General features: G+C 44.3%; 1 pseudogene; it reads left to right on the forward strand.

Annotated features, from left to right (window-relative positions):
* The first annotated feature begins 29813 nt into the window (after nt 1-29813).
* On the forward strand, nt 29814-30143 carry LOC114209889 (prothymosin alpha pseudogene; annotated as a pseudogene).
* The last annotated feature ends 41946 nt before the right edge of the window (nt 30144-72089 follow it).

A 72089-nucleotide genomic window follows, 5' to 3' on the forward strand; every position in this document is an offset into this window, starting at 1 on the left:
AGAAAGTTAGGCTATATAATTAAATGGGCACAGTAACTGGGTCGATGCAGGGTGATAAAATCCTCCGCACAGTGAAAATAAAGCCTAAAGTGATACTCAACAAATAGAACATAAACTCAGGCAGTTATGGCTGATACAGAGAGGTGAAGAAGAACCTAGAAACCCCACTGGGCCTTTAAAGTGTATCAAAACCAAGAGCCACCCTTGCTAATCTGTGATAGTCAGCAAGATGCCCAGGCAATAAAGGGAAGCATCAGAGGAACAAAGGTATGGTGAAGGAGTTAATGATGTCTTTGCATCAAATTAATACATGAAAGTGAATTAGAATGAATTCTTGAGACTGGCAGCATTTATCTCTGTGTCAGTAAGGAATTGGGGAGCCAAGGATCTACGTTGTTCCTCAAATTAAGTCATTTGTCATGGAAAACAGACTATGTTTATAAAAATGATCAGTTCTACGCCTTCCTTTGTCAGTTGGTGTTGAGAATAAGCCAAGTAAGTGTATGACAGCAGATCTGCTGAAAAAAAAAAAGGAAAATTCTGTTTTGGTGGCAGTAATCTTTAGAACCCTGCCTTTCCTCCCCCAGTGGACATTATTAGGGCTGCACAGGAGGCAAAACTCTTCCTTTACCCTCTTAGGAAATCTGCCTGGATCTGAGAATTAAGTTGACATAAGACAGATTAATAAAAGCAACAAATTTTATTTTTAGAAGTACATGGGAGCCTTCACAGGAAAATGAATACCCAAAAAGTGGAAGGCCCAAGTTTTTATATACTAGATTGAACAAAGGGTAGTAATTATGAAAAAGTAGCTAAAATGTCTGAGGAGACTAAAGGAAGATAAGGGTAACTTCTACAAAGTTTGTACAAATTCTTCCTGGCCTTGACTCCTTTTCTCTGGTGATGAGAATGTTCTTTTCCTCCAGGTACAGAGAGGGCCTGTTACATATGGGAGTTTTATCTCCTCTTTTCAGGAAGAAAAGGGGGAGTCAGAGCGCCTTTCTTATACCTGTTGTTTTTCAAGTGCCTTAGTTCAAAATAGTCAATATGTTAAACTGGCATATTTTGGGGTGGCATGATCTGAGCCCACTCACTAAGTCCTGCATTACCCTCAGTCTCACTCTGGGGAACCCAGGTGGGCTTTAGAGTGGCTGTATAAGGTGATGGTAGTGACCTGCTGTGGGACATGAGGAAGTCAAAATGTGCATAAGAATAAAACCCACTCAAAGCTCTATCCTTTGCACTGATGGTTGCCAGAGGGGAAGTGGGTGGGGGGATAGATGAAACAGGTGATGGGGGTTAAGAGCACACTTATGATGAGCCCTGAGTAATGTATGGAATTGTGGAATCACTATAGTGTACACCTGAAACTAATATAACCCTGTATGTTATCAATACTGGAATTAAAATTAAATACTTAATAAAAATAAATAAGTAAATAAGTAAGTAAGTAAATAAATAATATCTCCACCCTTTGCTCCTCTCCTGATTGGTTTGCCACAGGTGCCTCAAACACCTGACCTTCAGGCATCTGAGCCTGGAGGAAGTTCCCCTGGGCTCCACCAACTCTGGCTTCTATTGACAGGCATGACTATAGCCTTGATATATGTGGCCAACATCATCCAACCTTCCATTATATATAACTTGCCCATTCCCCCTTGTAAGAGAATACAAACTTTATTTACTTCACAACTTTAAAAAAGGGGGAAAAAAAGACTCCTGTAGATGTCATGGCAAAAGTGTTCAGAGAAGCCAATTTTTCTCCTGAAAAACAAGGATACTCCTTTGTAACCATAATATAACCATCAAAATCAGGAAATTCACAGTTGATATGTTATGCTGGGGGGTGCATTTTCTTCTATCATTTTACATTTGAAGAGGGGGAGCTGTGAATTAACTGACAATAGATTAACAGGAGATAGGTTTGTTTATGCATGTGGAAGGTTTCAGATGAAGAGGTAACCTGGGGATACCTGGGTGGCTCAGTCAGTTAAGCATCTGCCTTTGGCTCAGGTCGTGATCCCAGGGTCCTGTGATCGAGTTCCATGTTGGGCTCCTTGCTCAGGAGGGAGCCTGCTTCTCTCTCTGCCTGCCACTCCCCCAGCTTGTGCTCTCTCTCTGAAAAATGAATAAATAAAATCTTTATTAAAAAAAAGAAGGAGTAACCTGACAGCTCAAGGTAGGGGTTTATACATCAACTTAATAAGGGGGCGGGTAGTTGTGTTTAGGGCTTTAAAGGATGGAAGGTTGGGATAAAGCTTGTTTACACAATTTTTTGGAATGTCCTGGTGCTCAAGATCAGGCCTCCCTGATTGGAGACTTCTCTGGAGGGGGCTGTAAGAGCTGACTCTCACAAAGCTTTGCTTTAGTCAGATAAGGGAAGTTCACATAGGAGTTCTTTGGGAATTTGCTATAGCTCAGATGTTTCCACTTTGAAGTGATCTGCATATCATTCATGTGTGCTATCAGTCCCATCATCAGTCACCTAATCCATTGTCTCCCTTCATGCTTTGTCATCTGCTCCACTAGCATCCTTTAGAGCAAAAGGATCCAATCCAGGGTCACCATTGCATTTAGTTGTCCTATCTCTTTGGTTTTCTTCAGTCTAGAAGAGTTCCTTAGGAACTCTTTCAGGATCTTGACGTCTTTGAAGATGATAGGCCAGTTATTTTGGCAAAATGTATTGCATTTGTTTTTATCTACCCATTCATTCATCTGTAAGGGAGGAAAAAAAATCCTTGCCCCTCTAGTCTTCTAAGTTCTTGGTTGGGACCTTTGTAACAAAAAGCAGATTAACAGAAGAAAAACAAACAAAAGCTCATTACTATGTACCTCTCATTTATACATGGGAGAAACTCAGAGTAACTCAAGAATGTGCTTTAGAACTCTGGCTTATGTAGCATATTCCACAAAGAACAATAAATCTGTAGAGAAATGACAGGATAAAAGGAGGTGGTTTTAGGTTTCCAAGGGTGGCAAACTGTGGGAAGCTAAATATATGGCGGGAAACTAATGGAATAAGGTTTGTTTATGGATTCCTTCGGTGTCACCTGATAAGAGTCTGTCTTCAAAGAAGGAGAATTTATATCCTGCCTTTAGGCAGGGCAGGAGGAGGGCAGAGAGACCTTTCCTGCATTTGCTACTTTTTTTTTTTTAAGATTTTATTTATTTATTTGAGAGAGCACATGAGAGGGGGGAGGGTCCGAGGGAGAAGCAGACTCCCTGCTGAGCAGGGAGCCTGATGCGGGACTCGATCCAGGGACTCCAGGATCATGACCTGAGCCGAAGGCAGTCGCTTAACCAACTGAGCCACCCAGGCGCCCCTGTATTTGCTGCTTCTTAATTGCTTTCAGCACAAAATAATTTTTATGTCAAAAAGGCATATTTTGGGGTAACAAATTCTGGTTTTCTTCAACCCATTATTTAATTTGGGATAAGTAATTGATCAGCTACTATGGGCTGAGCCCTGTTGAGCACTGGGATACATATAGGGCACTAGATGGATGTGGATCTTTCCTTGGGAGAGGTCCTTTAGCCGCTATAGTAGTTAAGAAGACAGATTTTGAATTCAGGATTTCTGGGTCAGGTCCATCTCTATTACTTACTCCCATTAGAATCTTGGGTTTGTTACTTAACCTTTACACGCCTCACAGAAAGAGGGAAGGTGAATAAAAATACCTACCCCATAAGATAGACATTTGTATGAAATGAGTTAATACTGGCATCTCTGTATATATCAGTAATCTGCATCTAAAAATTAGATTTTCTGTGTGAATATGCTCACTGGGTTCTATTTCACATTATTTTAAAAGGAAAAAAATATAATACATTACATATCAATCCAAAATCCCAACCAATTTCCTAAAGCACAACTAAAGTACACCAACTGAAGGGATCAGGATATGCCACCCCAAAATATGCCACTTTGGCATAAGAATTATTTTGAACAATGGCATCTGAGATCCTAAGCAGTCTTAACTGCCTAAAAGCTGAGCCTTACAAAAGAGCTCAATAGTTATAAATACCATCCCTGGGAGCAACTCTAATATTCTCTTCTTGGAGATCAAAAGTCAGAAGTTGCATGACACCCAGATAGACATTGTCACAGACTGTCATATCTTCCATCTATTTTTCTAAAGGCATATTTATTTTTCAAAAAGGCATTTGCATGAGTGTCCTTTCTCCCCTCTTTCTAAGAAGTCATTTGTTCTCCCAATAGTGCTGCTCTGTTCCTCCCCATCCCCTATTAAGATGATATATAAACTCTAAATTCTGTCCCCTTGAGTCTCATTTTTCAGTGAACTCCCATATATATATATACATATATATGAATAAAAATTTGTCTTTTGTTAGTTTTTAATTTTTTAAAAATTTTAAAAAGATTTTATTTATTTATTTGAAAGAGAGAGAGAGACAGAGATAGCAACAGAGCTAGCGAGAGAGAGCAAGAGTGGGGAGGAGAGGGAGAAGCAGGCTCCCCACCGAGCAGGGAGTCCAACATGGGGCTGGATCCCAGGAGCCTGGGATCATGACCTGACCTGAAGGTAGACACCCAATCAACTGAGCCACCCAAGCACCTGGCACTTGTCATTTTATTTTGTCATTTATTGTCATTTTATTTTGCAGTTTCCCAAGACATAACCTAAGAGCGTAGAGAAAAAGGTTTTTCCCCCCTTAACACATCTATGTATTAGTAACAATGGTCACACTATGATGCAAAATGTTTAAAATATTATCACTAAAGAATTAAAACAGTTGCTTTATGTACAGTAACATCTCTTCTATTGTAATTACTATTTTTATTCCTTTAATTTCTTATCTACCCTTCTCTTCAAAACTTTCTGAACTTTTCTGGTACTCATTGTACAGCTCTCAGCAAAAACAATGGCTCAATATGGAAAGCACTGGTAAACGCATTCAGGACAAGTGCCAGTGACAGAGCATGACTCACTCTGAGCATGACACTCTGAGGTCACTCTGAGCATCAGCAACATCTAAAGACTACACGCCCTCTGTGGATACTCCCTGCGCTTTTCAAAATGTCTATGATTGTTGCTGCTGTTCTACCACTTGAATTTGGAAGGTAACTGGAAAACTTTACTTCTCATTGTTTTTGCTAAACCACATTGAACTTTTGGAGATACAAATTATGAAATTTTCCATCAGCTTAAAACAAACTCTGTATTGAGAGATACATTCTGTGAAATTTGGGTATTAAAAAAACAAAAGGTGTTGTTCCTGGGAGATATTTGGCAGACAGTGCGTGCCTATATAAAGCACTTAAGGTAGAGCCTGGCACAAAGAAATTATTAGCTATTATTATTTACCTCTATGAACACAACATTCTAGTGGGGATGGCAGGCAAGCAAACACAGGATGAATAAGATTTCTGCAGATTGTGGTATGGTTTCTGAATAGATTGAATAACATGCTAGAGAATAACGGGGGAAAGACCTACTTCGTGAAGGTGGTCAGGGTAGCCTCCCTGGGGTGATGAAAACTAAAAATAAACCTGAGGGATGAAAAGAAGCCAGCCATGAGGGCAGCCAGGGTGAAGCATTCCAGGTAGAGGCAAGAGCAAATCCCAAGGCAAAGGTGAGATAGAGCTGCCAGAAGGACTCTCAGTGGAGCTGGGACAAGTCTATGAGATGAGGCTAGAGAGATGGGCAGGCACAGGTCATGTAGAATCTTGGAGACCATAGAACAGAGTTTGGATCCTATTCTAAGTACAATAAGAAACTATTATGAATTTTAAGTGAAAGGATGAAATGATCTGATTTATGTTTTTAGATCACCTTGCTGAGGAGATTGGGGTAATAGAAGTTTCAGGTGGAAGCTGGGAGACCAAGTTAAGAAGATACTCATTAATTCAGGTAAGAGATGAGATGACATTGAAGATGGATAGGAGAGGTCAGAGATGAGGATTATTTTGGAGGAAGAATTATTGGACTTGCTGTCGGGTGAAGGAAACAGATGACTCAGGAATGACTCTCAGATTTCTGGCTTTGATAACTGGGTAGGCAGTGATGTTACTGACAGAGGGAGGGAAGACTAGCTATAAGAATGTTTGCAAAGTTATCTCTAAAGTTTGGGCATGTCCACACACAGACACATGGAAAATGATATACCCCATGTCTCTTGGGATGCACTGTTATTTACGAATGGCAGCATGCTGCAAAGTAGACAAGATGGCATAAAGGTTCCATATGACATGGCATAGGAGAAGCCTGAATTATGATTTGCTTCAGTTCCTTTTGATAGCATCTGGTGACTTCTGCTTTGGTACTTCCTTACAGTACTTGTTTTAATATATGGCTTTTTGTTTGTTTTGCCTTATTGGGTGGAAACATGAAACTTGTAGCTATTCTGGTTGTATAAACTAAACATCAGAAAGGTCTGCTGTTGCTCCCCAGTGGGAATCTCTACCTCTTCTTGTACATTAAACAGAGTTATGGTGATTAATTACATATGACCTTTCTGAAAAGGTAAAGTGTAGGATAATTGCTGATGAATGGTCCAATAAAAATTGTAGACCACTACTGAAGGGTAGCAGACTATGTCACCCCAAAATGTACCACTTTGGAATTAGAATTATTTGAGCTGAAGGCAATTGAGAAAAGGCAGATACAGAGAGGAGCTCTCTGCCCTCCCCGTATTACCTAAAAGCAGGACATAAATTTGAGAGGTGTCCCCTGCTCCCCTCTCTATCAGGAAGGACAGAAGATAACCACTGGAGACAACTCTAGACCCTTATTAGCCCAAAGATGGCACCAGAGGCATCTACATAACAAATTGTACTAATTAGCCTTTATCCTCCACTAGTTTCTCAGTGTTTGCCTTCCCATGATTTGCTGCCCTAGCAACTTAAAGTCCTTTTCCTTTGTCTTGCCCCTTCTCTAAAAATTCTTTGTTCTTTTGCTAAGATGGTCTATAAGCCCAAGTTCTAACTACCTCTTTGAGCTACTCCTCTCTAAGTGCTCCCATGTGTATGCACAATGCACATATTAAAAAACTCCTGTTTTTTTTTTCCTCTTGTTTATTTGTCTTTTGTCAGTCTAACTTAAAAGACTCCAGTCAGGGATCCAAGGAGGGTGGAGGGAAAAAGGTTTTTTCCACTTCCTACACAACAAAGAACAGAAAGTGTATACTGAGAGCCCCAGGAACAGGGTATTTCTGGTAGGGAGAGGACAGAGAGCTGGCTGCCTCATTTACCAGTTATGCTTGCTTAGCCAGACCACAGGCCTCAGTGAGCCCTGGTTTCTCCATCTGTGAAATGTTGTTTTGGGAGATGGGGGAGTAGAACAAGAATGAAATAAGGTGGAATATGGGGGCACCTGGGTGGCTTAGTCGGTTAAGCAGCTGCCTTTGGCTCAGGTCATGATCACAGGGTCCTGGGATTGAGTCCAGCATTAGGCTCCCTGCTCAGTGGGGAGTCTGCTTCTCCTTCTCCCTCTGTCTCTCTCCCAGCCCATGGTCCCCCACCTTTCAAATAAATAAATAAATAAATAAATAAAATCTTAAAAAGAAAAGGTAGAACATGGTAATGGAATATCCTGGATTATGTTATATAAAAACAGCTCTTGAAACTCTATGGCTTTGTGGCTTAGCACAATCAAAGTAGATTCAGATGTCGGTCATCAGGGGTTTTCTTTCTGGAGACTCTGGGATCCATAGTTCTATCATTTTGTGATGTAGCCTCCAAGAGTGTTGAAAAAAGGGAAGAGAGGATATAGAACTGCATGATATATTTTAATGTTCAGACCTGGTAGTGACTTATGTCAGTTTTACCCATCCCCCACTAGCCAGTACTGAGTCATATGGTCCCAATAAAACTGCAAGGTAAGCTGAAAAATGTAGTGCCCGGTAAGAGAAAAATAAAATAAAATTTGGTGAAATAATGGCATTGTCTCTATCACATTTAGGTGAATGTGTTTTATAAAATATTATCTCCAGCTTTTCTCTGGTAATGATGCTTGAAATGACTTAAACAGGAGAAGAAGTTAGTAAGTAAAGGGTATAAATGAGCCACAGATGGATACGCCCCTCTGAATAACAGGGAGATTATTGCCCTTTTTTGAGGGGACAGAAAAGGGGCCTGAGGAGTAAGAGAGTGGCAGTGGAAGGTGGCTGCATGAGGGACTGGGGCTTGGAAAGAGGAAATGTCTTAGTTGGTAAAGTTCTTAATTGGGATGAAAGTATGGCTGGAGAAGAAAATTTTATGCCCGAATCAAAAACAAATGTCATTTTTAAGAGTCAACAGTTTGGTAGACAACAGAAAGGTAAAGTTTACAACGTTCATCTGAGGGCAGGAAGTTCCAAAATGATCTTTTATGCAAATAAGAAGGAAGAACTATCACTGGAAAGCATTTCCAAGTTAAATGTTAAGATAGGAGGTGGCAATAAATGGAAATTTGTACGGTGATTTATGCAAGTTAGAAAAATTAAACCATGTCTCATCTTCTGATGTTCAAAGACATGGGACAAGCACTCTGGGGAACAGGGCTCTGCTGAGAGACGTGTCATCTTTCCAAGATAAAACCCGTCTCCACAAGAAGTCTTTAAGAAGGGGAAATTGGGACGGGGGTTGGGCGTGGGAGTGCCTGGCTGGCTCAGTGAGTGGAGCGCGGGACTCTTGACTTCAGGGTTGTAAGTTTGAGTCCCACATTGTGTGTGGAGATTACTTAAAAATAACATCTTAAAAAAAAGAAGGGGAAATTGGGGTCCTTATGTAGGAGAGGAAAGAGAATTCCCCTTCTATCCTCCTTAGTTCTTGGCTGAGGCCCTATAACACAAGATTTACAAGAGAAAAACACAACTTTGAAAGGAGGGGAAACACCAAGGGAAAAAATGAGGAACCTGAGTAGAACTACAGTTGAAATACCATCTTTAGCTGACCAAAAAAGAGTGTGGGGAGGCCAGTTCTGGGGAGGTTACCAAGACAAGCTCGGTCATACACAAGGGTAAGGTTTGTTGCGCAGCATTAAGTGATGACTTCTCCATCAGTAAGTCTCTGGTGATTTAGATTTTCTGCCACAGAGAGGGTGACCACGCTTACAAATGGAGATCTTTTTTTTTTTTTAAGATTTTATTTATTTATTTAACAGAGAGAGAGAGAGAGAGAGAGAGAGAGAGCAGGAACACAAGCAGGGGGCGTGGGAGAGGGAGAAGGCTTCCTGCAGGGAAGAGCAGGGAGCCCGATGTGGAGCTCGATCCCAGGACCCTGGGATCATGACCTGAGCTGAAGGCAGACGCTTAATGACTGAGACACCCAGGCACCCCTGGAGATCTTCTTTATAAATGTGAATGCCCCTTACAGCAGGGTGGCTTTTACTCTGTTTTCAGAGCTTCTCCTGTGTCTGCTGTTTCTTAAAATAATTAACTCAAAATAATCCTTATGCCCAAGAGGCATATTTTGGGGTGGCGCATTCTGCTCTTCCATAATCTCGCTCCACCGCTCTGAGCTTCTCTCTTACCACTGTCCCTCTCACCACACAACAGCGACACTGGACGTTCGCTGTTCCTCAGATCCTGTGGCTGTGCTCCAGCCTCCCAGCATCTGCTCGGGCTCTTCCCTCAGCCCAGAAACCTTTTCCCCCAAGATGTCTGCTCTCGGCTTCTCAGTGATGCCTACCTGTCCATTCTCTTTTATATCTTCAAACATACTGCATAGTTCACTTTTTATGTTTATTGTTTTTCTTCTCCTATTTGAATGTAAGCTCCCCAAGTCCAGAGATTCTTTTTTCTTTTTTTAATATTTTATTTATTTATTTGACAGCGAGAGAGGGAACACAAGCAGGGGGAGTGGGAGAGGGAGAAGCAGGCTTCCTGAGGAGGAGGGAGCCCGACGCGGGGCTCGATCCCAGGACCCTGGGATCACGACCTGAGCCGAAGGCAGACGCTTAACCGACTGAGCCACCCAGGCGTCCCTAGGGATTCTTAATTATTGTTTTCCTCACTGATATATCCCAAGCACCTAACAGATGCACCAAAAAATGTGTTGAACTGAATGGGTCACACAAATTACTAACTAGCTCCTAATGGGTTAATTGGTGTAGGGGTTTGTTTTTCTCTAAAACAACTGCTGTGAACAGAGATTGCTTGTGTTGCTCTAAAAGATGAGGGAGGGGTGCAGCAGGGGAAGCCAAAATTAGGGGGAAATTTAGTGTGAACGCTTAAAGGGTCTTTTTGTGTTGCTGATTTTATATTTTAGGCTCTGACCAATAGTGATAGCATTATTTAAACCATAATTTTTAGTTTTTTAGGTAATTTCTTTGGAATGTTTTTCTTTCCCTCTAAAACAAGTGAACCCTGTAAAGAACATAAGCTTCAGTTCAGCTTAAGAGAAAAGCCTGTAGGTGGAGATAAAATGGAAACCAGCACCTCCACTGGATCTTTCACTACCTGGTCTGTTTGAAGAGCAGACATGTTTGGACAGTGGTACTTAATGAGATCATTTCTGTTACTGTTTGTGAAGGGCTTAGCTTTGCCTTGTTCTCCTCCTCTGGGGTTTAAGAACTTGGACATTTTAGAATGCTTTTTAAAAATTAAATACAGGGTTTCAGTTGCTTTGATGAGGTACAAGGGGACAGCAAAAAAGGCCAGTGAAATGAATTTTAGAACTATACATGAACACTTACTGAATCCTTGTGAAAACACAAATGTGTATTGAGTCAACATTTTATACATAAACTACATTTTATACAAAATTACATTTAAAAAATTGAGGTATAGGTGACATACAATATTATATTCATTTCAGGTGTACAACATGGTGATTTGGCCTTTGTATACATTACGAAATGCTTTCCACAAAATTACATTTTGATGACTTGGGGCGGGGAGGGGACTGGGGGTTGTTTTGAAACATTATCTCTGCTCTAGAAACATTTAAACCTTCCCTTGAATGAACGTCCAAAGTCTCACCTTTGCTGCGTGGCTAGCTAGCCTTGGCATTTAGGGTGGAATCTGCATTTGTTTAGCAATCCCTTAAATTTCTCAGCATGAAAAAGAGCCCTTTTATCCTCTAAGTAGCGGTGTGATGGACAATTTTGCCTCATTCAGTTACATTCCAGAAGATTTGGGGGAGATGAGCTAGGACATAAATTTTAGGCACAATCTTCAGGTGCCTCAGGCTCTAAGTTCTTGAGCCAACTGTCTTCGCTGTTTAGGGTTTAGCCAGTCAGCCCACACTCTACGTTGGGCATTATATCAAAATTAATTGCACTGCTAGGCTCTCAACATTAATTTTAGTATATTCAAACCTCTGTAAGAGCAGTGGGGCACTTATTTACAATTTTGTTTCAACTTGTAATTCTTTACCCAATAACATTGGTAGATTTGTCCCCTGCTGCTGCTTTATTGGAGTGTCAGCTGTAATGAATAGCTCCTCCCCTATATAATTGTTTTGTCAGGACCATCAGAATTTTAGTAAGCAAATTGGTACAAATGAGACTGAGGTCCTTCATCTTATGCTGAGTCTGATTATTTTACTCCACAGCTGTGGGTAGAATTGCCTTTTTCTTCAACAATGCTACTGGTAGTCCTAAATATACAGTTGACCCTTAAACAAGGTGGGTTTGAATTGCATGGGTCCACTTTATACATGGATTGTTTTCGTTAAATACAGTACTGTAAATGTGCTTTCTTTTTTTTCTATGAACTTCTTAATAACATTTTCTTTTAATAACATTTCTAACAAAATGTTCTGTGTATATTCTTAGTAAGGCTTCTGATCAACAGTAGACTATTAGTAGTTAAGTTTGGGGGGAGTCCAAAGTTCTATGTGTGGATTTTTGACTGCATGGGGTTTGGCGCCCCTACCCCCCACATTGTTCAAGGGTTTGCTGTGTTCTATAACCCTGGGAGCAACAAGCCTAAAGGTTTTCCCTTGAGGGGAAAGACCTAGGGTTGGCTATTTGTGATGGGAGAGTTACCTTGCATTTTGGCTCCAATCAGATGAGTCCCCGGCTCATCCCCAGAAACGGATCCCTCAGACAGAAGTCTCCTGACCTGTTTTGCTCAGAATTTAGTCAGGGCAGTACTTGAACCAACCTGTTTGTCCTGAAAGAGGATTATTTCTGAAGGACCTCCAAGGAAGGAAATACCTACTTTTCTTTGAGTCACGCACTCCTGTGCTAATATGGACTGCAGCTTAAGATTCTCAGATATAAGAGAAGGCTGTATTCTGCTTCCCACCTGGGCTGGCTGAGAGGCCTGGAGTGACAGGTGGCTCATGGCTCCCATGACGGGAAACTGTCAGTCCACTCGAGGAGAACTGTGAACAGGGTAAGACGAGGGGGGTCGGGGGGGGAAACAAAATCAAAGTAATATGAAAAGCAATTTAAAGGTTAAATTGCCTGAAAAAAAGAAATTATAATTTCTAAGGTCCAGTAGAAAGTACTTCCCAATCCCAAAGATGTCTAAAAACATATCTTTTAAAATTTTCAAATTTTAAATGGCCAAGAAGCCAGAACATGTGACAATTCAGGAGTATTTATTATTAATAGATACAAAGGTTTTGTTCTTACAGATTTGTCAGCTACCTGGAAGAAGTATTTGGTAATAGGCAAAGAAAAATCTATAGGGGTTTGAACTACTCTTCCTTTTTCAGCCACCACCATGCTAAACATCATGTTACTATAATATCTTTATCTAGTTTATGATAGAAAAGGTAGGGCAGACTATAAAAAAAAGGCTAAGAATTAATGATGACTGTCAGTATGTGGTCTTCTTCAGCACTCTTTGATGACCCCAGGACTGGGCTGGCCCATTCTTGGGTTTTGGGTAGCTGTCCAATGGGACCCAGGGTGTAGCTGGGCCCTCTCATCTGGGATCATTAAACTCCATCCAGCTGAGGGAAAGAGGGAGATTTTGGAAAGGGTAAATGATTTGATATACAAATATAAAAGTGATGATGTAGTCATCATAAGAAATAAAATATTTTTAACTCTCCAACATCTGCTTTATAATTTTAATTTTATTTCGAATTATGTGGGTTCACCTTTTAGATGAACCTTCTAGGTCTTGCCGATCCATGGCCCAATCAGATGGGATCCATTACAGCAGATTTTATAGGTGCCTCCTATAAAGACTAAAAGGGGTTATTTTCTTTTATTCCACTATGCCTGATAGAAAGAGGCTCACACAGTCAAGAGAGTGAGTGATCAGGGTGCCTGGGTGACTCAGTTGGTTAAGTGTCCCATTCTTGATTTCAGCTCAGGTCATGATCTCAGGGTCCTGGCATGGAGTCCCACGTCGGGGTCCCCACTCAGTGGGGAGTCTGCTTGAGATTGTCTCTCTCCCTCTCTGTTTGCCCCTACCCCTGCACACATGTGCTCTCTCTCTAATAAATAAATAAATCTTAAAAAAAAAAAAAAAAAGGAGAGCGAGTGCTCAAACACAGTTCCTGGGACTTATATTTGGCAACCGTGAAAAGCCAACAAATGGGTAAAACCTACTTGACAAGTTCATCCTGTTTCCACAAGGTAATCAGGGCAAATGTGAGCCTGTGAAGGAGAGGAGGTATTTCAGATCTCTCTTTTGGAATCACCACTTCTTGGGCCTCTAGTACTTATGTTATTTTGTTGGTCTTTCTGAACCTTCTGTGCGTGCGTGTGTGCGTGCACGGGATCCTGCCCACATGGCCTCTTGTGGTGGTCTGGGCTGTGTTAGATAACACCGTCAATTTGTCTGATGTAGTCTAGAGCAGAGCCAATATGGAAAATGATGACTTATTGGTAAAATGTAACCGTATTCCTTTTCAGCTCTCTTAGACTGGATGTATTACTTCTTTTTGTGTGCGGTGTTCATGGGCTGATGAAAAACAGCTGGTCCCTCTGATCATCAGGCACAGCTTTTCCTGACCCCATGAGAGGAAGAAATGGCGACTGGGAAATACCCCACACATCACCGAGCTTGGAGCTCTCTGAGAATTTAAATCTCTTTCCAGTCTCCAGATTTTTTCATGATGCTTTATTCTGTGCTCTGCAGACACTGGGGCAGCTTTTATTTTCTGGGCCAGTGCTGTAGCTGCTGGTAGTCGATTCTCTTTAGGACTTGAATTGTCAGGTTGTTTGGGGATTCTTGGGTTTGTTTGGCTTTCTTCCTAGGGCCTCGGGGATTTTGATACAGAGCTTTCCTTTTCTTCAGTTTTCAGACGAACAGAGAAGACTCTTTCACAGGGAGGGGAAATATAGAAAACACATTGATTTAGAAAAATAAATGGACTTTTTTTTTTTTTTTTTTTAGAGAATGAGAAGACAAGCCACAGGCTAGGAGAAAATAAGCCACAGGCTAGGAGAAAATATTTGCAAAAGACACATTTGATAAAGGGCTGGTATTCAAAAAATACAAAGAAGTCTTAAAACTCAGCAATAAGGAAACAACTCAATTAAAAAAATGGGCAAAAGATCTAAACAGACACCTCACCAAAGAAGATGAATAGATGGCAAATGAGCATATGAAAAGATGCTCAACATCATGTATCATTAGGGGGTTGCAAACTAAAGTAACAACAAGATACCACTGCACAGCTGTTAGAATGGTTAAAATCCAAAACACTGACAATACCAAATGCTGACAAAGCTGTGAAGCAATAGGAACTTTCATTCATTACTAGTGGGAATACAAAATGGTACAACCACTTTGAAAGACAGCTTGGCAGTTTCTTACAAAACCAAACATACTCTTAGCACATGATCCAGCAATCACACTTCTCGGTATGAAAACTTATGTCCACAAAAACCAAAAAACAAACAGAACCTGCACATAGATATTTATAGCAGCTTTATTCATAGTTGTTGAAACTTGGAAGCAACCAAGATATCCTTCTGTAGGTGAATGTATAAATAAGCTGAAGGACATCTAGATAATAGAATATTACTCAGCACTAAAAAGAAATGAGCTATCAGACCATGAAAAGACAGGGAGAAATCTTAAATGTACATTGCTAGGTGAAAGATGTCAATCTGAAAAGTCTATATACTGTATGATTCCAACTATGTCACATTCTGGAAAAGGCAAAGTTATGGAGATACTAAAGAGATCAGGGGTTGCCAGGGTTTGGGGAGGAACTGTGAACAGGTAGAACACAGGATTTTCAGGACAGTGAATCTACTCTGTATGGTATTGTACTGTTGGATATATGTCATTATGCATTTGTCAAAACCCACAGAATATACAACACAAAGAGTGAACCCTAGTGGAAACTATGGACTTTTGATGATAATAATGTATCAATATTTGTCATCAGCTGTAACCAAAGTACCACACTGACACAAGATGTTACAAATAGGGGCCAGGGGGAGGGCATATACGGGAACTCTATACTTTTCCCTCAGTTTTTCTGCAAACATAAAACTTTTTTTTTTAAGATTTTATTTATTCATTTGACAGAGAGCACACGTGCGCGAGAGAGCGAGCACAAGCAGGGTAGCGGCAGGCAGAGGGAGAGGGAGAAGCAGGTTCCCCACTGAGCAGGGAGCCCGAGGCAGGGCGCCATCCCAGGACCCTGAGATCATGACCTGAGCCGAAGGCAGACGCTTAACCGACTGAGCCACCCAGGTGCCCCCATAAAACCGTTTACAAAAATAAAGTCTAGGGGCGCCCTGATGGTTCAGTCGGTTGGGTGTCTGACTCTTGATTTTGGCTCAGGTTATGATCTCAGGGTCGTGGGAGCCCAACGAGGGCTCAGCACAATGTCTGCTTGTTCTTCTCTCTCTCCTGCTGCCCCTCCCCCTGCTCACACGTGCGCCTCCGCACACAAATGTGCTCCCTTCCCCCCTCAAACAAATAAATAAAATCTTAAAAAGATAAAGTCTACCATTTAAAAGGAAACAAGAAGGATCAGAAAAGAGTGTGGGAAGAAGGATGCCACTAAGGGGGTCAAGGAAAGTATGGCCAACACTGATCTGAGTTTTTCTGAGCCACCACAAGGGCAGACCTCTGAGGTGGGGTTTTCATCACCAGGAGTCCAGCTGGTAGATTTAAGTTCCTGGTCGATTGAACAGCAAGAACACTACTATGCACCATCTTAGAACTCCTAATGCTATCATAGACCTCTATCTCAGGGAGGTAAGGGGAAAAGAAAAGGACTTTTCAACTGAATTTAAAGGCAAGAGCCGGTAACATTTGAAAATCTCTTGAAATAAACCGTCTTAAGTTCTGGACTTGTAGCAACCTTGAAATAGGATGATTATGAGCTCTGATGTGGGAGTTTGTGCTGCATGCACAATACTTACCCTGTGTGTGTGTGTGTGTGTGTGTGTGTGTGTGTGTGATGAGAGAAAGTACCTGCCTGAGAGCCAGAGAGACCAAAAGGAGGGATCTTCATGTTCTGTAATTTCTTATAACAGCAGAGTCATACCTGATCTTGTTCTTCTTTTATATTTATTTCATGCAACTACCCACATTTCTTAATCAGTATGCCTTTGTACTTAACATTTCTTGAGGCCACTTCCTGCTTTTTCCTTTTTCCACCGTGCCACATTTTTTTAAAAAACAAAGTGTTGTTAATGCATTCAAAATCTTTCCTTTGTTGTCACATTATTGTTACATTGCTTATTAAAATTTGTTCCTTCCCTCTTAACAGTGTATCTATCCTCCTTGGGATAGATGGTGTCCACTTTGTCCTCTGTCCTTGCTCCTTACTGGTTCGGAAACACAGGTCTTGGTGTTTAATTGGCCTCAGTTTAAGATGACCCAAATATCTTAAGGGGAGTCAAAACAATAGGGTGATCAATTTCACAACTTTGTACTTGGCAGTTTTAGAAGGCAAATGCTACTTTCTGAACAGAGAGCACATGAACATTGTTCTCTTACAGAGCACCAGAAGGCTAGGGGGTACACCTGCTTCTTATCCCAGGCAAATGTATGACCTTGAGAAAAATACTCCACCTGGCTGAATCTCAAGGGCTTTATAAGCAAATTAAAGATATTTTTCCTGCTGAAAGGCAGGGGACAGACCTTTGTTTTCCCGAGGTCTTGTCCAAATCTAAGGTTCTTTGAGTATTAGAACATAAAAAGCACTATTCACCTGGACCACTAGATTTTAAACTTTTCCAAGATGAGTGGGTCATATTTCCCTTGAATACCCCACAGCATATGGCATGCTATTAGTAATCTGAACAGCTACCTTTTACTGAACAATTTATCAGCCACTTACCTGCCTGGGGACTCAAACTTGTTGAGCAGTGGTTATTCTGGGGAGAGATGGAGGAAGTGGGCCATAGCGTGGCGCCAGCAGCCCAACCCAGGGACTCCAGCTTCCGAGTAAGCGACTCTCCTGGGTTAGCACTCTCCCCAGGAGCTGAAGGAGAGTGGGAGGTGAAGTCTTGAAGATCTTTATCTCTCCTCCTGCCACCCCTCTGAGTCCACACACACATAGTTTCAGGGCAGAGGCAGCTGTGACCTGGAAAATTAAATGTCATTGGAAAAAAAATTAAGTATTCACATTTCCTCTACTGAATGTTCAAAGCTGAGCTGCTGGGCTGTGATGAGCTGCTTGGGTTACTGGAGGAGCGAAGCATCACATTATTATCCACACATGAATGAAAAATGCAAGTAAGAGGGGGAAACAGAGGTAGAGGAGGAGCCTAGGGAGGTTTCGGGGAGCAGCTGCTTTTATGAGAGGCCTTGGGGAGACAGTTGTCTGAGAGGATTGAGGGTGTTTTCCTGTGTTGTTGACCAAGTATCATTTCTCCTCCCAAGCTGCCACCCCCCCACCCTACCCCGCCACCCGCCCCAGCCTTCAGGACATTTAAAATTACTCATTAAGATGTTGTACATTCAGATTGTTTTCACTGCTACCTGGTGCTGAGATGGGCCTATAGGCCTGGGTTTAGGTTAGATTGGCAAGAAGCTTTCCTCTGCAGCCAGAATCAAGCAGCTCTTCAGATAGCCCCAGTCTTCCAGAGACCTTGCTAATGGGAAGGATGACGCATAGACTTGCGCGAAGAGTTAATAGCAACAAAGACTTGCTGAATGTTTGAAACGCAGGCCCAGCAGGTCTTCGCTGATAATCACAATGCATATCTCTAATGGCTAAGAGTTTACAAAGCACTTTCCCATCCATCATTTCATCTATATTCCCATGCTAACCTACTCAACCAAGCCTAATAAACTAGTGTGATCCCCACTTAGTAGAGAGGAAATCAGATCAGTGACCTGCCCACTTCCCAGAAGCTAAGAAGAGCAGAGCCTATGCAAGAATCTGGTTCGTCTGACTCAACTTGTCTTCATTCTTCCAGGCTCCCTGCATGCCCAGTGTGTTGGCTCCCAGCAGCACCCTCTCATTCTACCTCCCTTACCCCTCCCATCCCCCTTAGCATCCTAGACTTGAATATGAAATTTGAGTTTATCAGGTCGAGGTGCAACAGAAAAAACACCGCTGCTAGAAAGCCCAAGAGCCTTTTTGGATTTTGTATATAGCTTATTGAGAGATGTATAGTCTATTATTATTTATAGGACCTGTACTCAATAGATAGGAGATATGGCTTTCCTATGCATGATAAAATCCAGGAAATAAACCACAAGACAAATACTTCACCCTCCTCCCTCTGCCAGTCCTTATGATCAAGTCATCATGGCAAAATAACTGGAAATGAGGGGTTAGTTAGCTGAATACATAGGACATTATCTTGATATTTCTTCCTGCCTATAGAAAACAAAATCCTTCATAACTATAAAAGCATATTTGGAGCTCCCCAAGCATGTTCAAGGTAAATATTTGGCTCAGGCCTACTTAGTATTTCTATCAGCAACTTAAAGAGTAATGTAAAAGGAATGTTCACAGATTGTTCTGATGACAAAAACTGGGAGGAATGGCTAATGTGCTGTGCATATCAGCAACATGAAGCAGCCCTGTCAGGAAGGGCAGCCTCAGTAGCTTGACCAGCTTCTGTGTCCAAGTAGACAACCCGCACAACAGCTGCAGCCCTCTGATCCTGGGCTTACCTGCTTCCCAGGAGTTTCATCTTCTTCAGTATCTCAGCCACGTTCTGGACGCTGCTAATACTCAGAACTGCTCCACCTTGTATGCTTCTAGCATTGTACTCGCTAAGTCCTGTCTTTCATAATTCCAGTTCTTACCTTCTGCCTCTCCCACTCCACCTGTTCTGAACTCAAACTCTTCTTGTTCCTATCCACTTCATTTTTATGGAGGCTTCATTATGTAGGCATGGTTGATTAAATCATTGCCCATTGGTGATTGACCAATCTCTAGAGATCGGTTATTCTCTAAACACTCTCCTCTCCCAGGAGGCAAGGGGTGGGACTGAAAGTTCCACCCCTCACATCACATGGTTGGTTCCCCTGGCAACCAGCCCCCCTCCTTACATGCCCTCTAAAAGTCACCTTATTGGGGCGTCTGGGTGGCTCAGTGGGTTAAGAGTCTGACTTGTGATTTTGGCTCAGGTCATGAGATGGAACCCTGTGTTGGGCTCTGTGCTCAGCAGGGAGTCTGCTTGAGATTCTCTCTCTCTCTCTCTCTCCCTCCTTCCACTCTCTGTCTCTCTCTCTTTCTCCCCCTCTCTCACTCTCTCAATCTGTCTCTCCCTCTCTCTCTGTGAAATAAATCAAGAAATCTTTAAAAGTCACCTTATTAACACAACAAAAGACACCTTTATAGCTCTCTTCACTTAGAAAATTCCAAAGGTTTTAGAGACTCTGCCAGAAATGGGATGAAGACCAAATATATATTTCTTATTATAAATCACAATATTACAAAACCTTCTAAAATGATTCTTATCTATCATTAGTTTCCCCCATATATTCATCTTCCTACAGTTTACTGCCTCAAAAGCCCAAACCCCTTTTCCTTTGTCTTGCCATTTCTCCACAAATTTATTGTCCTTTGTCTTTTGCTCTTCACTCCACGGCCGTTCTTTGCATTGGTCGTATCAGAGAGGTTTTTCCTTCTCTTTTTCTCCTGTAGAGGATAAATTCAGGCAGCAGGACTTCCCTTATTTATTGTGTATCTCCAGAACCTATATATGTATATACCAAATATAGGCTTCATAAATATATGGTGACTTAATAAATGTTTGAAACACTCTCGTGTAAATAAGACCAAGCAAACTGAGTATAATTGAATTGTATTAGCAGGACGGGAACTTAGAATTTATCCAGTCCTGGGGATATTTGGCCCGGAGAAAAGAGGGTTTAGGGAGGATGTGAAAAGTGTCCTCAAATATTTGAAGAGCTGCCTGGTGGAGGGAGGGAGATGCATTCCCTGGTGCTCCTGAGCACGGAGTCTCAGCAGTGGTTTGGGAAAGGAGCTGGGAGAGAATGTGTGTAGTACGAAATAAGTTGCAGAGCAAACAGCAGAAAATAACTCAGCAAATCTTTTGTCTGTTGAGAATAAGTAAGTAACAGAGTGAAAAAGGAAGGTTTGGAAAAACTGAGTCACAGGAAGGCTGATCACAGCTGACAATACAGAAGAACTACGGCATTTTCTAGAGAAAGGGTCCTCTACAGAAGGGTGGCTTGTGGGGAGAGTCCAATGCGGGGTTGTGGGGTCGGACCATCGGTCCCTGAAGTCTCTTCAAGCTCTCAGAGCCTCATCTTTCTTTTCTGTTCACTCTGCCCTTCCCTGCTTCCGGTTCTCTCTCCAGCGTCCTTAAAGAAACTGACCCCTGTCTCTGGGTCCCTATGCCCTTCCCAAGCTCAGACAAAATGGCCGCCAGTAATGGGTGCTGTGGGGTTCCACCCAGCTCTCCTTTCTAGCTCAGCTGCCAGTAGTGTTGGAGGCTGATGGCTCCCAGCTGAGTCCGTCTCTGGAACCTGCCCTCAGCAGAAGGAAGCTGTCTCAGCCAAGGTTCCAATCCTTCCTGGCGTCAGCCTTGATCCAGTGATAATTGTACACTGGGGACACAAAGGTCCTTTGCCTCCACTGGGGGCATTTCTACAGGGTCTTCCCAACACTAGAGTTCCTGGGGGCTGAGGCCACTTCTGCACTGGCATGCAAGTCCAAGGCCTCCTTAGGCAGTCCTGCCTCCCTCGCCCCCTCCCCTGTGCAGCTCCTCAGGGCACTCCCCAGCTCTATGTGTTTCCTATAGCCGCCATAAAAAGTATGGCAAACAGGGTGGCTTACATGTAACAAGAGAAGTTTTTTCCCTCACAGTTCTGGAGGGCCCCTGCTTCCTCCTCAGGGCTCTAGGGGAGAATCTTTTCCAAGCTCTTTCCTTAGCTGCCGGCGTTGCCAGCAATCCTTGGCGTTCCCTGTGGATGCGTCCTCCTCATCCCCGCTGTCATGGTCACGTGGCGCTCTCCCTGTCTGCGCCCAAATTGCCCTCTTCTTCTGAGGACACCAGCCACCTTAGGTTCAGGACCCACCCTAATCCAGTATGATCTCATCTTAACCAATTACATCTGCGAAGATCCTATTTCCTAATGAGGTCACATGCTTAAGTGTGGGGGTTAAGTCTTCAACTTATCTTTTTGGGGGACAAATTCAGCCCCCAACATCAACAAATTACATGCTTGCAAATCTCTTATCTCAGAATCTGTTTTCCAGGGAATCTGATCCGTGACACCACCCACACCGGTTCTCTTACAGTTCTGAATTTCAGAACCCTAGCATTCTCCCCGAGTTTCATGGCTGATCTTTACCTTTCCCCTCTTTCATGCCCTCCCATCCAGGGGCATTCCACTCCTTCCAGGATGTTGAAATCTCCTTCCACCACTGCATGCCTTTTCCCTTTCACGTGTTAGCCAGGTGATAACTGCTCAGTGCGATTTCTGGGCTGATGGCACCGCCCACTATGAGTCAGCAGCGCCCCTCACCCCCCGATTTACATACTGTGTGCTTCATTGGTATTTACATGGTCACTTATACATATATTTTATATTCACTCTGTCTACTGCAGTGGGATAGAAGAGCCCACGCATGCACATACTCTTGGGTGAAGTTTAGGGTGGAGACTGGCAAGGGAAAAAACATTTTAAGGTTGCCAAAGTGGAGAGGAGAGAAAAAACTATTTTATTTAGTCTCAAGTTGTTTTTTATTTTTTAAATCATACAAGCAATTCATCTTTATTAAAGGAAATGTGGAAAATTCAGAATAGGTAGGAAAATAATTCTACCCCCAAACACAATTATTTTAAACATTTTATATTTTCTTTTTCCCTATTTTTAAATTTCTATATAGCTGAGAGCATCAATTTTGTATTCTGTTTTCATTTAGCATTATCTCAAAATTTTTGAGAACTTCAATGACTATGTAATCCTCAACAGTGGATTCAATCTCTGTAACCACTCAGTAGTGTTGAACATTTAGGTTGTTTCTCTGTTTTTATTTTTTCACTATTATTAATGATGCTGCTATGAATATCAGTATGCCTAAAATTTTTTTCTTCATACAGAATTCTACTAAGATTGATGCCTGCAACTGTTAAAGGATATGAACTGTTTTCCCAAAATAGCCTTTTTTTTCTTATTATTAAATAATACATGATCATCATGAACATTTGCGGGGGGACAGTTGACTTTCTTTTTATTTCCAGAAGCTGCCAGACTCCTTCCTGCCTCAGGGCCTTTGCTTAACTGTGTCTTCCACTGGGCATACTCTTCTCCCTGATTCTCCAATGGCTAGATCCTTCTAGACTTTCAGACTTAGCTGTTACCACCTTAGAGGGGTCTTCTTTGATGGTTAATGCAGAGGAGACAGCAGTCTACTCTCTATCAAATTATCCTACTTAAAATTTCTTATGATGCTTAACATCTGAATTTTTAACATCTGAATTTTTTCTTACTTATTTGCCTATTTTTTATCTTTCCCCAAGGCAGTCAGCAGAAATCTAGTCTGTTTTGTTCAGCAGCCTCAGCCCCTGGCATAGTGCCTGGCACATGGTAGCACGTAGTAGATGCTCCATAAATATTTACAGGATGAGTGAGCTCAGGTTCCACATCCGCAGGCTATTCACTAGAAGATCTTCCTCCTCCCTTCTTTCTTGGTGGGAGCCAAAGAACTTACTGGTGACAAGGCTAAGTCTTACCTCTCCTTACCCACCTTCTCTGAGCTTGCTTTGGCCACACAGAAGCTGACTCACTGTGGCTACAGGAGGACGAGTTCTGGATTTTCAAAATTTCACCTGCTGAAAAAGCAATGTAGGATATGAGGAATCGTTCAAGGTATTAGATTACTGTGGGTGTACTGACATACTTGGCACGTGCGTCAAGATTAATTAAAAATTGAGCTGCAATTTTTTTTACTTTAAATTTTTTATTCTTATGTTAATCACCATACATTACATCATTAGTTTTTGATGTAGTGTTCCATGATCCATTGTTTGTGCATAACACCCAGTGCTCCACGCAGAATGTGCCCTCTTTAATACCCATCACCAGGTTAACCCATCCGCCCACCCGCCTCCCCTCTAGAACCCTCAGTTTGTTTTTCAGAGTCCATAGTCTCTCATGGTTCGTCTCCCCTTCTGATTTACTCCCCTTCATTCTTCCCCTCCTGCTCTCTTCTTTTTTTTTTTCCTTAACATATATCGCATTATTTGTTTCAGAGGTACAGATCTGTGATTCAACAGTCTTGCACAATTCACATGAGCTGCAATTTTTATTTAAGGTTGACTAGTTTCTTCCAACAAGGGTTGGAGTTGGTGGGGTCACTAATAAACAGACTTCCTGGCTCTTGTACAGGCTGGCTCCTCTTTGTGCAACTGCTTTGGTCCCATACGTTGCCAAGTATTGAATGACTTTTGCTCAAGCCAACTAAATATAAGTTCTGAATTCTGCTATGCTTATCTGTGCTGGACCTGGTCTGTTCAAAGATAAATACTAAATGAGGTAAAGACTCAATTTTAACTGCTTAATAAATGTTTAAGCACTATAATGGCATAACATTTACTAAAAATGGCAAATATTGACTAAAGCTAAGGTAAATATTACTTAAATTGGCAGTAGAAGTGGGCAGTCATCAGAACTGAATAAAATAGATGGTGATTATAGAAAGATGAAGGAGTATATAAGAAATGTAATAAACCTCCAAATTGAGAATTGAAGTCCGGAATTTTTTAAAATCTCTTTTTGGAGGACCGCGTTTCATTCCTGGTTTTCTTTACTGGAAGGAGAACTTTAGGGACGCTTTAGTGCAATGACGGATTTCCTCTCAAAACCCTCGGATGGCATTAGATATGGTAATTCCATACGTTCAGTACTTGCATATTTATAAAATTAGATGACTTTTTATGTGCATTTTTGGGGTCCCTTAATAAAAAACTTGCTTCCTTATTCAAAGTATGCGTTTAAAGAGTTTTCATACTGGGGCCGTTTAAAGAAATCAGTCAACTGAACTACAAGTTGACAGTAAATTGGAAAGTCGAATTGACCATTGCTGTCATCAAAGACGAAGCCTTGGTTTGTCTTGAGGTTTCATGAATTATGCCCACACTTGGCATAGCATTGCAAACACAGTAAGCATTCAAAAGCACGTGTTTAATGACGAAATACTATTTATATGCACAGCTGTTGATCTCTGGCATGTGGAATCATGCCATATTTTAAGATTTTCATTTTTACAAGTCACTGCCATGCCACTTCTTCTCTACCAAATCGCTTCCTTTAGGTCATACACTGTCCACGGTTCTCCAGACACCCAGGCACATTTGCCCTCCATCTCCTTGCTCATGCTGGGCCCTCTTCCTAGAATCCTCTCCTCTCTGCTTACCTTAATCTTATCCATCTTTCAAGATGGTAGGTCAGACTCGAGATGAAACACTCCTCTGCCTATGGTGATTTACACTATTTATCCCTACCTTTCTTGCTTTGCATTCCCTTGCTGGCCTCCCTACATTGATCAGGAGAATCATGTACCATCAATGCCGATCGCGCTTCCAATCACCCAGAAGCTTCTACAAAAAGTGGCTGTGTGAATTTTCTAGGCGGCCGTATCAAGCTGGGTCGGGAGTGGTGGTGTAAATAGAAATGTATCATCGGGTGGTTCTGGAGGCTAGAAGTCTGAGATGAAGGTGTTGGCGGGGCTGGTTCCTTCTGAGAGCTGTGAAGCAGGATCTGTTCCAGGCCTCTCTCTTGGCTTCGGATGGCTTGCTGGTAATCTTTGGTGTGCCTTGGCTTGTGGATGCCCCAGTCTCTGCTTTTATGCTCATGTTGTGTTCCCTCTGTATTCACATCTGTCCCTGTGTCTAAATTTCCCCTTTTTATGAGGACCTAGGCATATTGGAGTAGAGCCCACCCTAATAACATCATTTTAACTTAATTATATCTGTAAAGACCCTATTTCCAAATTAGGTCACATTCTGAGGTACTAGAGGTTAGGACTTGAACGTATCTTCTTTTGGGGGAAACAGTTCAACCCATTCGGTGGCCCATGTGAAAAACGGTTCCATCACAAATTTGCATCAGAGCCTTTGCCCTCATGGTTTTGGTTTGGGGTTCAAGGGTAAAAAAAAACACTATAGGTTTCTCTCTCTATGGCTTCTTAGTACCCATGGCCTGGTAACTGCTCTGACAGTGGTTTCATATTTCAGCTGCTTTAGAGGATGAAAACTTATAGCTTTGATCTGGATGCCCCAAAAGTGATTTTGTGTCTACTTAAATGAGTATATTACCATTTTAATTTCGTTTATAAAAATTAATCAGTATTAGTTGATAAGCCATAGAATATAAAAGCTAAAAGTGTTGGGGCGCCTGGGTGGCTCAGTCAGGTAAGCTGCTGACTCTTGATTTCGGGGTCCTGGGATGGAGCTCCATGTCGGTGCTCATCAGGGAGTCTGTTTCAGGATTCTCTCTCTTCTTCTCCCTCTGCCCCTCCCCCACTTGCTTGCACTCTCTCTCTCTCAAATAAATAAATAAATCTTAAAAAAAAAAAAAAAAGCTAAAAGTGTGGACTCTGGAGCCAGAAAGCCTGAGTTCAAATCCTTGGTCTGCTCTTATTAGGTGTGCAATTTCAGGCAAATTCCTTGATATTTCTGTGCCTCAGTAACCCCATCTATGCAATGGAGATATTAATAGCCCTAACCTCATAAAATTCTCACGACAGTTAAAAAACTGAGTAGACATAAAGCTTCTGGCAGAGTGTGTGGCCCATGGATACATAGGTAGCGCTCAATAGGTGGCAGCTACTGGTACCGTCACTTCTATGTGACCCTCCCCATGCTGGGTCTACGAAGTTGAAGACACACAGTCCCTGTCCTTCCGGGCGTAAGGTCTCCAGGAGAGGTGGCTGCTCCATTGTCACATGGTAGGAACTGAATATTCTAACTCTTCCATTACTGGCACTTAGTTGGTTGGTTTTGAAGTTGCTCACGGGTGAGGGCCTGCTGGGAAGAGCTGGGGTGAAAGGTCCAGCACAGGACCTCAGCCAGGGCCCTGTTCAGGTTCAGGAGCACCCCGGGAGCTGAGTCATCATCCCCTGCCTGTTGCCAGCCTCCCCTTGCCTGTGGCAGGGCCTCTGCCGGATGGTCCCCCCTCCCCCACTGGTGCCAGAGAGAACACATTTGACAGCATCTGGCACCTCACCCACTGCTGCCCAGGAGGATCGATGCCTAACAAGCTTCTGACTCCAATTCGAAAGTTAGGGGCCACAAGGGTGAGGGTGGGTGGCGGGGATGGGGATGGTCTCCCCACCCCAACAAGCAATTTTTTAACACTGGCAGGGTGTCCTACAGTTTAACTTTCTCTGACAGCATCTACCTGGAGATAGCATCAGATCTGTAGGATCTGAAGGCCCCCCCCCCACCACCACTTCAGATGCCAAATGTAAGCCCAGGTTGTCACCTGTGCTCCTGACTGAAAATTTGATCAGATGTGCCTGGGCCCCCATCCTTGGGTATGATTAATTTGCTAGAGTGGTTGACAGAACTCAGAGGAACATTTTACTTGCTAGATTGCCAGTTTATTATGAAAGCATACAACTCAGGAACAGCCAGAAGGAAGAGACGCACAGGGCAAGGTATGTGGGGAGGGTGCGGGGAGCCTCCATGCCCTTCTCCAGGCACACCGCTGTCCCAGACCTCCATGTGCTCACTAGCCCAGAAGCTCTCTGAACCCTATAATGTGGGTTTTTGCGGAGGCTTCAGTACATAGGCATGGTAGATTAAATCATCGGACTTTGGCAATGGATTCAACCTCCAGCCCTTCTCCCCTCCCTGGAAAGGAAGGGGGGTGGGTGGGGACTGAAAGTTCCAACCCTCTAATCACATGGTTGTTTCTCAGCAGTCCCCATCCTTAGATGTGGTCCAAATGTCACCTCATTCACATAACAAAAGACACTTTATGACTTTGATCACTTTGGAAATTCCAAGGGTGTTAGGGGCCCGAGTGCCAAACAACAGGGGACAAAGACCAAATATACATTTCTTATTATAAATCACAATATTACAATGCCTGTCTGTGTCCAAGAGTTGGTTTAGGGTCTGAGTGATTACTCAGACACCTCTTGGTGTCCTCCAGGTACGCAGAAGCTCCCCTGAAGCAGGGTAGGGGCCTTGTACTCTTGGTGGAGGTGAGTTCTGTTAGGTGTAGTTGCTGACAGCTTTGTTAGGAAGAGGTAGTGTGGAGGCCCAGGCTTGGTCTAGAGGTGGCCGCAGAGAGGGACTGGGCAAGGCAGCCAAGGGTACAGGCACACAAGGTGTTATATACAGCCTGAATGTTTGTGTGCCTCTGGAACTTCATGTGTGGAAACCCTAGTCCCAGTGTGATGGTGTTTGAAGATAGGCTTTTGGGAAGTAATTAGGCCACGAGGGTGGAGCCCTCCCGATGGAATTGGTGCCCATATAAGAACTTGCTCTCTTTTTGTCTTTTATGCGAGCAAACAGAGAGAAGGCAGCTATCTATAATCTGGAAAGCAGGTTCTCACCAGACACCTGATCTGCTGGCTCCTTGATCTCGGACTGCTACCCTTCAGAACTGTTGAGCAATCAATGTTTCGTGTTTAAGGCACCCGGTCTATGGTATTTCTGTTACAGCAGCCCCAACAGACTGAGACAGAAGGCTTCCCAGAGAAAGTTCTTGAACTGAGCCTTAAAGAGAGAAGGCGTTTGACAGGCAGATGGTGGGGAGAACAGAGGCTCAATCTTGGGAGAATGGTAAGCACTTCATTATGGGCAAATGCTAGAGAGAGGAATGGCCAGAGGTGAGGCTAAGCAGGGACCAGAGTATTGGCCTGGTGGGCTTTACTAAGAGCTTTGCGATTTGTCTTGTATCACTGGGCCTTATTGAAAAAGTTCTGAAGTGATGAAAAACTTTTATATTTTTGACAGGTCGTGCAGGTTTCTGGGTTTTGGATGGATTCATGGGAGGGGAGGGGGGGTGGGCAGAATAGAGAACCCAAAGTGGAGGTAAAGAGATCATTTAGGAGGTGTTTGTAACATCCAGACATGAAATATTAAGAAGCTGAGCTAAAGTAGTGTCCCTGGGATTGGAGAAGAGGGGGTCTAGTTCAGAGATATTTAAGGTGTAGCCCTGGCAGGTCTTAATGAATGATTAAATGTAGAAGAAAAAAGAAGACTAAAGTGCCTGCAGATTTCAGGCTCAGACGACAGCGCATGTGGTGATGTGTACAACCAAGACAAGGTATATGGGGGAAAGGAACTAGTTTCAGGAACAGGGAGGGAGAGAAGAACAGGCAAAGACAATGGATTTTCTATTGGAGTTCTGACAGTGTCTGTTAGGGTTCAGTTGTGTTTCCCTGAAATTCATATATTGAATAACCTCCAATACATCAGAATGGGAACTTTTTTTGGAAATAGGGCCTTTGCATCAAGTTAAGATGAGGTCATTAGGGAGGGCCCTAATCCAATATGCCTGGGTCCTTGGACACAGAGACAGACATGTGCACAAGAACATCATGTGAAGATGAAGGCAGAGGTTGGGGTGATGCATCCACAAGCCAGGGAACTACCAGAAGCTAGAAGAGAGTCCTGGAACAGATTCTTCCCAACACCTTCAGAGGGAACACGGCTCTGTCAGTACTTTGATTTTGGACTTCTGGCCTCCAGAATTGTGAGACAATACATCTTATTGTTCTAAGACACCCTGGTTTTGGTACTTTGATACGGTAGCCCTAGCAAACTAATATAGTGACCAATGACTATCCAACTGGAGATGTCTGGGAGCCGGTTGGTGCCTGGGAGTCAGTTGATGGATAGGTCTGGAGTTCAGGAGGTAGCATTAGGCCAGTGATGGAGTCATCCCGCCCTACCAGTGTGGCAGACATGTGACATTTATATGTGATCGTTATCCTTTCCTTTTAGAGAGACTTCTCCACTACTCCTTGTGGTCTCAGTGGAACCGACATCATGGGGCCATCTACCCCAGCTTGCAGGCCTGGTCTATCTGTAGCAGGAAAAGAATGCAGCAAACACTCAAAGAGAAACCAAAGCATGCAGATACAACAAGTGGTCAGAGATAAAATGTCCTGATAGAGTTGAGCCCTGGATTCTAGTCCCTTGGGCCCGAATTCTTACAGATCTAGGAATTCTATGAGCTACCCCAGCCATATCCTTTCCAGCTATTTGAGGCAATTCTTCATTTGCTTCTGAGAGTTTAAGTTGTCACCTGCCTTCAAAAGAATACAGTTGTCCAGCCCACTGGCTGCTCTGAAAAGCCATCTTGGCATCGTTCCCGAGTCCCGCTCCCCGTTCGCCGCAACCACCCCCGCCACCGCGGACTCCCGCAGCTTTCCCGCCGGAGTCCTTGAACTACTCGGCTGCGTTGGCTCCCCCGGCGCGCCCCATCATGTCGCACGCGGCCGCGGACACCAGCTCCGTTGGCTCCCCCGGCGCGCCCCATCATGTCGCACGCGGCCGCGGACACCAGCTCCGTTGGCTCCCCCGGCGCGCCCCATCATGTCGCACGCGGCCGTGGACACCAGCTCCGAGATCACCACCGAGGACCGAAAGGAGAAGAAGGAAGTTGTGCCGGAGGCAGAGACTGGAAGAGACGGCGCCTGCTGATGGGAACGCTAATGAGGAAAATGGGGAGCAGGAGGCCGACAAGGAGGTAGATGGAGAAGAGGAAGAAGGAGGAGGAAGAGGAGGAGGAGGAGGAAGGCGACGGTGAGGAGGAGAGGACGGAGAGGAAGTGAGGAGGCCGAGGCAGTTACAGGCAAACGGGCAGCTGAAGATGAGGATGACGGTGTCTACACCAAGAAGCGGAAGACTGTTGAGCATGACTAGACAGCAAAAAAGGAAGAGATAACTTAACACACAAAAAAGGCCACCGTGACCTATTCACCCTCCACTTCCCGTCTCAGAATCTAAACGCGGTCACCTTCGAGTAGAGGGTCCTGCGCAGCGCCACCCGCAGGTGACGCATACTCCGCCATCCAACCAAAACCACAGCGTGAATCTGCAACAGGGGAGGAGAAAAGAACCAAAACTTCCAAGACCCTGCTTTTTTCTTAAAAGTACTTTAAAAAGGAAAATTGGTTTGTATTTTTTATTTACATTTTATATTTTTGTACATGTTGTTAGGGGTCAGCCGTTTTTAATGATCTCGGATGACCAAACCAGCCTTCGGAGCGTTCTCTGTCCTACTTCTGACTTTACTTGTGGTGTGGCCATGTTCATTATAATCTCAAAGGAGAAAAAAAACCCTGTAAAAAAAGCAAAAACAACAACAAAAAAACCAATTTCATTCCGAGCATTCCAGTAACTTTTTTTGTGTATGAACTTAGCTGTACTATAAGTAGTTGGTTTTTATGGGATGGTTAAGAAGGCCAGAGATAAAGGTTCCTTTTTTTCCTTTTTTGTCTATGAAGTTGCTGTTTATTTTTTTTTTGGCCTGTTTGTATGTGTGAAACAATGTTGTCCAACAAAAAACTGGAATTTTATTTTGTTGAGTTCTAAAAAAAAAAAAGAATACAGTTGTTCATCACAATCATGAGAGTGCACGAGGCAGTGCACGTAGAATGAGAAAAGAATCAAAGCCAAATTCTGGGAACCCCAGAGAGGAGGAGGCCAAGAAAGAATGATGAGAGGTGGGACTACACAGAAGATAAGGCAGAAGAACAGTCCTTCGTGGTTCCAAAAGGGAATATGAAAAAAGAAAAGGAGGTGTTATACATAGTAGAATTTGAGTCAAGTAAAGGATAAAAACATAATCATGGGGTCTGTCCTCTAGGAAGCTGTATTAGTTTACCATTACTGCATAATGAATCACCCCCAAATTTTGCAGCTTAAAACAGCAAACATTTATTATTTTGCAGTTTCTGAGGGTCAGGAATCCAGAAGCAGCTTAGCTTGGTGGTTCTGGCTCAGAGTCTCTTGTGAATTTGAGGTCAAGTTGTCAGGCAGGGCTGCAGTCTCTAGAGGTTTGACTGGGACTAGAAGGTCAACTTCCAAGATGGCCACTCACATGACTGTTGGTTGGAAGCTTTAGGTCCTTCCCTGTGGGCCTCTCTAAGGGATTGCTCAAGACGTAGTTTTCTCCATAGCAAATGATCCAAGAGCTGAGGTCTTTTTATAACCTAATCTTGGAAGTGATATAACCAACCATTTGTGCCATATTCTGCTCACCTGAAGCACATCTCTAAGGAAAAACCATGGCCAAGAGAAGGGACATTATACTCCCCTTCTTTAGAGGAGAAGTATCAAAGAATTTGTGGATATATATTCAAAACTACTTCGGAACCCTTGGGTGATTTCTGCTGGAGCTTGTCAGGGAAGTGGATAGAAACTGTGTGAGGTGAAGTCAATATCACTCTTTCTAGAAATTGGCTATAAAGAAAGAATAACTTCATAGTTGAAGGAGGAAGATTTTTTTTTAAAGATTTATTTATTTATTTATTTGACAGAGAAAGAGAGAGAGACAACGAGAGAGGGAACACAAGCAGGGGGAGTGGGAAGGAGAGAAGCAGGCTCCTGGCTGAGCAGGGAGCCCGACACGGGGCTCGATCCCAGGACCCTGGGATCGTGACCTGAGCCGAAGGCAGACGCTTAGTGACTGAGCCACCCAGACGCCCGGTAGGAGGAAGCATTTTTAAACCTCCTATATTATCTCTTTGTTAGCACAGGGACTGTATTTTTATATATTTATAGGCCCCCAAATATTAACAGGCTGAATTCAACATGGGTTAAATAGGTTTCGATTTGGGAATGCACTTTCCCCCAGAAATGCCTTCCATAGGAAATGGGGCAACCACACAAAAACCTATTTAACCCATGTTCTAGTTACGGTGCTATGTGGTGCCAGCGCTATCAGAGAATCTGCTCACTGTTGTATAGGATCTGTCACCAGGTAGGACCTGCTGTCCACTTCTGCAAGGATCTCCAAGGGCACCACTATGGGAATGCCAGATACAGAGCCCTTTGCCGGTAGACTGCAATGTTATATAGAGTCTGCTAACATCTTTCTGTAAGAAAATGTCCTCTTGGCAATCCAATTTGCCATCAGCTGGAGCACTTCTCTGTCTCCAGGGCTCCAAGCAATACTTCCTGGGCTTGGGTCCTTGGTGGGATTGGGCCTTTGCAATGAGGAAGAGAAAAGAAGGCATAATGTGAGAAGAAGGAAAGGAAGTAAGGGATGTAGGGTTGATGTGAATCAAAAACTTTATGTACCTGTTACTTGGATTCTCACAATCATCTGGAGAAGTGGGTCTTCTTTTATCATGTTTAAAAACAAAGTTACTGGAGCGCTTGGATAGCTTAGTCGGTTAAGCATCTGACTTTTTTTTTTTAAGATTTTATTTATTTATTTGACAGAGAGAGACACAGCGAGAGAGGGAACACAAGCAGGGGGAGTGGGAGAGGGAGAAGCAGGCTTCCCGCGGAGCAGGGAGCCCGATGTGGGGCTCGATCCCAGGACCCCGGGGGCTCGATCCCAGGACCCCGACCTAAGGCAGATGCTTAACGACGGAGCCACCCAGGTGCCCCAAGCACCTGACTCTTGATCTTGGCTCAGGTCTTGAGCCAGGACTCACCAGGATCTTGAGCTCAAGTCTGGTGTTGGGCTCCACACTGGGTGTGGAGCCTGCTTAAATAAATAAGTAAGTAAGTAAGTAAGTAAATAAATAAAAATGAAGAAACTGAGACATAGCTGTAAAATATTGGCCAATTATAGAGCTACATACCAAAATAATGATAAATTATAATGAAAGTATTACAGTTAGTGGTGTGAGGAAGCCTGCTCAAAGCTGCTGATTGTGCACATCCATTTCCTGACTCTGTATTCAGTGACATCATATTGGTAGCTTGAAATCAGCCATAGTGGGAGTATTTACACCATGGAAATGGACAAATCTTACAGATTCTTTTTTTCCCATAGAGCCAGCTGCTAAACATTTACCAGTACACTTCTGGTTGGTCCAAAAGTGAGGTGAAATGTTAATTAAATCTAATTGCTCATTGAAGAAATGGTGGCAACTCAGTTGGTGGAGAGGGGCAGTGGGGGGTGGTGTGGAATTCCAGGAGCCAAATTAGGCAATGAAATCTAAGTCCCTCAGTGCAACTGCAAGGTGTGTAATTTCCTCTTTCATCTCTATTTCCTGCCTATTTTCTGCACACGCAGGTCAAGTTGGGTTGTGAGATTTGTAACTGCCTTAGGGTGACACTGAGGAAGTGGACTGTTTGGGGAAGAGGTGGGGGCACCTTTTCTTCGGAGGAGCTGAGGGGGTTGCTTGCTTGGAGATTGAGAGCTGCCGTCTCCATTGGGAAGACTGAAGTGGGATCATTGTCCTAGGAAGCGATTGTGAATAAGAAATTGACAAATTCTTCTCCCCATTTAGGGTCTAGACTTACAAAGTTTTTATACCCATTTCTCTTATGAGAAAGAGAAACTCCAGTCTCTCTTCAGCTGGATTCGGGCCCTTGAGATTTCTGTGGTTTTCTAGAGGGTGGAGAGGTAGGTGAGTATTTGTTCAGAGCCCTCTGCCCTCACCAGCCTGTCTGATTGCTCTGGTCTAAGCTGAGGAGCTCACAGCAGAGAGAAAGGGTTTCAAGACTTGTCTGTTCAGCGGCTCTGAGGGGAGAGCAGCGTAGGGTGAGCTGGGAGGAAGATGTGGGTTTCCATTACTAATAGCTTTCAGGCCTTTTGCTTAAGACTTTACTCTGCTTTTCAAAGACTTTACTGTTTCTAGTGCAAGTTACTCAAGAGGCTCTTCTTATATCACTGTAAACACCAGCAACTTGACTCTTAACCTCCTTTGTTTTCTCTGGGAGTGTACTTGCCGGCTCTTTGTTGCTTTTTTTTTTTTTTTTTTTAAAGATTTTATTTATTTGAGAGAGAGAGAGAGAGAGAAAAGGAGTGGGGCAGGGAGGGGCAAAAGAAGAGGGAGAAGCAGATTTCCCTGCTGAGCAGGGAGCCTGACGTGGGGCTCGATCCCAGGATCCTGGGATCAGGACCTCAGCCAAAGGTAGACATTTAACCAACTGAGCCACCCAGGCGCCCCAAACCATATGGTTTCCTCACAACCATGCCATTCCCTGGCCACCTCTCCAGTCATGATCACCTTCATCCTGAATTCATCATTTTCCTGCTTTCTTTCATACAGAGTTTTATTGCAGCAAATGGATTCCTAAGGATTGTATTTTTTTTTATTGTAGTTGTCTTAAATTTTATGAAAAGGGAGGAATGTTTTGTGTAAAAGTTGGGCACTTATGTTTTCCAGTTACTATTTACTAAATTGTTGAGATTCAGCCAAATGTTTGGTTCATTCATTTTGCTTGTTGTCTAAATATTTTGTATATTTTTAGTAACAACTAGTTTAAATCTTAAAATAATTTAATTATCAAAAGGAATATCATGTGTATTAGCAGATTAAACAATAATTTGATATAATCTGTCAGTGGGCAGTAACAGAGTTGCACCTCCTCCGAATGCACACTGCACAGCCTTTTCAGATCCTGGATTTTCAGTGTCTAGTCTTTACCCCTTAATCCACCCTTTTTCTCTTGTCCTGCTTTCTAACCAAGAAGTCAAGCTTAATGTGGGTATTATGTAAAATGTAATGCATCAGGAATAGCTTGAAGGGCAGTGTAAAAACATTGATTTGTATAAAGTTTACATTTTAAAGATACCAAGCAGTCTTGCAACTTTCCACTTGCTTACGCCTTGCAGAGTATTATCCATTCTTAGAGTAGGTAAGTGTTAGCATTTTCTCTCCTCTTAATCTACCTTAGACCCTTGCCAGAAAAGAAAAAAACTTTCCCTCTAAACTCTTAGGTTTGTTCTTAGAGGACTGTGAATTAAACTGACACAGTTAGCAAGAGACAAGACAAAATTTAATCATGCATTTGTATCAACATACGTACAGGCTTTCACCGAAAAATGTGACTCAGAGGGGTGGTTAAAATTTGGGACTTATATCTCGTCTTAATGGGGAAGAGAAGGAGGAGAAGGGCACTTAAAGGAAAACAAAAGGACTTTCTGGAGAGATGAATGAGACCTCAGGCTCACATGAGATAAGACAGCTTTGTGACAAATGTCTATCTAGGTGTGGTGTGGGTACTTCTCACCTCTAGCTGCCCCAAGGAGTGGATTTATGATAACTGATGTTCTTTGAATTCTTTGAGGAGGCTCTGCTTTTAGGCAGGTAAGAGATTTCAAGAACTCAAATGTCTTCTGCTCAAAATAATTTTTATGCCACAGCGGTGTATTCTAGACCTTTTCTCCGCAATCTGTAGTAATAAATTATAGTCATAAACTGTTGGCAAAATTGTCACAAAAATTTCTAAATTATCTCAACTCTTTGCCATTTTTAACATGTGTATTTGGTAAGGTATAGGGAAATGCTTTTCTTCATTTGTAATTCTAAATAGCATTTGACAAAGTCTTATGCAGATCAATGCTGAAGAAGTTATTTCTGATATCTATGGCAACAGTGGGGGGAACTGTCTACAGAGACTTTCTAGGGCCTCAAGGCTTTCTCCAGGAACCTGTCACCTTTGCCCAGGGGACAGCCTGAGGCCTCCACACCCAAAGGAGTGAGCGCCTCCCCAAGGAGGCACATCTGTGACCCTGAGACTCTCTGGTAAAATGCTCAAAGGTGAAAGTTGGCTTTCTTCCCTTGGAGGAGGCATTGGGGGATGGCAAGAGATAAGAAGTTTCTAGGAAGAAAAGAATGTAAGGGGAACAGTGAGAGGATAAGAGTCTTCAGATAAGAGGCAAACGAGAAAAGCATTTTCTGCCAACATTGTGGGAAGTGAAAGAAATAAAAGCAAGCTTGCTTTCGGGCAGGACTAAAAACAACTGGGCAAAAAGAGACTTCATTTCTGAGGCGGGGTGGGGTTCGTAACAATGAGGGGAAACCCAAGGGCCGTCCAAACGTTGGTCCAGGATTGCCTAGGACATGGTCTGCTGTAGATGACCAGACAAGACAGCCGGCCCTGAGGGAGGATTTCAGAGCTACCAGGGAAGCTCCCTGAGGCACCGCCCCCCGCAACTCCATGCCTCCATTATTCTCTCCACACAAAGGCCTGGGCCTGTAGGAGAGAGTGCGGCAGCACCCCAGCCTGCCCAAAGGGCTGCTTTCTGCAGCAAGAGGGAGGGAATCTTTACGGTGGGAGATTGTGTGTGTCCACAGGAGGTGTCTTTTTCTAGAAGCTCCCCAATTCTTGAAAGTCCGTAAGGAAAGAGTCATCCCACCCTATAAGGTGCCTTTTTGCAGAGCAGAAGGTGGCCCCTCTGCAGGTAGGCTGGTGTGGCAGCTACACTGTGAAGGTAATGGCGCAGCAGGTGAAGGTTGGGGCTTTGTGGGCCGGAGTGTTCCTCAGAGGGGCACCTTTCCGCAGGACTTTCAGATTCACTGCTGCGGTCTGGCGGGTTAATCCCCGCTTAAGAAGAGAGGTTCAACCTGAGGCTGCCGATCATTTCCACCCCTGCATGAGCCAGCTTCGGGATCCGTCCTGTGCACAGGCTTTGTGCGAGGGCCCGGGCAGAACCAGGAGACGAGGTCCCGGCAGGGGAGCTCAGACGGGTTGCACGCAGTTTTGCCCAGGGCCTGCCTGAGCCTGGAGCTGGGAAACAAGGAGCGACTAGGAAGCAGCAGCCTCCAGGCTGCAAGGCCGGGCCAGCTTGGATGCTCATGGGTTGGCTTTCTTCTGGAAGATGGGAAGACACAAGTGAGGAGGAGATCTGACTGAAGCTGACCGTGGATCACTGCTGAGAATGGACCGGACCAAGGCCTGGGAAGGAGCCGACTGTAGGCATGTGGGCCCAGCACCTCCCAAGCCAGTCTGAACTTCTTGTTCTCTGTGTTTGTCCTTTTGCTCTCTCTAACGTTCAGTCAAGCTTTGTCCAAGACCCACCCGGTTTCAACTTACCAGAGCAATGAGAAATGGGGGGACTGGGTCGGGGGGAAGGCAAGGGAAGAGAGAACAAATCAGGGCTTGTTCGTTCACCTTACCAGCTTTCCCTGCCTGTAGATGCTTCTCCGGCATTATTTCTGCCAGGGAAGACATCATTCCAGTTCACTCCTCACACCAGGGAATGCTTTTCTCAGTGCTCCAGGGTGCTGGGCCACCTAGAACCTCCGACCCAGGATAAACACTGAGCAGTGATTTCCCTCAAAGGTGCTGGGGAAAAAAATACATTATTTTTTTAGGCAAGCAGATACATTGTAGAGGACAAAATTCATATAAATTTTAGATATTCCACACAAATTTTAAAAATAAATTTTTATTTTTATTTTTAAAGATTTTATTTATTTATTTGACAGAGAGAGACAAAGCAAGAGAAGGAACACAAGCAGGGGGAGTGGGGGAGGGAGAAGCAGGCTTCCCGCTGAGCAGGGAGCCTGATGCTGCGACGTGGGGCTTGATCCCAGGACCCTGAGATCATGACCTGAGCTGAAGTCAGATGCTTACCCAACTGAGCAATGCAGGCACCCCTAAAAATAAATTTCTAAAAAAAAAAAATTAAAATAAAAAATTTTTAAATAATTGCTTAGCCTCTGGAAAGCAGCCCCTAGAACTGCTCCCAGGCTTCCTTGTAATAGTCATTTACTCTCTTCTGCTTTTGGGGGTATTTCAGCAGAAAAGTTTGAGAAATAGGCTTTAGTAGAACCAAATGAGAGGACAAAGCAGTGAGAATCATAGAGGAAGAAGTTCTCAGACTTGGGTGGGTTGTCCCGAAAGGGCCCGGATTGTTGGCAACAACTGGCTGAGAAGACTGACAGGAGTGAGTTTGGAATTTAAATGAGTAATTATAATGCTGATGTACCTTTAAGGACTTCACTGTGAGGCCTGGAGCTCTTAGAGTGAGAAAGGGCCTTATGTTCCATCAGGTCCAGCCTCCTCTTCTTTCTGGGAAAGCCCCAGAGCCCAGAGAAGTGAAATCATTTGCCTGAGGTCACAGAGTTATTGTTGGCAAAGATGGAACCAGAACCAAGATCTCCTGCCTCCTAATGCCCTAATTGTGATAATAGGAAGCGAAGCTCTGTCTCTTATTTTACTAATCTCTAGGTTTGAAGATAAATGTGTTCTTAATTCCATTTACTCCCAGGTTAACATAAACCCTCCAGGGCTAAAAGTTTCTTTGGAGTTGTGATTAGGGGCATTCCAAGAATGGAGACATGCGATCTTCACTCTTGGCTCATTCAACCAGTCCTTCGAGGAGTATTAATTGCTTGCCAGTTGCAGGCCAGACACCGTGTAGGTGTGGGCAATATGGAGATGAATTGTTTTCTGCCCTCAAGAAGTATGGAGATTGGACTGGGCGATTCCCAGCCTGATGGGGTCGGTGGCGACCCATCACAGCACATCACAATGAATGCGGGACAGCCGTATGGAGCGTTCCAGGGAAACACGAAAGGAGGTTGTCTAGCCCAGACAGGGATGGGGTCAGGGAAATTCTTTCAGAGGTGTCAATTTATAAAATAGTTGGGATGTGGTTGGTAGGCTGGAATGAACCTTTTGATAATAAAGTTTACTCCGCCAGAGTTCTTGAAATATTTGGAGACACTTGACAGCATGTCGTCCTTGTATGTGTCCTGTCACCAAGTGTTAGATTTGTTGGCCTCTAGCGGGCCACACGATGGAAACAGCTTATAACCATCAGACGCTGTGCCATCATACAGGGCCACAGGTCGTTTGCCACAATTTATTTCTTACGTCAGTCTCCCCGGGTTCATGCTGTTCTAACCACACAAGCCTCTGCGCTGTGACTCAGACATGCCGAGCACACTCACCTCAGGGCCCCTGGACTTGTTCCTCTCTCTGGTCACTTGCCTAGGTCTCTCCACGTGCTCCTCACTGTATTCGGGTCTCGGCTCCCATGTCCTTTCCGTAGGGACGGCTCGACTTTCCTGACCACAGCATGAGAAGGAGTAACAGCAACCCGTAGTGGTTGAATCGTGAACTCTCGAAAGGATGTGTCTCCATTCCGAGCCCCAGAACCTGTGAATGTGACCTTATTTGGAAAATGGGTCCTTGCTGATGTAATGAAGTGAAGGATTTTGAAAGGAGGCTATCATCCTGGATTATTTGGGGTGGGCCCTAAATCTCATGACAAGTGTCCTTATGAGAGAAAGAGGGCGAGTCGGGACGGACAGGAGAGGAGGCGACGTGTAGACGTAGGCAGAGGTTGGTGTGATGAAGCCCCACAGAATGCTGGCAGCCACCAGGAGCTGAAGAGGCAAGCAAGGGAATGTCCCTGACGGTTGCTGGAGGAAGGGAGGCCCTACTGATCATGTTGACTTTAGACTCTTGCCTCCAGATGGAGAGAATAAGTTTGTTATTTTAAGCCATCAAGATAGCGATAACTTGTTATGGCAGCCACAGAAAACGGATGTAAACCACCACCCCGGCCACTCTCTGTCCCCTTACGCTTACTCGCTTACTCTTTGTTATCAGTACCTGACATGTTTCTTTCTTTCTTTCTTTCTTTCTTTCTTTCTTTCTTTCTTTCTTTCTTTCTTTCTTTCTTTCTTTCTTTCTTTCTTTCTTTCTTTCTTTCTTTCTTTCATCTATCTATCTATCTATCTATCTATCTATCTATCTATCTACCCATTCATCCAAACACACACACAGAGATATGCACACACTTATAATTTCTTTATTCTTTATCTTGAATGCAAGCGCTCTGTTTTTGTTCACTATTATATCACCAGCATCTAGAATAGTGCCTGACACATAGTAGGTGCTTAGTGGATATTGAATGAACGGATGGATGCGATGTTGGATTCTGAGGCTCTGCGGGCACTTGGAGTGACCTTTTCATCCTGTGTGTAACTGAGCGGACAGAAGGATCCCAGTTCTGGTGATGCAGAACTTTGAGTGCTGGGGAGGGTCCGGGATGGAGAGATCTGGATTTAAATTGTGGCTCTGCCACTTGTTAGCTGATGACTTTGGGCTCTGAACCTCAGTTTCATCAACAGCCAAATAAATACTTACTGTTGCTGTAGGGCTACAGGGAATATTGAAAGAGTGGCCGGTTCAGTGCCTGGTGAGCAGTGCTCAGTCTGGTTCTCCTTTCTCTCCCATTCACGGCCCTGAAACTCACAGTAGAGATAGGAAGGCTTTCCTCACTGTGGTCATTTCCTCCTGCGTTGGCTGCAGAGGTTCCTGAACACTTGACATCCCCCTAGGGCTAGAGCTTGCCATTCTTTTTTAAAGGTAGGATTTGCTTAATTGAACATAGCAAACCTGATGATTCTCTATTGTGAGATGATGGGCTCCATGCACCTTGAATTTCCACCTCTGGACACGAACTCTTGCAATCACTTCATCTTATCAGCCTTTGTACTATGAAGAGACAAAAGTAGAGGCCATTTTTACACCTGCACCATTATGACGGTTGCTGGCATCCATCAGTGTTAGAGAGAAGGAACACCCTTTTCCAGTTGGCCTTGTGGGGATAGCCCTTTAACTGTATGTTTATATCTGGTAGATCCTAATATTGTTTAAAGAAGATTACACACACATACGTGTGCAGTTCTAGTTCTCTTTCTTAAAAATATTGGCTAAACACCTGAAATATTAGAAATATGAGCAGTTATTACTTCTAGGCTCCTGGGTTGTTGGATAAAGCATGGTTTTAATCTTTTCCTTGATGCTTTTCTTCATTTTCCAAAATGTAAATTGAAGATGTTTCTAATTCATTTTTCCATCAGATAAAACTGCAGGTTTTGCTTTTGAGATTTCATTCCTAGGACTGGCTCAGAATATAAATGCTATGGTTAACTTCAGTGCCAGTGACTGGGGATTTTCTCTAGTCTCTGGATCATCATGTAGAAGCTGTGTTTCTCATTTCTTTTCTTTTCTGAAGCCATCGTACAGACACAGACTTTCATGGCAAGGAGCAATAACAGCAACTATTGTCTGTCAAGGAGTTTAGCCGTGATTTCCTCGATCTGCTCCTCATCTTTGTGATTTCCCTGGTTCCCTTGATGAGAACGTTTCCTGAGGTCTTATGCAGACTTACTGTAAAGTAGTGATTTTATCACATTTTTTAAGCTTCTGGTTAAAAATAGACTATCTCATAGAATTCCCAAGGAAAATCAGTTCTGTCAAATCTCATTGTTAATTCATAAAGGGCATTTGGCTGTGCAAATAGAAGAGCGTGGAATCCAATGGATGTTTCCAAAGTTATCATTTCTTACAGGAGTTTAATACATCATCGTTGTCAACTCTGTGGGCCTGAACCAGTTAAACTTCATCCAATGGAGATAAATTTGATTTTGCATGAATTAGGGAAGCATTTGCAAAAAGCTCTCGGCAGAATATTTCATTCATATTCACTTCCAGCATCTTGTGCTTTTCCTTAAAGTTGGGAAGAGAAAGGTTTCCACCACTCATTGTAGGCAAATGTGTTCTGTGCTTTAGAGTGGAGGGAGCATAAATTGTTATTATGATAATGTTAATAACACTTTTCATGTACTACATTTTGGTTGACATTTCATCCTAATTGAGAAAAATCTAAAATTAATCTTTGTAAGAAACAAGACCAGGGTGGCTAATCAGGTTTGGAACTGGGACGAATTATACCATAATCAGATTGAAGGACTGTTAAATATCTGATGTGAAAACCATATCATGAAATGATAAAGAAAGAATCTGTGCAAAAATCCCCTTGAATTTTCCCCTTGTCTTTTATTTCGCAGTTTGTTCAAAAGGCTTATTACATCAGCGTCAAAGCACAGATCTAAGATCTCTACCATCTGGTAACTTTTATTTTTTAATCAACTCAACTTTCCTGAGAGTTGCAATAAATAGATAAGTAAGTAAGTAGATAAGTAAGTAAGTACATAAGTAAGTAAATCTTTATCATCTGTTTGTCCAGGATAAGATGCTACAATGACGCTAGTTCGGGGGAACTGAAGCTGTTGCCGATTCTGATGTTTTTAAAGTAATTTTCAAGTCTGCTTATGGTTAAATTGTTGCTCATATGGGGTGTGGCCGATTGAGACAAGCAGACGTGGGAGACCAGGAACTTGGCAGAATGGGATAGGTCTGAGCAGCAACTATTCGGTCTTTCCCCAAGGTTAAGTCCTTCCCCTCATCCCTAGGATGTGGTAGTCCATCTGGTCTGGGCCATTGGTACTCAGAATCCTGCAGACTCATTTGAGTTCCGTGGGGGTGATTTGGGGCATAAAACATGAGTTCAACTTTTGCTTTTCTCCTGTAAGCAGCAGAAGTCAGAGGTGGGTATGTTATGGAAGGATGCCATGAATCTATATTAGAGACCATCTAAAGATCCACAGGCCACCTAAACCCATGTAGAAGGATGTTCATCAATCTGATGGCACTGATGAGGTCAACAGCCACGTGCTCACTGCTCCAGGGTCTTTGTTTCAGAGCCGATTGTTGAAGTAGAAGTGTTGTGCCTTCAGATTCAGTTTCAAAATGACACTGAGGGATTGGGTATCAAGTTCCAGCGCTATCTAAAATATCCAGGCTCGAGATTTGAATAGGAGATTTGAGGCTGAAGCTGGTGGAAGCAGCAAAAGGACTCGGAGACGGACTTGGGCAGGCAGCAGAAAACGCTGGAAAGTCTACCTCAGAGGAGTGTGTGTGTGTGTGTGTGTGTGTGTGTGTGTGTGTGTATGTGCAAAATGTATACCCTCAAAACGTCCAAAGAGGATGTCACTTTTATTTGGGGGGAGGGGAGAAAGGCACTGGTTATTCCTATAGGACTTAAAGCACATAAATCCCACTCCCCTCTACCACCCCCATTCCCCCAGGAAGTGAAAGATTGCGTGAAGAGCGCACTTTAACCCAGAGTTTTGAAAAGAGTTTTAATGAACTGAGAAATAAAACAAAACAACCCCAACACCCATTAGCCGAGCAGCAGGGCTCTTGCGAGCACTGCTCAGTCTCCCAGTCACTGGAGTTAGATTTGTCTGGTTCTCTTCACCTTAAGTCGCTCTGTGCAAGGGCCCTTGGCAAGACTTCATTACTTTTCTTTCTTAGCCAGAGATCTGCTGCGCCCTGAGCTTCTTGGGCCTCCTGGCGGGGCAGCCCTCCTGTCGGTCCAGCTCTCCTCCCAGCCCCGTGGCTTCTCACTGGCCCAGAGCCAGCTCCCAGCGCCCACCGGGCAGGTTGGGATGCTCAGGACCTGCCTCGTTCTACAAGGTATGGTTTTCTGCCTTGAAAGTGCTTCACGTTGCAGAGTCTGGTCTAAGACAGACGTGGAGAATCCCAGCAAATTGCAGTGTCTCCAGCTCTGACCTCGCTGACCTGGTTGGCTCTCTCACCCTCAGAGGGGCCACCTTCCACACTTGCCCTTCTGGCCTCCCACTCCCACTTCAGCCCCAAGGGCAGGTGGGCAAAGGAGCTCCATTCACAAATGATCTGTGTGGAAGAGGGGAGAAGAGGGGTGACACAAATGCACAGGGTGGCTTCAGCAGACACCAGGAGCTTAGCAAACTGGCCAAACCCTTCTCACCAGTGCGGTGTCCCTGCACCTGTTTGCTTCATGGAGGCACATGACTCAGTGAGCTCTTTTTTTTTTTTTAAGATTTTATTTATTTATTTGACAGAGACACAGTGAGAGAGGGAACACAAGCAGGGGAGTGGGAGAGGGAGAAAAAGGCTTCCCGTGGAGCAGGGAGCCCGATGCGGGGCTCGATCCCAGGACCCTGGGATCATGACCTGAGCCGAAGGCAGATGCTTAACCGACTGAGCCACCCAGGCGCCCCTCAGTGAGCTCTTTAACAGTGTTTTTTGGAAATATTACAGGGAATAAATATCTGTTATAAAAAAGAAGACACCTGAAAGTAAAGTAAAAACTGGAAGTTTCCGTTCACCGTGGTCTTCCCTCACCCCATCTCCTCCCTGGAGGGAAACATTGCTGTCCTTTGAAATGAATTCTTGCAGGCCTTTCCTTCTGTGCAATATGAGTGAATAGCAACTAAGCCTTTGAGTGCTGAATTGTTATGTCCACAAACACGGAAACCGGAAGCTTCTTGGGCAACCAGAATACGCCATCAGGTTATTAATACCAAGGCCTGTAGGCGTACCTTGATTCTTTTCATTTTGTTTTCTTTTACTTCTTTATCCTATCTAAGAATGTAAAGTCCTACTAAGGTTGTATATCAATTATACCTCAATAAAAAAAATGTGAAGTCTTAAAGAATAGGTCTGAAGGGAATCTTCACTTGCTCTGAAGCTCACACACATCAAAATTCCTAGTATTTCACACCGTCCACCCCCCTCTGCAATCGCGTCTATCTGTGCAGCCCACTGTTGAAATAAACCCTTAGCGAGGCTTGTGAAAGAAAAGCTCCAGGCTTCTGATTTCAGCCTGCCTTGTGTGCTAAATGTGTATTTCTGAACATCTAGAAAACAATCCTAATTATTAAAAAAAAAAAAAAAAAAAAAGAAGCAGTGATCTTTCCCACACTCTGAATCTCCAAAGCAAATGATTGCTTTGAGAACTTCCTGATTGGGTTGCTTCAGGATGGAAACAACTGTAACCTGAACTTTCTACATTCTGAAACCTTGCTGGGTCACACAGCCTGCATCGAATGTCCTCCAGAAGTGGCCTCTTCTCCTTACTAAGACTTACTAGTATTTCCTTTTTCCTAAGGGTCAAATGATCTCCCAGGACCACGCATGTTTGAGTCTCTTGGGTCTAGCCTTTTGGCTAAAAAGAGAAGGTTGGTAAGGTTGGAGTGGTTGCCCTAATTTATTGTTTCTTTCCCGCCAGGAAGGTGGAAGACTGCTCATTTCATGAGAAATTTTTTTTAAAGATTTTATTTATTTATTTGAGAGAGAGAATGAGAGACAGAGAGCACAAGAGGGAAGAGGGTCAGAGGGAGAAGCAGACTCCCTGCTGATCAGGGATCCTGATGCGGGACTCGATCCCGGGACTCCAGGATCATGACCTGAGCTGAAGGCAGTCGCTTAACCAACTGAGCCACCCAGGCACCCTCATGAGAAATTTTTGAAAAGCCTTTTGGATAATAACAACATAAAGGAGAAACTTCATCCTAGAGTTGTGATCTGTGGCCCCCAGGGTGAAGTGAAGTCAAGGAATCCTTGAGCATGCATGTGGGCTCAGGGGAATCTCATCAAGAAAAAACCTTGGGGTTGAGGGGATCACCTGGCTGGCTCACTTCGTGGAGCGTGTGACTCTTGATCTTGGGGTTGTGAGTTCAAGCCCCACATTGGGTGTAGAGGTTACTTAAAAAGAAAAAAGAAAAAACCTTGGAAAGAGGCTCCAAGGGAGTTCTGCAATCTTAAGTGCTAGTGTTGAAGGAAACTCGGGTTTTTCTAGCATAATCTCCATATTTTATAAATGAGAAAGAGGAAGGCACAGAGGAGGGGAGAAGACTTGTCAACCGCCCCACAACTGGAACGAGAGGTCGGGTCTCTAGTTCTCTACCCAGGGCACCTTTGAGTATATCCGGCTGCCCTTCTGCTTACAACCCTCCTAAATTCCAAGTTTTTGTTTGAAAATTGTCAATGAGGTTGTATATATTGCTATTTCTATGTCACTCACTAGGCTCATTTTTGAAATGATGTTTTCATGAAGAGTTTGATTTCTGGCTGCCATAGAGCGCCTGGAGCCCCCTTCGGCTGGTGATAAAGAGGGCAACTGGGCACCCAGAGACATCACTCCCTCAGAAGACAGAGTGCTAACCATGAACATTCCCTGCCTAGGAGGGCGGCTTCCTGTCCAGAGCCACATCGCCTGCTGCAGCAGGTGCTACTTCTCAAGTTCTAGCCCCCCCCCATTGATGCTGTTTGGGAACTATAGCAGCTCCTATCAAAACTTGCTTCAAGTCAGTAGGGAGAGATGGCTTATTCAATAAGTGGTCTTGGGTTGAATAACTAACCATTCTGTTAAAAAGAGACGCATTGCTGCTTTCTTATGCCTTATACCAAAATACATTCCAGATGGATCACAAACTTAGGTGTGAGAAAGTGAAATGGTAAGAGTGTTGGAAATAAACATGAAAGAATTTTAAAATTTAATAATCTTACACGGGGCCAGAATTTCCGAGGCTGAGACACAAAACCTGGAAGCCATAAAAGGAAAGACTAGTAAGTTTGACTACATAAATAATTTAAATTTCTGCAGAGCAAAGAATTACCATAAAGAAATTTAAAATACAAATAAGGCTTAGAAAAATATTTGAGATATATATGTCAGAGGCAAAGAGCTAATTTACTGAATGTCTTTTTTTTAAGATTTTATTTATTTATTTGACAGAGAGAGACACAGCGAGAGAGGGAACACAAGCAGGGGGAGTGGGAGAGGGAGAAGCAGGCTTCCCACGGAGCAGGGAGCCCGATGCGGGGCTCCATCCCAGGACCCCGGGATCATGACCTGAGCCGGAGGCAGACGCTTAACCAACTGAGCCACACTGGTGCCCCACTAAATGTCTTTTTAAAGTTTTACCACTCAGTAAGAAAAGGATCTGCAACTCTATAGAAAAAAAAGAGCAAAGGACAGCTAGAAGCTGACAAAAGAAATCCAAATGATTTATAAACAAAGAAAAATGGCTGAGCACATGAATAATTAAATGCTAACTAAAATAACAGCAAGATAATATTTTTTGCCTATTAGATCGTCACAGATCAGAAATTTTTTATAATAAACAGCATAGGGGAGGCAGCAGGGAAAGAGCGCTCAGACACAGTTGGGAAACAGGTCAGTTAGTGCAACTTCTTTGGTGGGAAAATTGACACTATCAGTGAAAATTTAAAATTCAAATACATTTTGACCTAGCAATTTCTTTGTAAGACATGATGCTAACAGATGTATATAAAAGGATGTTCGTTACAGCCCTGTGTGTGACACAAAATCACCTAACTGATTTTCAATAGCAGGTTGGCTAAATAAATGTTGCCGTGCGGGTTGTAGACGGAGACTGCCCTATAGATGAGAGGACATTTGCTTTGGCCCAGTCATCGCAACGCTGTAAGTTGCAGAAGAGGGAAGGGACAAGCCAGGTGTCCTTCAACAAGGGCCTGGTCGAGTCGATTGCAGTATAGACCTGCACAGATGGGAAGTCATCCCCAGACAGATGAGAGCAGGTGTACAGCGCCATGCTGTTAGTGTGATCACAGGGACACACATGTATTTGTGCTTTGACCACCTGGGGAAGAGACCACAGGAAGGGGATGACGCTCCAGCCTCTGGGGAGAGGACCATGGGGTCTGGGGAACAGGGTGGAAAGGGAAGACTTTCTTTTCATTGTCCACTTGTTTGTACCTGGGACCTGGATATTATGTTCTTAAAAGTTATTGCTGATCCTCATGAGTTTTCGTGTATATAGGTTCCCTTCACTGATATTTACCATCTTAGAAACTGAAGCTGAGAAATTTTGAAAACATGAGAAAATAAACACATTCCATCATCAGAACACTGATGACATCAGAGAATCATGTAAAAAGTCTGAAAAACTCCTCTGTACACCGGTTGAGAGATTAAGAGTGAAAAGAATAAATAACATTTTAGTATTCTTACGAAAATAGTTCTGACTTCATGAGGCCCACCCCCAGGGGTCCCTGGACCACACTTTGAGAACCACTGTTACAAAGAATGGAACAGACACTGATAGATGGTGCCAAAACCAAGCACACACACCAGGGCTCTTGTCACCAGGACTAGGCTGGTGTCCCAGTGAAATACTATAGCCAGGTGCCTCCCCTTCCCCTTGGCCGAGGACAGAGAACAATGGGCCCTCTCGGCCCCTCACCTACCTCCACCTTCGGCTGTCATGCCGGTGTGTGACTGTGTACAGTAGCTTTGGAATGTGGCTTCACCCAGGCACCTTATTTCCTGGCTTTGGAGGCAGGCATGTGACCACCGGGCCTGGGAGCCCAGCCCCCGCCTTCCCCTCAAGACCTTGCTGACAGTATCTGTGGGGGTTGGCTCTAGAGCAGAGGCCATTTAGAAATGGAATCTGGGGCCAAAGACTTCTGAGAAATTCTACTCTACAGCCTAGACAGTAGCTGAGCCCAGGAAAAGCTTCCTGCGTGGTTGATAGAAGGGCTCAGCCACTGCCCATCACAGTGCCTCTTAGGGGGTGGTGGGGTCAGTGGGAGCTGGGCCGTGCTCCTTGGCTGCTCACTTCTTCCCTGGCTTCAGCAATGCGGTTCTGCCTCAGGTTGGCAGCAAGAGAGTAGGGGAGGACGCATCCCTCATGCTCTGGACCAAGACTTGGAGGAATGACACCCGAGCGTGGTGGGATAGGAATCTGACTTACTCTGGGTACTTTACACGCATTCACTGACTTAAACCTCACAAGCACACCGTGAGGAGGCTATTGTTATCTGCACTTTGCAGATAAGATCATCTCAGAGAGGCTAGTTCATGCCCACGGTCACACAGCTAGTGCATTCTGTGGAGCCACATTCTCTTCTGTCTGACTCAGTGTCCACGGTCTTAACTGAAATACTGCCCAGAAGCCCTCACCTAGAAGGCTGGGTTTGAGTTTCACTTCCTTGCCTTACCCAGTTTTGGAAAGAACCATCCAGAAACACCTTATCTCTTGGGAGATATGACAGGTATAAAAATGTGATGGGGCAGGAGATGGGCCATGTGCCTTTCTTTGAATTCCTGATGAAGTTTTATTTGCAGGTAATTCTAGACAAAACGAATCAGACCCAGTCTCACGACTTCCATTATCATGTCTGGGAAACTGAGGAATTTAGGTTCAGGTCAGGAACATGACTGAGAAAAAATGAAATAGTCGTATCCACAGGGTCCGTGGGACCATGTCTTGGTTGCTCTGTGACCTTAGCAAATCATTGACTCTGTGACCTTAGTTCATTCGTAAAAAAGTTTGGACTAAGAGGGGTTTTTGTTTTCTCCTTTAACAAAACAACAACAACAACAACAAAATTCCCCCCGTTAATTCCAAACTCCGTATTAAATTCCAAATTTAATATGAGTGGTGAGACTGGATCTGATTCATTTTGTCTAGAATTACCTGCAAAAAAAGTCATCATGAATTCGAGATTGACTGTTGGGGTGCTGATTCTTTTTCTTGGCATAATTGTTTCCTGACAAACTTGTGCAGGGGTATGGCACAATCCTTCACTTTGTGTTTGGTTTTCACAGTACATGCATAAACAAGGTCTTTTTATTTTTTCGCAAAAATATTCCAAGGCTTTATCAGTTTTCCCCTGAGTTTCAGCTCAGTCCTTTGATATTTAAATGATCTCTTTTGAAGCCCCTATCCTGTCATCACCCTCCGATTTTCTCTTCGTCAATTGTTAGCTCGTGTAGCTTTCCCAGATTCTCATTTGTTAATATGGCTTCACGAGTCTGACTTGAGCAGCTTGCCAATGACACCTTCACCCACTTCACAGAAAGTTCGTATTTCCCAACATTTGCCATCTCTTTGCATTTCTGCACGTATCCCTTACAAAAAAGTCGGCAAAGAACACAACATTGTTACCTCAGTGGAACTGGCTGGTGTGAAAAGGAGAGGGGTGGCTGAGGAGGTATAAAATTGAAGAGTGGTCAGTTCTTTCAGTGAACATTTTTGTGTTATGATGACTTTTGCTTTCCTTGTGTGACTTCTAACTTGAACTTGGGTAGTAAACGCTCCCATAACAGGCTCCATGGGAAGGTACCCAGCCACAGCCACACACTTAGGCAAGGAGGAGCAGATAGGTATCACCCGGTGTACCAACTCCGATCGATGGCTAGTACTTGTCTGAAGCTTGGTGTTGAGAAGGATCCTGAGACGCTATTCGGTCTTTCTAGGGAAGAGGTAGTATGGTTGGTTACCGAAGTCTGATGAGGTTTGGGAGGGATTGAGTGGCAGTCTGTGTGCTGACCTAGCCCACAATAAATATTCAGCAATTGCCAATTTTTCTTTCTTACAATGTGGCATTGTTGGGGAGAGATTAAAAAAAAAAAAGCAAAGAAAAATTGCCTCATTACTCCAAAGTAGTTCACCTCTGAGAAAAGACAGACAGAAACTGGAGTTGGTTGAATATTAATTCTGGTGGTACCTGCTTTGGCAGCTGCTTGGCCAGCCAGATGGTAAAAAAGAAGTCTAGTGGTTATTTAGAACCCATACAGGGCGGGCCCCCCCCCCCCCCCCCCCGTCAACACCCTGCTCAGTGGGGAGCCTGCTTCTCCCTCTCCCTCTGCCTTTCCCCTCCGCTTGTGCTCTCTCTCTCAAATAAATAAATAAAATCTTTAAAAAAAAAGAACCCACACAACATTCTTGTTGGGATGATTTTTGCTTCTCTCTGCTATCTTGCAATTGTGGAAATGTAGATGTAAAACAAGGAATTAAGATAAAACAGAAATGTTACCTCCTGTTACAACTCAGACTCTGAAGTCAGATTTGGCTTTGATTCCAGTTCCAACGTTTATTGAATGGTATTAGGAAAGGTACTAAATCTGTCTAGACCTCAGTTAGCTCATCTGCAAAATGGGAATAATAACAGTAAGGGCCACGCTGGATTGTCATGGGGACTACGTGTGTGCATGCAGCAATTTCGTGCTTCCTGAAATGGGGATAGCAAGTTTCTCTCCCAGGAAATGTGTGATGAATAGTTAAGGGTAATGCATGCAACGTGCAGAGAGTTTGAGTGCCACATAAACCATACCTCAAAATCTTGCTCCTAGGGTCACCCAGATGTCACTGAAGCCAAAGAGTGAGTTTACAGAAACAAAAGAAGCCAGTAAGCCAGTGGGGTTACTGCTTGGGACCATCAGCAGTCTCCTTCCTCCTCTCCAGGAATGTGGTCGCTGCTCAAGCAATACTCCCATCTCCGCTAAGGATCTTAAAAGCTAATCAGAAGATACCAAGAAATACAGCATTCTCAGCATGCCTCCCCTTTGTTGAACTCTCTTAAATGGTTTTGTTTGAGAGAGAGTTGTTTTAATTCAAATCTATTCACTCTTTCAGTTTCAACCTTCTCTGTTTCACTCCAGCTAAGGGCATCCTTATTCTCTAGCCTGGGAGGGAGCCCGAAGGTCAGTTTCATTTGCACTAAAAAAAAAAAAAAAGAGAGAGAGTGAGAGAGAGAGAGAGAGATAGAGAAAAAGAAAGAAAAACTAAAAAGAGCGGGGACATGAGACAATCGGGCTGGGATGAGAGAAGGAGGAAGTTCGTTATTTTATGTTCAGAGAGTCAATGGGTTGTTTGTTTTACCATCTCATTTCGAGATTTTTCTTGTTGACAATGAAGGGTTAGATTTTTCAGGGGTGAAAAATCAAATGATTCAGAAGCAAAGGAGAGGAGATTGAACAGGTGCCAATTTACAATATCAGTAATGACTTTCACAGTCAAAGTGTAGTAAGATAAATTATGGGAACCCTGATTATTCTCCTAACGTAAATTGTTGATGAGTACCCTCTGTAAATCTGCCTCACTTGTCGTTCCAACTTCAAGTGCAGGGGCGTCGGTTACAGGGTCGAGTGGCTGGGAGGGAGAGCATGCCTTCCTCGAGTTGAGGTGCTGGTATCAGGTGCAACCATTTTCTGAGCTCTTGAGAGACAGACTTGGCATCTCCTAGTCTGGGCTCTGCCACTTTCTAGCCGAAGGATGTGGGGCCATACAGCTCAAAGCTTGAGGCTCCTTGTCTGTCACACAGAGGTCATGGTGGTGCTATTATTAGGCCAGGCTAAGCTCTGCTGCTGTGCTTCCCCTCAAGAGTAAGTAATTGATTATAATTAACATTCGGCATTTTATAGTTTCTCGAATCTCCACTTTGAAAATAAAGGGACTTGCCCAGGGTCACAGGGTAACCAGAAGAGCCAGGACTTAAGCAGACCTTTGAATGAACAACATCTCTTTCTTGGTTTGGTACAAGTCACTTACAGGTGGAAGTCCTAGGTACTATGAGCAGTCACTGTTCAGCCAGACTGAAAGCAGAGGAATGATCCTGGGTGGTCTTTGGAAAAGGAAGCAAGATGATAATGACTTACGTGGCATACACTACTAAGAACAATTTTTAGAAGATGATCATTACCCTATGTTAATTGGAAAAATAATTTGTTTTCTTTTATGTGGCTTAGGCTTCCTTTGCGTCATCTATAATCATATGGGCCTTGGACTTCTACGGACAAAACACGAGAATGTGCGACCATACCTAGAAGAAGAGGCACCTGTATTGTCCTTTCGGGGGTGAAGCGGGAGCCAGGCCCTGTTCCTCTGTCTTCCGTTACTGCCTACGCCATCTTGCTGTGGCCCAGGGGCTGTTGCTAGTTCTCTTACCCCGTGAGTGGGAGTAGGCACTGAGCTGGCTATAATATGACTCCTTGTTTAAAGCAAGCCAGCACTTAGCTACCTGACCCTTCCCAGCTTTTCTTTTTGCCTAATGTGCTCTAAAGCTGTGCGTTTTAAACTTTACTGTGCACGCAAGCTTCCAGAAATCTTGTTCATGTGCATATTCTGGTTCAGTAGGCGTGGGTTGGGGTCTGAGACTCTCCAATCTCGTCAGGCTCCTGGGAGGTGCCCGTGCAGCGGACCACACTGATTACAAATAAAATAGACCGCTTTTTCTGGCCAGGGTGAAAGGAAGCATCTTGAAGCCATATGGTTCCAAAAGAGATTTTAATAATAATAATAAAATAATAAGCTCTGCCAGCCATGCACAAAATAGTTCACTCAAATGGTCTCCTCTTTAAAAATACCCCCCCACCCCCGCCCCTCCAGTATCCCAAGAATGCATTTAGAGTTAGCTGCCTTGCCAAGATTTTTTGCTGGGCTTTCTTGCCCCATGTTTTATTCTATGTGTGCTAATATCAGCATTTACCTAGTACTTCAAATGTGGGTCTCTCAGAGTGCAGTGCCTCTAATTTGCTCTCCAAATTAACCATGGGCTGCTGACAGATGGCAAATGAAGGCCGACATTCTCCGGTCTGTGCCTCATATATCGTGAGCTCTGGCCTTGGCCACTGTTTGTGGTTGTGAGGTTTGGCTCGTGGCACCCTGATTTCCTGCCTGTGGGCTCAGCGCCCCTCTTCTTAACACCAGTGATCAGCTTCGTCCAGCACTTGAGAGTCTCGGGTCTCTATCTGGTAGTTTCTGCAAGCCGATGGACTTTGGCTGCCAGTAGGCAGTCTGGAATTTTAACCTTGGTGTTTTTCATATTTTCATTTCCTTGCCGGCAGATCTAAGCAGCTGCTGGTCTGCTTCTGTCTGTCAGCCATGACCATTCCTTCGGCGGGGTAAGTATGGGAAGTTTGGTTACTTCATAATTTCTTTACCCGCATCCCCTCTCTGCCCACCCCAGCTGTGAACAGCTGAAAAGGCAGCAAGAAGCTGGAAGGCCTTCAGAGAGAAATCTGCTCCCTGGCTTTATGCATAATAGCTTAATATCCAGGTATTACTTTCTTACTGAGGCTCCCAGCTGCAATCAAATGTCTTCCCGTCCCTGGGCTGATGATACCCATTGTGCAGATTTGAGAAGCTGTGTGGGTCTCGGTAGTGAACAACACAGGGATGGAGACGGAAGGCATGAGATGAACTCCCCATTTGGTCTTCATGCCCCTTGCACAAAACTTGGTGCCATGGCAACCACTTGACCCTGGAGACGGGTCTCTGAAGGGCCTTTCTGTAGGTCAGCAGCATCGCCGAGGGACCACTACAGGGACAAGATGATTAGAAAACAGTTTCCTGTCAATCACTAAGACCTGTCACTTTTCAGAATGCTTTCCATGCGCAGTCTCTCTCCGACATTTGTGCCGCCGCCTCCCACCTTGGTTCAGCCTCCTTCCTGCACCATCCACCCCTACCCCCCAGCTCTCCATGCTTGAGACCTGCTCCCTATCAACACATGCTTGCAAGGAAATTCTCCCTAAAGTACTGTTCTCCTTGTGCCATTCCTCCCCTTAGAAACCAAAAATGGCTCCATACTGCTTTGGAGATGGAGCATGAGTATTTCTGCACATGTCAAGGACTGTGCAATCTGGCATTCTCTGGTTTGTCAGCCACATTTCCCATCACTCCACAGGTGGCTCAGGCCAGTCTCTCCCGACTCTGTGCCCCCTGAGGCTGGGCTTTGGGACTCAGGGGTGCCTCCTCTGCCCAGCTTCCTTCTTCCGGTGTTCCCAAAGCACCTTGTGCTTCTCCTTTCTGGTACCTGGCACACTTGTCACTAATGTCTTGATTGCATAACTGTGTCTTGTCTGTCTTCCTCAACACACTCAGGCCCTGTGAGGGCAGGGGCACTGTGTTAGGCTGCTAGAGCTGTCCTAACAAAGCACCACAGACCAGGTGGCTTAAATCAACAGGCATTTTCCTACAGTTCTGGAGACTAGAAGTCCAAGATCAAGGTGTTGGTAGGTTTGGCTTCTGCTGAGGCCTCTCTCCTTGCCTTGCAGATGGCCACCTCCTCGCGGTGTCCTCACATGGTCATGTCTCTGTACACGCGCATCCCTGCTGTCTTCCTGTCCACATTTCCTCTTCTTCTAAGGACATCAGTCAGATTGCCTCCGTGGCCTCGTTTTAATGTAATCCCCTCTTTAAAGGCTCTATCTCCACATATAGTCACATTCTGAGGTACTGGGGGTTGGGCTTCAACATCTGAATTTGGGGGGAAACAGCTTAGCCCATAACAGGCACTCTCCTTCCTTCTCACGAGTGTATCCCCAGCGTCTAGCCCTGTGTCTGGCTCATGGAAGACAGGCCTCAGGATAGGTCTGTGGCCGAAATGATTGTGTGAAAGAAGCTATTGTCTGTCTCTGAAGTGCCTTGTCCCTCACCCCTCCAATCATCTGAGGCCCCGTCTAGCCCTGCCCCACCTGGGAGGAGGTCCCAAGCCTGGCTGACTTCCTTCTTTGAACTTCTCTAGCCCACATTTACGCGCACGCACATGCTAACTCTCTCAGGGCTTTAAGCCTTGACCCCTTGGCTCCAGGGCACAACTGGGGTTGTGCCCCCTGTGGACCAGGCACAAAGAGGCTGCTCTAAAACAAACTCCCTTCCACCAGACGAATGCGTGGTGATTTTCCCTTAGGAATGATCTGGATCCACCACGATTCAAAGCTCCGTTGAGGAGGTCCCCAAGGGAAGGGTCCACTGACTCCAGAGCAGAGCTGGAACAGAAGCTGTGGGTTTGGGTACGTTCACCAATAAACCAGGTTTCCTTTGTTCTGGAGATCATCACAGACCAAGATGGGAAACACTGTGTACTTGTCATCTTTTCTCAAACAACAGATAGACACATTTTATTGTCTCAGAGCATTTAAAATCTGTGTGAACCGTGTTTTCTTTCCCACAATTATTCTCTTGCCAGTCCTAGGAGCCTGTCTTCTGAAATTCAAAGAGTTAAGACTGGTTATATATTGAACTCATTCCCCAGCAACTTAATTATTGACCCGGCTTGTAAATCATTCATAGCTTTCCAGAGGTATCCATATACTTCTGCTGGCAGCAAATGGTACTCTGCGCTATTTACAGAATGGAGGCTGGGGTCAGGGAGAGTGTGAAAAATTAAGAATAACAACACTTTCTTTCCTCCCTGAACTTCAGCTGCCCTTTTAAATAAAGCTAATGCTTTCTTCCTTTGCCACCTGCTCAGAGAACCTAAGTTAACTGCCAAAAAAGCTTTCGTTTCACTCCCCATTCTCCACGCCATGCTGCCCCAAAGACACCAGGTAACTGCAGTTTCGGCTAGGAGTGAAGGAGCTGGGTGCAGCCATCTTGCCTGGAGTCCCTCTGGGTGACAGCCAGGGCTTTAGGAATGTAACATCTTAACATTTTAGGTAACTCTTCTAATCCTATCTGTTAGGGGCTGGACGGGAAGCAACACCTTCCAGCTGGTCTGCCCATGGGGCGTTCAGGCGGCTTTGTGGTTAACCAAGGCCACACACCCAGTAAGCAACAAGATGGCGTTTAATTGTAGTGGTGTCTGGTGGGGGGCCTGGCACCTCTGTGGTGTTGGGTATCAGCCAGGCCTGCTTCTTTACCAGCGAGAGAGGAGAGGTCCAGTCAGGTCTCACCGGCTGGCTGCAAGGTTCAGCTTCAATGGCTGTGAAAACAGACACCAAAATAATCAAAGTGCTGCATTCCTGTGTCTTAAAGGGCAGCTAATCCTCTTTCCTTTGAAGGAGCAGGAACCGCAGGTGACTGTTTCAAGCCCTGGGTAGAATCAGCTGTTGGGTTCATGTGTCCCCAAGTCCTGTAGTTCTCATGGCTGAAAGGAACCTTCAAGATGCCTCAGTTAGTCTCACAGGTAGGAAGTGGAAGCTGGAGCATGTTCAGGGGTTGCTTCTGGTCCCCACTCGTGCATGGGCCACCTGGAACCTGGTTCTGTCGTCTTCCAGGCTGGGGCTCTCTTTCCATCACGCTGTAAATTGTTTTTCTCCAATGGGTTACATAAGCCTCCTTGACTCAAGAGTTTCAATTAATACAGGCTGGAAATAGGCCTGTTTTATCAAACCTAGAAAAGGAATGAATGGCAAGAGTCTTTGTAAAGTAAACAATAGAATATCTAAAATGCCAAAAGATGATGTCACTATTTACCAAAGCTGGAGACAAATCGTTCTCAACTTGCTCGGTGCACGCGGTCCGGTTTCCAATCAGTTCCAGCCATGCTCGCGTGGAAGCACACCCCGTCCCCGCCTCCCTGCTCCCCAAAAACCACTGGAATAGTTGGGCACCTCCTTTGTGCTTTAGAATTGCCTCTTTGTTTCCCTTGGGAATGTAATCGCTCAGTGGTGTGGGGTGGGGAAATCCAGGAGAAGAGATCAGCCTGGGACTTTTTAACAAGCTTTGAGTGTTCTACAAGCATCCTTGCAGGCTACACTCCCGAGACGCCCTGTGACTGCCTGTCCCCTTGTAGAAGCTTCTAAGGGCCCGAGGTTGCAAAATCAAACTTTGTCGGCAAGCAGTTGAGGGCTGCTTCTTATCAACCAGCCGCTGCCTTTCTCACTAACCTGAGTTTTCACCTGTGGAGAACATCTGTTAGAGCCAAGCAAATCATTTTTCTCAGTTCTACTCTCACTTGGTGCCGCTTCTGGCCAATTGCTTTTCATATATTTATTCATTCATTTAATATTCATGAAAACCCTACAAGGTGGATTTTCAGATGGGGAAACTGAAAGTCTGAGCAGGTAAGTGGCTTTCTCAGATTTATGGAATTAGCAGTATCACGAGGCTGTCTTCTTCAGTCCATGGCAACCTCTTTGTCAAAGCACAGTGTCCTGTGATTAAAAACAAAACCAAAGCTCTTGTTCTTAATCTAGAACCCTGCTTAGCTAAGCAGGCGACCGGAGAAGGTTGCTGACTGCTACACTGTGTGATTTTAGAGTCCTCGGCCTGTATGGGTGTGTGTGTGTGTGTGTGTGTGTGTGTGTGTGTGTGTGTAATGGACTGAAAGATTGTGTCCCCCCCAAGTCCATTAGTTGAAATTCTAACCCCCAATGTGATGGTATTAAGGAGGTGGGACCTTTGGGAATCCTTATGAATGGAATCAGTGCCCTTATATAAGGATAGAGACAAGAGAGATTTCTTCTTTCTCTTTCTCTGCCATTTGAGGACCCAGGGACAACGTGGCTGGAATCCAGGAGGAGGGTTCTTATCAGAACTTGACCATGCTTGCACCTTGATCTTGAACTTCCGCCTCCAGAACTGTGAGAAATAAATGTTTCTATTGTTTAAGCCACCTAGTTTATGGTAATATGTTATAGCATCTCCGAGCAGACTAAAACCACATTTATTTACATATATTGTCATCATCAGCAGAAGCATCACTATCCCTCCGGGATGAAGTCCTTGTTGGCTTGAGGATGAAGTCTGTGGCTGTGGGCTGTGAGCTCTGTCAGTTTATTCATGGGGCAGAGCTTGTAGGCCTGTGAAGCCTAGTGCTGTGCTGAATTGTTCCGGGAGGTAGGTGGCGGGGAAGGTCGTGTTTACTCCCACAGTTCTACCCATCTTGCCCTGGCTTCCTCAGTTCACAGAGGGGTGTATGAACTCTATGTAAGGGAGGCCTTTACAGATGAAATTATCCAATTATATTCTTCATTTGAACAGTGTGAGTAATAGAGACAATGTTCGATAATTTGCAGGTGGGTCAGATGAAACAATATTCTCCCTCATGTAAAGGCTACACCCTAACTGCAGCATGGAAAACACCATACAGTTCATCCCTCGCACACCCCAGGTCCTGGGCCCACTCTTCGGATCATGTCAACACCGCACAGATGAGAAAATCCGCCTGAGTGCACGCCGGAAATGCCACCTCAGGCTGTGAGGGTCCTGCTGTTCTCTCTGGCCACACTTTTTTGGCTTCCAGTAATTTGCCCTGGGGTTCCAACCCCTGGTCCGTGACCAGGCCTCTCTCCTCAGCCAGTTCTGATGCTCCTGCCGAGCTGAGCAGACGAGCCCATCATGCTCATTCCTCATGGGGTCCTGCCCCATCTCAGTCCCCATCTGGCGCCCCATGGTGCCTGTATAAGAACATTTTACTTATGATTTTTCTTTAAAAATGATAAAGCTGACTTCACAGATATTGGAACACTGGTGTGGCCCCAAGAGCAGGGCAGAGTACCTGGGGTTTATGAGGGATGAACTGTCTGTGTTTTCATGCTGGAGTTAGGGTGTAGCCTTTACACAAGGGAGAACATTGTTTCATCTGACCCACCTGCAACTGACCTCACATTAAATCTCTATTACTCACACTGTTAAAATGAAGAAATATAATTGGACACACACCAGGATATTATTTTTATTTGTTGCATTTATGAAATCTGGCTTTATGTTGCCTTATCTTAATTTTCAAAGCTATTTACTATCTTATATTAACTCTTTTATGTCTTATATTTAATTTCTCATAATAAAAGTAAATAAAATAAAATAAAAATAAAAATCTCTCCTAATGTTTCAGCCAAAAAAAGATGGTTGAAAGATACGTTTTTATCAGTGTGCGTGGTCCTGGATTCATTTCTGTCTCAGAATTGGGTTCCCTACCCCTGGTCTCAGTATAAATTAAGTTCTCTTATCTCTATCTGGCAGGGAGGGTGCTCCATAGAAAAAAGATTATCATGTGGGAATGTCTGCAGCTCTCCTCTTTCCCAGATAGCTGAAAATAATGCTGCCATGGTCTGCCCAGTGTCCTCCCTCCTTTCCCCTCCTAAAGAGGAAGTGTTTTTATTCCTTTTTTAATCACTGGGAAGAGGGTTGTATGAATGTACATAATCAGGAGTTAGAAAGAAGAGAGGAAGTCAGGCGAGGAAAGACGTAATGTGAGGCTGGCTTGGAGAGAGATGCCTGAGAATAGCAGATTGGAGTAACGTGGGTGGAGAAGGAAGGAGAACTCAGGAGTGGTGCTCTGCGCCAGGTACGCGCCTCCTCTTCATGGTTTCCCAATAAAGAATTTGAGTCTTTGAAATTCCTTTTTTCTGCTGGGCTGTACTTCTTTCACCATCATGCCACTTTTAGACTGAACCATGTGGATCCTGGCTTTATACTGGTCACATGTGAAAAACACTCCCATGTCTCCTCCATTTTTAGGACTTTCCATCACTTTTTTTTCTTTTTTCCTTAAGTAAGCTCCATGCCTAACTTGGGGCTCGATCTCACTACCCTGAGATCAAGACCTCAGCGGAGACCAAGAGTTGGATGCTTAACTGACTGAGCCACCCAGGTGCCCCAGGGCTTTCCATGACTTTGCTCCAGTCGATTCAGAAGCATGATATTATGATCACGAGTGTCATGATTTGGCTCTCCTGTGGCGGAGGACAGTCTTTTGACGGGTCTACAATAAATCTAGACATAATTCATCTCTAATTAATCTGATGAACCTGAGAGGAACTGTTTCATTACCATGAATAAGACGCTTCCTAGCTGGAGTTGATTTACATATAGGGAGCAAGTGGGGAACTTACTCCAAATGTATCGACTAGAATAATACCCGTTAGATAAGCTTCCAAATATTTCGGATTTGTTCTATCCTTTTATCTGGAGAATCCTATGAGGACCACACCTGTCCTGTAGAAAGTAGTCAAAATAATTTTTTAGAGGGGATGGTGATTTTGCTGGGGTTCTTTCAAAAACAATTTTTCTTTTAAATCAGGGAGATCTCCACTGCCATAAGCTGACAGAAAGATGTGGTGCTGTGTTTATGTATACCAGAAACGTATTCAGCCATTTTCTTCCCTGTATGTCTTACTAGAGAAGCTGTTAATATTATTTATCAGGTTAAAAAATACATTCTTTTGTTGTTGTTTTTTAAAGATTTTATTTATTTGACAGGGAAGGAGGGAGAGAGAGAGAAGGGGAGAGAGAGAGAGAGAGCGCACAAGCAGGGGGAGCAGCAGGCAGAGGGAAAGGGAGAAGCAGGCTCCCCGCTGAGCAGAGAGCCTGACACGGGACTTGAACCCAGGACCCCGGGATCACAATCTGAGCCAAAGGCAGCCACTTAACCAACTGAGTCACTCAGGTACCCCTCAAAAATGCATTCTTGGGCAATGTTTACCAACTTAACCTGTCAAGAGTGCTCATCGAGTCCAGAAGATGTGCTGTGCTTCCCAGAACTGCCAAAAGCTGCAGAGCTGGGACCTTTCTCTCATTCTTGTGGAAACGGTGTGCTCTTAATTTGGGGGCAACCGACTCACATGTTGTGTTCATCTGGTTTTATTTATTTATTTTTCATTCTTCAGGTGTTTGTTGCTCCAGCAAGAAGTGTGAAAGACAAGTTCTAAGTGATTAACGAACAGGAGACTTGTGTTTGGTGATTATGGTTTCCCTAGTTCATTTTAGAATAGAAAATAGAAATTTGGTTGTATGTCCTAATTTTTTCTCTGCACTATTTTAATCACTTCACTGTTGTTTGTTTGTTTTTTTTTTTTTATCTCTGCAAGATCTCATATTCCAGTTGTCTGGCTTTCTCCATTGTCTGAAGCATTTTCCCCTCCCTACCTTCCCAGCTCATTTCCTGGACCTTGAAATATAGCCAGGGTTATGCTAAATGTTTACCAGTCCTACAAATGTCACCTAATCTAAGAGGACTCACCTGATTACCTTGGGTTGGATGGATGAGACTGTGTTTTCCTCAAAGCTTCTTGGATGCTTACTTTGTCTTTTTATATGTGGCTTATGTCCCTCTCTGGGTTGTTGGCTCCTGACTATGGTGCTGGGATGTCAACCACCTCCTCCTCACTGGGAAGCACCATCCAGGTAGTCAAAGGTGGAAGCTGACTTTGGAAGGAGCTGGAGCTGTGAGCTCTTGCCAAGATCCTGGGGGGTGCTGGGGCCTAAAGGACCAAGTCAAGCAAGAGTCCATAGGAAGACCGAGGTCCAAATATCAGGCTGCACATGGATGAACATGACACTTAGTAGATTCCAGGCACGGATCTGAGTCAGGGCCTCAGAACCCAGAGTTTGGAGTTTGGGAGATGAAATTAAAGTGAAAGAAGATTGGGGTCAAGGCTAGGATGGGAGGAAGAAAAATACCTGAGCAATTGTTTGTTTGTTTTTTTGTTGTTTTGTTTTATCATAGCTACTATGTGATTGAGTCCATTTGGGGCATAGTGTGTGGGCAGACATCTCTGAGAGGCAAACAACACAGAGTTTGTCAAATGAATAATTAAGCATTTGTAAAGGTGCTTCCTATTTGAAGAACACTCAGGATATTTGAGTGTCAGGGTAGAAGGGCCCCCGTGTTACCTAGGATTTGTTTTTCAGAGTAGAGAACATATATTTCCATGCATCTCCATGGGGCATTTTTATTTCTTGCTCATTTTCCACCGCCCCAGTCAATATACAGTTAAAATCTGATCTTCTGTTCAATCCACAAATTCCAAGTACAATCAGTCATAGCGTCTCTGAGAGGTAATCAATACATCATTCGCTATCCGTCAGAGTCCCATCAGAGATGCAGAACCACTGTGTGTGACAGAGAATGAAGTGTCCACGGGGCCTCCCTTCGCACTTGCAGGAGCTGGGGGAGGCCATTTCTGTGCGCGGCTGGCCCTGTGTCTAGGGTTGAGCCTCAAGTTGCTGTGGGGCAGCAAGGGAAGCAGCTGGGAGTGGGTATGAACAAGGACAAACTGGAACCTGCACCTCTCATCAACTCCAGCCTAGATCCTGCAGTTCATTGGCATTCCTTGCCCTGGAGCTAGGTGCACTCACACCTGGCCTGAGACTCTGTGGACCTGATAAAGGAGGTCGGAGACCTGGCAGGAGCTGGAAGGCTGTGGTTTGGGTGCTGCTCCGCGCTCCCCAGCCAAGCCGGCAGTCGGCAACAATGTTCGTGTGCTGCGGGCACCTTCAGGAAGTAAGAAGATAGCTACTCTTTCACTTCCTCCTTCCAAATCATCTGATGCAAAGCGCTTCTTGTTGCCAACCCTAACCTGGAGCTATACAGGGAAGGGAATTCTTAGAAACACAGTTCCAGTTTAGCTGAGGTCACAAGGTATAAAAGCCACTGTGGTTGATTCCTTCCCAACTCAACATTCACACACTCTTTTTTTTTTTTTTTTTGAGAGAGAGGGAGAGAGAGAGAGAAAGAGAGCTCGTGCATGAGAGAGCGGGGGCAGGGGCAGAGAGAAAGGGAGAGAATCTTAAGCAGGCTCCGTTTTCAGTGTGGAGCCCCAGGCAGGGCTCAATCTCACAACCCTCATGACCTGAGCTGAAATCAAAAGTCTGGGGCTTACCCTACTGAGCCACCTCAGGCTCCTCACACATCCTCCTTTTACTTACGTTAAGGTCCGAATACACACAATAGCAACATTGTGCTTTTGCAATTATTCTTCCACTACCTGAAACATACTCTCCTGTCCCGCAAGAAGGTTCCAGAGTCCCTGTGTCTGCTTTGGGTGATGTCAGTTCCTCTCCTACCTAAGTCACACCCCACCTCTGCTAGTCTGTAACTTAAATGCTGAGGTCTACAAATTAATTACCAGGAACACATCTCATGTTAGATGGGAGGGGAGTGAGAGGGTAATTAGCCTCTTTAAACAATCAGACATGTTGACCAAAGCTAGACTCAGTAAAAGCTTTCTTTTGACTGAGACCGTGGAGGTACTAAAGTGATGACCATCCCTGAAATCAAGTTGGCAATTTCGGTTTCTTTTAATGCTGTTGTAGTTATCCTGAGAGGAGTGGGGCTCCCAGCCAAGCCTGAACTGGGATTCTGCAGTTTGGCCTGGTGGCATCTGATGAATTTGTGTGCAGCAAACCCCTAGACATCTACTTACCTATGGGAACTGAAAACTCTGAGGGAGAAGCTTTGAACAGAGCTCCCCCCCACACACCCCGGGGGGACAGAGGTTGAGAGAAAAAGAGGAAGGTAGTGGCTGCCCAGCCCAGCCCCAGGGCTTAGATCTGACCTCCAAAGATAAGGGAACAACAGTCAGATCTGGTAGGGACGTGTGTTTCCGGCAGATACAAACCTGCTTTGGGACCCCAGGTGACAAGTGTGGCAGGCAGTTGGAGACTAGGCAGTCTCTCTCTTTCTTAGAGAGCATCCTGAGTCAATGACACAGATCACAGTCCTATTTGGCATATCTAAGGTCTGTGGGCTTGGGGGGGTTCCTGGAAGCTGCCTTCTGGGCAGAAGCACATAGGCCTTGGGGGCAGAGATAGCAGAAGGGGAAGCACCAGGCCTTCCTTGGCTCTGTAGGAAGTGACAGCAGCCAGCGGGTGGGAGTGGGAAAACATGTCTGAGATTTCTCTGTGAGGTACTTCCTGGGGACTCAAAAATAAGTGGGGACAGGGGTTAAGGACGGGGCAGTGAGGAAGATGGGGTAGCACAGGGTCTTTGTGGTAATGGAACAGTTCTGTATCTTGATTGTAGTGGTCATTACATGAATCTACACATGATACAATTGCACAGAAACACACAGACACACACACACACACACACACACACACACACACACACACACAGTGAGTAGGTATAAAACTGGGGAAATCTGTGGATTGTACCAGTGTCGACGTCCTGATTTTGTACAAGATGTTACCAGTGAGAGAAACTAAGGGGACACATGACTTTTCTGAACTCTTTTTGCAACTTCCTATGAATCTATAGTTATTTCAAAATAAAAAGCACATTAAAAAAACAAAACTGGGGGAAATCATTGAATCAGAATCTGTAGGTCTGGGCCTGGACATCACTGGTTTTTTTTTTGTTTGTTTGTTTTTTAGCATTCACCTGATCATCATAATTGATCCAGGATTGAGAATGATCGCTTTCGCCGAAACTGTGAGAGTCAGATTTTGGAATTTTAGTAAGGACATAGGGTATATATATATGACATACAATCTAATATCTCTAAATGGCTCTGGGGCAGCACCCTATATTCAAACATACTAATATTTTTTTCAGCAAAATTTATGAATATTCACACCAAGTAAGATAAACAACAACAGCAAGAGAAACTGGTAGAGACTTTGAAGAGACTGTCCAGTTCTTTCCTTTGTGTGGGGGAGGGGTGGAGAAGCTGAACTGCTGTCATTTGGGCAAAATCGTTCATTGATCTTATTTGCTCCACAGGTTGCTAGGAGATCTGAAGAAATATGGGAACTAATCAGAAAAGCATGTATAGATTTATATATAGAGAGATGTTTGTCCACATGAAAATTGGAAACAATTAGAGGCAATCTAAATACACAACTGGATGGCCTTTTGCTTCCTTACATTGGAGAAAGCAAGATGGGTCACCAGGAGCATCCAAAAAAATTCAGCCAAGGTTCTCCTTTTTGCCACATCTGCTCAAACCGGCACAGTCTGACCCGGAAATACAGCATCAGTATGTGCCCCCAGTGTTCCCGTCATGAAGTTGGACGAAGTGAACTTCCTTGAATGGATCATCCAAGATATTACCTTACTGCAGAAACAATGCCAGCTCTGTGTACATAAAATAAAAATACTTCAATTGTAAGTGTTCAAAGATATATAGATAGATGTGAAAATAGTTATGTAAATTATTTTATAGATGTATTGTGGAATATTATACAAGTATGGACGTTGCGTTTTAAAGCTATAACGAAATAGAAAATTTTCATTATATAACATTCAGTGAAAGTGTGTTTATTTTGATGAGTAATTAAAAAAATTTATTTACTTGACAGTGAGAGAGAGAGAGAGCGAGCACAAGCAGGGGGAGCGGCGGCAGAGGGAGAGGGAGAAGCGGGCTCCCCACTGAGCAGGGAGCCTGACGTGGGGCTCGATCCCAGGACCCTGAGATCATGACCTGAGCCGAAGGCAGACGCTTAACGACTGAGCCACCCAGGCTCCCCTTGATGAGTAATTTTTTTTAAAAGATGAGATATATCAAAGTGCTAATAATATCTCAAGATGGTGGGAGTACAGGCAATTTTTATTTTCTCTTTTATATTTTTTTATTTTAAAATGTTCTACAATAAACAGGCTGACTTTTGTGATTAGAAATAAAATAAGCATTGTTTTTAATTTAAAAATATGCCAAGTAATGATAGTGTGTCAAAATATGCAGACAGCTAGATTATAGTTTGTTATTTTCTTAAGTTATGTCTTGAGAGTATCCAAGTACTTAATTAATAGGTTATAAAAGTTTTGGGGAACACTACTTAACAATGTAAATCTATATTGAAATGATATAATAGAGAAAATAACCTGTTAGGATTTGCTAGTCTGTTAAATGCATATACTTTTCTTGTGATAACTTTAATAATGTTTATGTGTTGCACAATGTAACTTAATTTGAAATTTTTTTTCAGTTTCTACATTTTAAGAAAAATGATCTGTGTCCCTTTTAACTGAGGCAAAACCATAAAAGTAATACAGTTAGTTTTTCTTGCAAGCTGGATACTTTACCTTTTTTCTTTTCTTTTTTTCCCCCATAATCCTTACACCTGCCCTATGAAATGGGCATTATTATCACCCATTTTACAAAGAAGGAAACCGAATCCCAGTGAAGCTTAGGTCATACAATTAGGCTGCCTGACTTCAGAGTTAGGACTTGTAACACTGCTGTTCTCCAGGAAAGAGGTTTAGATTGCCCTGGCATGGGGAATAAGACAGAATAGGAAATCCCACCTGGAGACTTTCTGACCAAGATCTGTGCAGAAATGGATGGAGTTGGAAGGCAGGTAGAATTTCTCCGTTCAAGAGAAGCTGTCGGAGCATAGAGGGCCAGTCACACCCTGTGTCAGGCCCCTGGCTTTTGCTTCCAGACCTCTTAAATGACTTGGAGAAAATGAGCTATTTACTCCAGGGGGAGAATTGCACGAGGCAAAACAGAGGCTTTCCAAATCCTTTAGCTTTCTGGGAATTGCACTTTTTCTTTAACGTCCTCATCAAATGACTCAAGCCTCCATCCCAAATTACAGGGAGAATTAAGCTTCCTGCCAGCACGTTCAAAGATTCCCAGGGCATTTACATTTGCGTGGCCTCCCTATCCCTCCAGTTACTGCTCAGGTCAAATTCTTGAGTGGTCCAGGGGCTCCTGGGTGGCTCAGTTGGTTAAGCGACTGCCTTCGGCTCAAATCATGATCCTGGAGTCCCGAGATCGAGTCCCACATCGGGCTTCCTGCTCGGCAGGGAGTCTGCTTCTCCCTCTGACCCTCTTCCTTCTCGTGCTTTCTATCTCTCATTCTCTCTCTCTCTCAAATAAATAAATAAAATCTTTAAAAAAAAATTCTTGAGTGGTCCAGTGTCCAGCCAGTCATGGCGGCTGCCCTCTCTCTACCCTGCTTCCTGTCATGCCAGACATTACTCCCTTTTCTTGTTCTCCAAGCAACACCTACATCTGTTCATTAGTGTTACAGTAGGTGGTGTCAGCACATTCGGCTGACTCTTACTGAAGGTTTGGGGGTAGCAGAAGGGAAGTATGGTTCTGTCTTACCCAGCACAAGAACATGCCAATAAGTCAGCCCCAGACCCGTTTCTAACAGGTCATCGTCAGTATCATACCCTGCTCTCTCTTCCCTGGGAGGCCTCCTCTCTCTTTAACAACTGCCCTCTTCCTTGGAGTTCTCCGGCCAGTTTAGCAGATCTTTTATTATGCCAAGCAGGTCCTGCTTTTTTCTTCCGGTTCCTGGAGCCCATCCTACCTAATTATAGGAGGGGAGATGCCTGCAGCCATTCTCCTCTCCATTTTGGCCTGTATGATCATGGACAAATTATGGAGCCATTCTGAGCCTGGGAGGATGGGAATTGCATTTCACATCCAGGATTATTGTGGTGATTCAGTGAACATATTCACTTAGCACGGGGCTCAGAGCTCAACGCCTGCTCATTAGTATTATTCCTTTGACTTCATAACTTCTGGGGACATTCAGCCTTATTTTCTCTCCTGCTAGGTAGTGGGTCCCCGCTGGGCACCCCTTCTTGGCCAGAGGGAGATGAGGACTGTCCATTGGAACTTTTACCTCTGCTGTGACTGGCCCTCTCTTACTGTGGATAGCAGGGAAGAATCTCGGCTCTCCGAAACCAGCCAGGTCTGCCCTTGCCCAGGATGAATGGGGAGAGTGGAAGCCACAGCTATTGCGGACTGCTGGTCAAGTGTTTGAACCGGATGATGACCCCACAGGAGATCGCAGATGGTCACATGTCCCTGGACACTTGGAGAAGGGGTCGGCGAGGGCAGCTCGAATGTGTGGCTCGTGGGGCTCGTTGTTTCCTCGGGGGAGAGGCTGGGAGGGGGTGGGAGGGAAGGGAATGGCAATGAGGGCAGGGAAAAGAATTTTGACAGTAAAATTGAAAGTGAATGTAACACTGAAGAGTGTTACAGAGGAGATTTGGTGCTCTCTTGTGGGAGGTGCACAGAGATGTTGGCTGGGACTTTTCTACGAACAAGAACGGGCAGAGGAAAAGGAAGAGCTCAGCAGCCCGGCGGAGAGGACGTGGGGCGCATGCACCCAAGGCGGGGTAGAGAAGGGCAGGAGGACCTGCAGGAGGTTGGCCCAGGTGCAGCCTCCACGCTGGAATGGCCCCTTGAAGCCTGGCACCCTCCTGGGGTCCTACTCACCCCCACCCCTGATACTGAGGTGTGGCACCGTCTCCTAGGGCCCCTTCCTCTGGGTTGCCTCCTCTAGGACAGGGTAGTGGTCAGGCCGCCTGGTTCCTACCCTTCTGCTCCCCTGGAGATGGTACTCCTGGTGCGTTGGTTCTCTGTGTCCAGCGAGTGTTTCATGGCATGCCTGTTCCAGAGGGCCTGCCTATGCTGGAGTGGGAGGAAAGGGCTCTCAGGGGCCCCTCCTGCGCTCCAGGAGGACACGGAGCTGGCTTTATCTCTAGCTGATGGACATCTTATCCCCTGGAGGAGCAGGGTACCAGGTATGGGGGCCCTGTGACAAAATGTCCCCTCCCTCAAAAAGCTCCCCAGTCTGGGCTGCCTTGTGAAGTTGCCCGCCTAGGAATAGGCAACCGAAAGAAGCCAGGGGCAAGACCCTTCCTCCATTCTTAGCTGCCTCACAGGCCTAGACCTGGAGGTCAGATGTGGGGCAGTTCCTGTGGAAGAGGCAGGCTCTGGGCATCAGTGGAAACCTCGAGAGAAGCAGCTCTGGCCCTGAATAGGGCCATGCCTGGGACGGGCAAGGCAAGCACAGCCTCTGAGCCACCCCTGAGCCCATCCTGAATGCTGCAGGGTGTGAGGTGGTACTTGGCTTTCAGGAATCATGTCAGTGGCTGCTCAGCCAGAGACTATATGCATTTTGTTGTTGTTGCCAGTATTATGCCGATCGCATTGTCTGACTTTTATGCCTTTAGGCTAAAGGAACCTAGGGGAACACATGGTTCAAAATACAAGTCGATTCATCTTTCCAGGTCAAAGAGTTACAAGCGTCAAAACTTTCAGGCAAGACCTACCCGTGACGCCGTGACCACGGGCCTCTATTGAAATTCCTCTTTGCAATCAAGAGGTGTGTATTGTTTTTTCCAGCAGTGGAAATACAAATGATCCAGTCTGGAAACCTTGGCTGTTTTTCTGATAACGAATTTGTTTGCTGATAAATGATTACCCAGGAGCTGGGGTGCAGACCCAGAAATTGAATGACAAAAATAATTAAATTTCCTCTGTGCAGATCTTTGTGCTAAGTGCTTAGAGTGCGGCCTAGATTGGGGGGTGGGGTACAGACTTTCTCCATGAGAGTTTATAGGGTAATAAAAGAAAGAAGACAGGAAAAAGCAACATGAGCACATTTAACTGTAACAGACAGGACCTGTGTTACTCACATGAGACATGGTATGATTAGGATAAGGTCAGAGATGCAGAGGAAGGCTTCTTGAAGGAGGTTTGGAGAAGAGAACCCAGGGTCTGGCAGGGAGAAAGGAGGAGAGCAGGCTGATATGGGAACCGTTCTTATGGTATTTTTCATGTTGCTCTTGTGCTTGTTGGGTTGATCCAGAGCAACCACAGTGCAAGAGGGATAAGGATATTTGATTTAAGAAATGAAACAAGATCTTCCAAAATTAGGTCAGAAGTTTTGCTCAAGCCGAGGTCAGAATCAGGGCTTGGAGATGTTTGGAAAATTGTTCATTTTCTTCCCAGGCCCTGATGTTTCAGGGGTTGGATATTCCACACGAATATTTGCTTTCTCTGCACATGCAAATGATAGATTTCCCAGACAAATAGTTCAATGATTCCGGCCCCTCACTTCTTAGATGGAGAGGATCTTGTACTGCCAGCGTGGGCAATGAGGAGCCATTGAAGGGTTGGAAAAAGAACAGTCAGATAATCCTACTTGTATTTTAGAAAGAGAATTCTGTCAAGGGCAATATGGAAACACTTAAAATTCTGCTATTATTATGGTTGGGTATTAATTTTGAACTTTCTCTTCCTAATACTCTTTCCTAACCCTCTCACCCACCTTTCCTTGCTGCTTTGAGCAGATTGGTGTGTGCTCATTGCCTCAGTGAAGGATGCTCAACAGAGAACAGAGATATAAAGGCCTGTTTCACTGGTTTTGGGGTTCTCAAGTCTTAGCCCTGACAGTGAAGGAAGGACCCAATATATGCCAGAGATTTGGGAATACACGATGCTCCATTTGAAGGTCCTTGTCCCCAGACCCTGTGTTTCTCTGGTGGAGGAGGTGGCTTAGAGGGTAAGTAAAACTGTGTAGTCATTAAGGGATTCTTGCAGGTGGGATTTTATGTCCCAGGGGCATGGGCATGGAACTCATTGATGGAATCCATCAATTAGTTTGAGAAGAGAAAGAGGGTGACCTGTTTTTTACTTCTAGGGCAGAGCCCCAGGAAGGTGGCAAGACCATAGGGAAATGGATTTGAGGTATGCCTGGGCAGGTAGGGCTGTAGAGAAAGCCACACAAAGTTCTCCAGGCCACAGTATGGATTGGGAGCAACAGAACAACTCCCATGCTGCCAAGAGGGAAAGAAAAGAGTGGCTGGCTTTTAAAGGGCTGAGTGGGTGGAAGTGAGGGCCAGCTCAGCTGCCCTGGGCATGGACAATGGTGCCTCAGCAGATGTCAATGTGGACAGATGACTGAAGACTAGAGGCCCTCATATTTTGCTAAGTGAACATCAGACAGAGAAAGACACATAGCACATGAGCTCATTTACAGGTGGAATAAAAAAAGAACATAACGGCTAAATTCATAGATACAGAGAATAGACGGGTGGTTGCCAGAGGTGTGTGGTGGTTGAAATGGCTGAAGGTGGTACATACGTCCAAGTATAAAATAAATAGGTCCTGGGGATGTAATGTACAGTTTGACAACTATAGTTAATAATACTGTATTGCGTATTTGAAAGTTGCTAAAAGATCTTAAAAGTTCTTATCACAGGGCGCCTGGGTGGCTCAGTTGGTTAAGTGTCTGACTCTTGGTTTTGGCTCAGATCATGATCTCAGGGCTGTGGGACCAAATCCCCTGTTGGAATCTGTGCTCAATGTGGAGTCTGATGGAGGTTATCTCCCTCTCCCTCTCCCTCTCCCTTTCCCTCTACCCCTCTCCTGCTCGTGTTCTCTCTCTCAAATAAATAAATAAATAAATAAATAAATAAATAAATAAATTCTTAAAAAAAATGTTCTCATCACAAGAAAATAATCCTGTAACTATGTGTGTTGATGGAGGTTAACTAGACTAATTGAGGTGATCATTTTGCAATGCATACAATCATTACATTGTATATGTGAAACTAATATAATGTTGTATGTCAATTATACCTTGAAAAGAAAAGAAAGAAAGAAAAAAGAAAAGAGAAGACTAGAGGCCCTCAAATGTATGCACACACACACACCCCTTAGTGCATTAGAACAAAGATATAACCCTGAATTGGTTGAGATAAAGTTTTGACGCTTCTGATGAAATGAAGGCTGAGATAGAAATTGGGTGTGTTACAGAAAAATAAAGAAAAATGTACATATCTGTAGACTAAAATTTGTACCTGCTACTGTGTATTGCTACATGATAAAGGTTTTCTTCCAATTAATTTACCTGGAATTCTAATTGATTTCCTCGAGGATTTTGGATAGAAACCTGGGTTTTTTTTCTAAGTAGGCTCCAAACCCAGTGTGGAGCCCAACATGGGGCTTGAACTCATGACCCTGAGATCAAAACCTGAACTGAGATCAAGAGTGGGACACTTAACCAACTGCACCACCCAGGCGCTCCAGAACCCTGGGATTTTTAATGTCATAGCTTTTAGTTCTGATCCTGCCTTTTGGGCTTCATGTTGCATTCCTATGAATTCTCAAGAATGTTGAAAAACAATTATTAGGGTATCCCAAGTTTATGTGAAGCCTAAGCAAAGAGTTGGAAAATAAGAATGTGGTGGATCATGGCCAGGCTTGCCCATGGAAAGCCCCTAAATGGATGTGAATAGAAAATTCTTAGGTCCTGTAATATAAGAGCAGACAAGGCGAAGTTGCTTAACATG

The sequence above is a fragment of the Eumetopias jubatus genome, unplaced genomic scaffold, assembly GCF_037043125.1.
Source record: "Eumetopias jubatus isolate StellerSeaLion01/CBP00866 unplaced genomic scaffold, mEumJub1_p1.0 scaffold_6, whole genome shotgun sequence".
NCBI lineage: Eukaryota > Metazoa > Chordata > Mammalia > Carnivora > Otariidae > Eumetopias > Eumetopias jubatus.